This window comes from Ochotona curzoniae, unplaced genomic scaffold (genome assembly GCF_017591425.1).
Source record: "Ochotona curzoniae isolate NIBS_2020 unplaced genomic scaffold, NIBS_Ocur_1.0 contig_3520, whole genome shotgun sequence".
NCBI lineage: Eukaryota > Metazoa > Chordata > Mammalia > Lagomorpha > Ochotonidae > Ochotona > Ochotona curzoniae.
In genome coordinates this window covers 6,631,484-6,699,644 of record NW_024465894.1, presented here as the reverse complement: position 1 = coordinate 6,699,644, position 68,161 = coordinate 6,631,484, and the positions used below count along the sequence as shown (strand labels likewise).

Here is a 68,161-nt window from a genome sequence, read left to right as displayed (position 1 = left end):
CCGGGATGTCCCACCAGGAGACAGACATGCCATTTCAATGGGTACGTGCTGGCCATGGAAGGGCACCTGTGGTGCCTCTTTTGGCTAAGGGAGAGGCCAGGTGTGTCCCATTTTAAAGGGCAGTTTTCTGACGCTGGGAGCCAGGGCAGGCCTGGGATGCTGGGATGCTGGGGACAAGGAGGACATGTACCTGCCCTGGATGCGTCAAGAGGTTCTGCCCAGCTGATTTGGGCCAGCTGAAAAAGAAGGAGAAACCTACTGGCCTTTGTGGAAGACAAAAGGAGCCCCCTGAGATGGAATAGAACGAATGCAGAGAGCTCATGAATGGGGACCTTCCGATCCCACCAAAGCCCCTCCCTCACGCCCTCCTCGCTGAGCATCATCAAGTGTCCCAGCACAGGGCGGCCATTCTTGGAGGAACAGAACAGAGAAACAGGGGCCCTGCCCTGAGGGCGGCAGCTGCAAGGCTTCCAGGAAGAGTGTGCCCTGGCCAGGAGCCTTCAGCTGTCCCCACCTGGGCAAGCCCTTCACCTCGGACCAGAGATCAGGGAGCTGGTGGCACGTGTGGATTGCTCAGCAGCCTACTGTGTCATCCATTGGAGGTCGGCTCCCTATTCAGTCAGAAATGTCCCAAAAGGGCCACCAAAAACGTCCTGGGAACAGACAGGCTGAGGCTGGTGTGGGGGCAGCAGCAAGAATTCGCCAAAATGGATCCGGTGTGGAAGACTAAAGTCCTCACCTGGCACGCTTAGGATCCCATATGGGCGCAGTCCATGTCCCAGCTGTTCCACTTCCCATCCAGCTCCCTGCTTGCGGCCTGAGAAAGCACTAGAGGACGGCCCAAAGCCTTGGGAGACCCGGAAGAAGCTCTGGGCTCCTGGCTTCGGATCAGCTCTGCTCCAGCCGTTGCAGCCACCTGGGGAGTGAATCAGCAGATGGAAGATCTTTCTGTCTCTCCTTCACTCTGTAAATCTGACTTTCCAATGAAGATAAACACTTTTTTTAATTTGCCAGAGAGCTGAGTGAGCAGAAGTGGATTAACTGAGTGAGCAGTCAGGTAGGGGCTGACAACCGGAATGGCTTGGCATGTAACAAGGGAGATGCCTGTCCTCCACCGGTGGTGCCAGCATCCCCTTTGGGTCCCAGCTGCTCCACTTCAATCCATCTCCCTGCTGATGGCCTGGGAAAACAGTGGCAGATGGCCCAAGAACTTGAGGCTCCCGGCTCCTGGCTTCAGATCTACTCAGCTCTGGCCATTGTGACCATGTGGGGAGTGAACTAGCAGACAGAAGCTCTTTCTCTCTGATCTCCTTCTTTCTCTGTAAAAATCTGCCTTTCAAAGAAAAATATTCTTCAAAAATCTGTCTATAGATAATTATCTTATTTAAAGATGTATTTATTTTATTCATATTATTTTATTTATTCACATTTACTTAAATTCAAGATTTATTCATATTATTTAATTTACTTGAAATTCAGAGTTACAGAAAGAGAAGGAGAAACAGAGAGATCTTCCATCTATTGAGTCACTCCCCAGATGGCTGTAATGGCTGGAGCTGAGCTGATCCAAAGCCAGGAGCCAGAAGTTTCCTCCCAGTGTCCTACACGGTTGCAGGGGCCCAGGGACATCCTAGCATACACAGTGTTTTGGATCAAGACTAAGGTCCTTGCCTGGAAATGAAGGTAGATGATGGCCTTGGAGTCCATGAGGATGACGTCGGGCTGGGCAGAGAGAACCCAGGACATCTTAACAGCTAACCGTCGCTCAAGGATGGAGTGTTGTCTTGATTACTGGACAAAAATATTCTCTCCATCTCTACTGGTTTCCAAGGCTACAGGTGTTATTTTCAGGATATATATATATATATATATATATATATATAGAAAGTTAAACAACTTGCCTCAGGGCCAGAGACAGGAAGTGGCAGAGCTGAGACTCAAACAGATCTTTTTGCTGCCAAAACGCAGGTCATTAACTTGTAGGGTGGGGGGGTGGGGGACAGGCAAATGATTAAACTGTTAGTTGAGTGGTATTTTTTCACTTCTGTTGCAGAATCATTTCAATAATTTACAGACACCCGAATGTACTTTTCCTTACCCCACCCAGCTCTAATAGGATTATAAAAAGCCTTCTGCACACTTTCCACCTGCTCCCGTTATTGATTGCTGCAGAGCAAACCATCCTGGAACTGTGTAACGTAAAGACACTTTCCTTATGCTCATGGACTCACCTGGGCCAGAAGACTCCTGGGCCTAGTGCCTCAGACCTCAGCTTAGAAGACTCGGTCAGCTAGCAGTGACTCAAAGTGGGGGGACTGGGATTCCCCCTGAGCTGGGATGGCTGAAAGACAGCCCAGCTAACCCTTGGGTTTCCTTACAACATGGCGGCCCCAGGCCAGTAAGCCTTCCTGCATGGCAGCTTTGCTCCATTCCAGAGAGAAGGGCAGAAACTGCCTGGCCTGATGCGACCCACCTGTGGGAGTCCCGTGGTGTCACTTGAAACAGTCTGTTGATGTCCACAATCAAAGTCTGTCCAGAGTCAAGGAAGACGACAAACCTTGCCTTTTAGTAGGAGGAGCATCAGACAATTGGCGGGCGTGTTTGAAACTTGTCCTGTCACTCCCGACCACATATCCCCTTGAGATTGGTTCTCTGGGTACTTATGTGTGTCCCTTTCTAGGAAGTGTCCAGAAGCTCAGAGTTGGCAGTCTGCTAAGAGTTGAATCATTAAGCACACGGCCCCTCCCCATAACTTGATCTTCACCTGGCATGTCTAATAATTCAGATCTGACCAGTACCTAGTGATTCATGATTCTTTGCCTGATAAAAGAAATCGTTGACATCAATTCTTTGCTAAGACAACTGCAAAAATACCTTCACTGCCATTCCAGCTTCCGCAGCCCACGCCTGCCCTCCTATCACCCACTCTGCGGGGCAGTCAGAGTAGGATTCAGAAGTATGAATCAGATGCCTTTGTGCCCAGCCTCGCAGTTGAAACCAGCTTGTAACTTCCCATTTCTCTTGGAAGACAGCCCAGGTTGATTGTCACGGCCGTCGGAGCCCTCCATCATCTTGCCCCTGCCTGGCTCGCTGATTTAATCTCCTTACTCCACTCTAGCTATGCTGGTTTTTCTCTCTGTACTGGGAATTCTTGAGGCAGGTGCCTGCCTTAGTGCTGTGTTTGCTTTGACCTTTTCTGCAACACTCAGTTCCCGTAGGACCGTGCGAATAGACGCTAGGTGTCCACTCAAATGCCATTTATTCAGGGAGTTCTCTTGATCCTTCCAGCCCCAACTTAAATGGCATGGCCTCCCTTTATTTCCTTTACAGCTTTTATGTGTATGTGCAATGAGTCTTATCACTTACTCAGTTGTTTGCTTACTTTCTTTGCTCGGGTGTATGACTTGTGGCAGCAGATGTCTTAATCATCGGATTTATCATTGTTTGGGTTCCCTATGGCTGTGTAATGAACCACCCCGAACCACAGACATGCAGAGCAGTAACTTAATCGGATGTCTAGTTCAGGTTTTGGCTTCTCTGCGCTTCTGAGCGAGCTTCTGCTAATGTTTCGAGAAGCAGTAGATGATGCTGTGACGACCTGGCTGGAGGTCCTGGCCCCAGGCCTTGGCTTGCCCTATACCAGGCCGCTCAGGGAATTTGGGGATGAACTAGATGAAACAATATCTCTTAGTCTTTCCAACTCTGTCATTTTGACTTTCAAATAAGTAAATCAATGTTTAAAAACAAAACAGATCTGGCCCGGTGTGATAGCCTAGCAGCTCAAGTCCTTGCCTTGCATGCACCGGGATCCCATCTGGGTACTGGTTCTAATCTCGGCAGCCTTGCTTCTCATCCAGCTCTCTGCTTGTGGCCAGGGAGGGCAGTCAAGGATGGCCCAAAGCACCCACGTAGGAGACTCGGAAGAGGCTCTAGGCTCCTGGCTTCGGATCAGCTCAGCTTTGGTCATTGCAGCTGCTTGGGGAGTGAATCAATGGACAGATCTTCCTCTCTGTCTCTACTCCTTTCTGTATATCTGACTTTGCAATAAAAAAATGAATCTTAAAAAACCAAATCACAATAAATCATTTTTTTCCCAAGAGAATAAATCTCTTTTTACTCTTGTAATAATCTCTTCTAGAGTTAATTGCTTTTGTTGTGGGTACCGGGACATTGATGGATGCTGGCACAGCTATGAACATGGTCTTTCCCTTCGATGCAACTCGGAAGTAGAAGTTTGGATTCTCGTTCTTGTCATCCAATCTTGGAACTGTGGAAGCCACCTGTAGTCACTCCTACACTTTTTTTCTAAATAATTTTCATTATTTTTTAAAAAACTTATTTTTATTGAAAAGGCAGATTTACAGAGAGAAGGAGAGACAGGAAGATCTTTTGTCTGCTGGTTCACTCCCTAAGTGGCCACAATGGTCAGAGCTAAGCCGATCTGAAGCCAGAAGCCCGAAACTTCTTCCAGGTCTCCCACGTGGGTGCAGGGTCCCAAGGCTTTGGGCCATCTTCTACTACTTTCCCAGGCCACAAGCAGGGAGCTGGATGGGAAGTGGAACAGCTGGGACACGAACTGGTGCCCACATAGGATCCCATTGTGTAAAAGGCAAGGATTTTAACTACTTAGCCATCATGCTGGGCCCATAATTTTCTTTTTAAGAAAGATTTCATTTTCATTTTATTGATTTGAAAGGCAGAGTGACAGAGGAGAGAGAGATAATTTATCTTTCAAGCACTGGTTCACTGCCCAACTGGCCACCATGGTCAGCGTGAGGGTGAAGGCCAAAGCCAAGTGCTTCGTCTGGGTTTCCCTAGTGGGTGATAGGAGTGAAAGGCCTCGGACCATCTTCCGCTGCTTTCCCAGGTGTGTCAGCAGGGAGCTGGATCAGAGGCGGTGTAGCTGGGACTTGAAAAAAGATCTATTTATTTTGGGCCCAGCATGATGGCCTAGTGGCTAAATCCTTGCTTTACATCACGAGGATTCCATATGGGCATCGGTTCGTGTCCTGGCTGCTCCATTTCCCTTCCTGTTCCCTGAGAAAGCAGTAGAGGATGGCCCAGAGCCTTGGGATCTTGCACCCTCGTGGGAGACCCAGAAGAAGCTCCAGGCTCCTGGGTTTGGATTGGCTCAGCTCCGGCTGTTGTAGTCACTTGGGGAGTGAACCAATGGATGGAAGATCTTTCTCTCTGTCTCTCTGCAAACCTGCCTTTCCACCCTGTCACTTGCAAGTCAGGCAAACTGGACAACGGACGCCAGGGCTCTGAGGCAGGCTTCCTCACGGCCACAAGCTGATCAGAGCAACACCTGAAAAGGTTGGCCTGGGGATTATGAGAGCTAATCTGTCTAAGGTGTTGAATCAGAGGAGGAAATTGGTAAAATGGGAACTATTATTAGACCGGCCAGTCCATTCATTCAGTCAGTCTGTAAATATTTATTGAGTGCTCACTACCAGGATGCGTCCGGCCCAAGGTGGGTCCTAAGGACGCAGTGGGAAACTGGACATTCTTCCCAACACAGAGCTCAGAAGGCAGAGGGGTCAACTCATCAGTAAACACACTAATCATGTGGCAGCTGCGAGCAGGTGCCTTGGAGGGAGGTTGAGTGTGGTGATGGGAGCAGGTGCTCCTGTGGTCAGCAACGGCTCACTCACAAAGGGATATTTCGGCAATGGCCTGAAGGAAGTGAGGAAAGAAGCAGGCAGGAGCCAAGGAAGAAAGCAGTGAGGGGATCATTGCTGTGGTTTTCTTGGGAGAGTATTTGTTTATTCATCCTGTGCAGTGACTACGAGCTGCCTCCGGCTCTCCTCAAGGGCCTGGGATACAGCCAGGAGCGAAACCAAACAGGATCACACCCCTGCCCTGCAGCGGAACTCGGCCAAATAAAGACCGGCTAGCAGTGGATGGTAGTAGGTGCCATGGGGAGAACTGGGGCATGGGCAGCAGACAGAGTATGGGGTGCAGGGAGTCCAGAAGGCTGTGCTACACAAGGCTGTGCGGGTGTGAGTCAGGGCAGCTTTGGGTGAAGGTGCAGGATGCCGAGTGAAGGGCAGCAGCCAGCATGGAAATGTCGTGACATGTACGTGCTCAGGCAATTCCAGACAGAGCAAGGTGGCCGGGAGAGCCGGAACTATACTGCAAGGAGAAATGGCAAGAGCTAAGGGAGGTCAGGGATGGGCACAGGTCAGCTGGAGAGGCCTTGGCAGGCCGCTGACTGGCCCTGGTTCTTCCTGTGAATGGCCCGGGAGTCACTGCAGGGTGTGAATGAAGGAGTGGCCCTGCTTACCCGTATGGTATCACTAAGCTGAAGCTAGGATCCAGGAGCTTCTCCCAGGTCTCCCTTGTGCATAGCTGGCTTTCAAGCACTTGGTCCATCCTCTACTGCTTTCCTAGGTGCAATATCAAGGAGGTGGATGGAAATGGAACAGCTGAGCCATGATCTGGTGCCCAGATGGAATACAGGTCTTGTAGGTAGTGGCTTAACTCGTTACATCAGAGTTCTGGACCCTTTCTGGGTTTTTCATTACTCATTGCTCAAGATTAAAATTCTAGGGCTGGAAGCAGGCATTTGGTGTACAGTGAGTGCCAGCATCCCATGTTGAAATACCTGGTTTGAGATCCGATCTTCCTGCTAATGCAGACCCTGGGGGCAGCGGGTCATGGCGCAGTAGTTGGGTCCCTGCTGTGGACATTTGGGGAGTAAATTGTCTCTCTCTCTGCTTCTTAAATAAATAGATTTTTTTTAAATTAAAAAACCTTCAAGAACAGCATCTAATTGCCCCCTTTCTGTCTGTTGGGAGGGTGGGGCGAGGAGGAAAAGCATTTTGATTGGCAACGCCAGAAAGCAAGAGACTGAAGTGAAAAGAAGTTTAGCTGGGTCTAGGAGTCCAGGAGGACAAGGCCTCATTGTGCGCTGCAGGACACTCTGCTTGTCCCTAACCGCTCGGCTCATCACTATGAACATGTTTACGGTCACCTTACAATGGATATGTCTGCAGCTGACGCCCCTCCCAGTACAAACCCTCTCTTCTGTCCTTCCCAGCTCCTTGCTTCCTTGACAAACTTGCTTTTACACTCACGAAACCATGTCCAAATGTTTGGACACATCGTCTATGTTGGCCTTGGATGTGTGTGTGTGTGTGTGTGTGTGTGTGTAATATTGAAACAACAGGGACCATGTGAGTGAAAGGTTTTGCCAAGTGTCTTCCTTGACTTATTGTTTCCGCCAGCAAGTCACCTGGCCTGGCTGAATTTCAGCGTCTTCGCCTGTGAAACTGCAGTCATAATATGTAGCCCAGAGGAGTATAAGCATGAATAAGCACAAATGGACTTTCATTGAGCACTTCCTATGGGTCGAACCCTAGGTACACAGTCTCATGCCCAGTGCAATGGCTAAATTGTCTAATCCTCCCTCAAGCACAGGAAGATCTTCCTCTCTGTCTCTCCTCTCTGTAAATCTGCCTTTCCAATGCAAATAAACCTTTTTTTTTTTTTTTAATGTGCTATGTGGGCCTGGGGTTCTAGCTAGATCTGCAACTTCTGGCGGTACCTCTCCCCTTACTCCTTATAAGAATTCTTCAAAAGAGTCATGATGATGGACAAGATGCAGGTGCACACGTGGCGCGCTGCTGGAAGTCACAAGCCAGCAAGTGGCTGACCTTTGACTCAGACCTGGATGCATTCATTTTTGAGACCTCTGTCCTTTTTAGCTATGCTGAAAACAAATGGCCACACCTAACACAAAGGCTGGACCTATAAAAGCTAAGCCTACTGTACCATGGATCCAGGAAGCTGTCTCCTCCATCCTCTGCTCTACCCCACCCCTCCACACTCCCCCAGCCTCACCTGGAGCCACATGCCAGTGGGAAGTAGCCAATCAGCAGGGGAGCCCGCAGGTGCCTGGGAGGGGCCACATTCTGACTGACAGGCAGCTGCTTAGTTCTGCAAGAAGGCAGTGGGGGCAGAACCCAAGGCCAGAGGGTCCAGGATCCTGCTGGGTGCACAGGCTCAAGCCGCTGGCTCCTCTAAGGGCCCCTGGGGAGGAGGGAAGGAGAAAGTGGAGAGGGGACTAGCCTGGATTGCAGGAGCCTGCGCAGAGCTGTGCCCTACCTGGCCGTCACTGCTGTTGACCATTCTTTGAGCTCAGAGTAAACAGGCCTGGGCCCTTCCCAGCAACGGCATGTCTCCAGTCCCCAGTCCCGGGAAGCTGGGAGGTGGGGCAGACATACCCAGCTTCCTTCTACCAGCATGTGTCAGGAGGGATAGCGGCTGAAGGATCTCCCAGCAGCAATGTCTCCTCACTTCTCATGCCCAGACCTCTGCTAGGCTCCACCAGCCAAGGCTTCCGGGGGCTGCCAGGACCCCAGGCCACTGGGACGGGAAGCGAGTCTGCAGGCACTTGTGGTTTCTCTCTGCATGAGTCACCCCGGATTCTATAAATCTTTGCTACGCACTGCTTCCTCGGGCATTGCGGGGCTTGGCCCCAGACCCTGTGCAGATAACAAAAATCTGTGACTGCTCAGTTCCTGATTACCACACGTAATGAAAACAGTTGCAAAAATTGTAATGCTTAGGGGAGATGACAAGGAAAAGAAACATCTGTACACATTCGCTAAGGTGATCCCTCCCCTCTCCCCACCCCCAGTGCTTTCCACTTTGGCTTGATTGAATCCCTGTCCGTGGAGCTCACAGGGATGACGGGATAACTGTGTTCAGCTCCAGCAGACAGCTGCCATTTTTAGAGTAGAGCCCAGCCATCTGTGTAGGACCTACCAGATACTAGAGGGCCTGGCTTGAGCTTTCCACATTATTCAGCGTGAACCTGCTCACTGTGAACGTGTGACCTTCACATTGGAGTCTTTTATAGGAGTCACTTTTGCAGATGTCAAACAGCAGTTCCGACCAGAGTCGGAACAAAGTCCCTCAGTGGGAAGTGATGCAGGGATTAGACCCAGACCCTGGCACCCAGGCCTGCGTTTATCCTTGATGGCCCCTCTGTACCCATGTCCATCCTTGGGGTACCTCATCTGGGGCAGGAGGACTCAGCGACTGTGTGCATGAAGTGGAAGTAAGGCAGCAGCTGGAGGCGAAGAGGCCCGGGGTTCAAAGCCCTCTCTATACCATCTTGTGTGAGCCCTAGGGGTGGAGATCCTAACCCTTTAAACCTCCGATGAGTTTGACATTATAACTGACAGTTCTGGTCATGGGAACCTGCTCATTGTTCATGGACTAGCTGGGGAGATTCCACCAGATGGGGGAAGGGACACAGGACCTGGCACCTGCCAGCTTGGATGAAAAAGAGGCAGGGACACTCACCTGCAGGATCTGTTCTTGAACAGCTCTGTTGCATCTGCAGGCCTTCTGGCTGATCTCCACCTGCTAATCCCAACTGCTACTTATGCAGTCCCTGCTGTGTGCTCCACCGCTAAGACCACAGGTCATGCCTGGCCCCAACCACCCAGTGACCTCAAATCCAACCCCAGGCAACTGCTACGTACTGGCAAACTCTTCCCATGGGGTTATTCTAGGAAGGACCCCCGAGTTTGTTTAGGAAGCCAGCCGGGAGCTCTGGCCCTGGTCCCCCGGCCCCAGATGGGAGGGAAGAAAAAGGGAAGGAGGAGTGGACAAGGGTCCGGCTGCAGCTGGTGGAACTGCTGGCGGCCAGGAGTCCTTTAGGTTCCTGGTTCCTGCCGGGGCCAAGAATGACACCTGATCCCTGGAGATTGTGAAATGCCCTGAAGTGGCAGCCCGCCCGCGGTGCCCGCTGGGCTCGGCACAGCACCCCCACACACGCTCCCCCCACCCCGCCCCGGCCCCGCCCTTGTCCCCCGCCCCCCTCCCGTCGCGCGCACCAGGTTATATCCCCCCCGACCGGCCGCGACCCACACCTGCGCCCTGGCCCGGCTTAGCACCATGCCTGCCCTTCGCCTCGGCCGGCTCCTGCTCTCCGTCGCCCTCCTTGGGCTGCTGCTGCTGCTGGTCGACCTCCCTCGGGTCTCAGGTGAGTGGGGCGGGGAGAGGCCGGGTGCCCGGAGGGGCTGAGCCAGGCGCGCCGGGACCGAGCCAGGCGGAGGCGTAGCCGCCCGCCGGGGCTGGGCAGGCAGGGATTCCTGGGGTGGAAGAGGGAAGAGCCGGTGAAGACTGCAAGGTGGGCGCCCGGGAGACCTAACGGCGGGGACCCTGGAGCCAGAAGAGATGGGGGAGATCGATCACTGTAGGTTAAAATTGATGTCGCGGTGGGGTTCTCGGGGTCGAAGGCGGAGTCTGGCTGCAGATGCGAGGGAGAGCAATGCGTACTACTTTACACCTAGTGCCTAGACGGACAGGTGAGCCGGCCCCCGAAGGCCTGAGTTTTCAGGGCTCTGATCCAAGAATTGGGAAGCCCCTGTGTTCGCGGGTTTTGTTTTGTTTTGTTATTTCCTTTGAAGGGGATGGCCTGGAGGTGGGGCCCTCTGGGGAGTTCCGAGAGTGAAATTGCCTTGGAGGAGGAGAGATTTGGGGCGCTCCGAGCGCGAGGGTGGTGTCCTCCAGCCGCGGGCTCTGATGGCTCCCACCCCCGCCAGGCACAGGAACCGACAAGCCCGGAGTGTGCCCCCGGCTGCCGCCTGACCTGAACTGCACGCAGGAGTGCTTGGCTGACCAAGACTGTCCCGAAAATCTCAAGTGTTGCTGGGCGAGCAAATGCGCCTCCGCCTGTTCCATACCCAATGGTAAGGCCCGGAGGTCCCGCGCGTGGTCAGCTGTTAGGGGGCCCAGGGGACGGGAGCGCCTGCACCATTCCGAGGGAAACAAAGGCGGCGCAGAAGCGCAGTCCTTGGTGGAGGGAGGCCCTCAGCCCCTGCATGAGCAGGACGAGCTTCCGGGTGCAGGCAACCTGGGGACCCGGGACTGCTGCTTCTTCCCACGGCCCCGCTGGAGCCTGCGGGGGAGGGGGGGAATCCGCTGGAGCCTACGTGGGTGGTGATGGGGGAAGCCAAGCTGGGTCAAGAGGCCTGGGGCACTCATCCCTGGGAGCCTACCCCTCTGGGGTGTAGGGGTGGAGTAGGGGTAGAACTGGCCTGTGGCCTGGAAAAGGACCTCCTGGACCTGCCAAGATTATCTGAAAGATGTGGAAGGGGCGGCAGCCAGAGCAATGCCCTTGCCCACGTGATTCTCATAATAACTTTAAAAGAAGGGGAAGGGCAGGGAAACTAAGGCACCCCACACTGGGTCATCAATGTGGCTAAGGCCGCCGGGGGGCTGAGGCAAGGGCTGAAGCCCAGGGACTCTGTGCTCAGCCGCTGTGCAGTCTGCCACACATCACTTGTGAAGCGCAAGCCGGAGGTACTGCACACTCAAGCTCCCCTGCACTCATGAGGGCATGTTCGTCCAGGGCTCAGACTCCTGCCTGCCATGTCCCTCCTGACGATCGAGCGACCAGGCTCTTTCTGGGAGAAATAGTGTGTCTTGTAGGAGCTTCGTGATGCTGTGTGATCCATCCCTCAGGAGTTGGGTGGAGGGAAGTGGTCAGAGAGGAGAGGGTTCTGGGAGACTTCTGCCTCAGGCCTCAAACTTAGACAATGGCAGAGCTGTGACTCAGCGGTGGTGGTGGGGGGTTTCTGAATTACAAAGCCTCCTGGGAGATGAAGGAGGGGCCTTGGAGGCAGTCTTCATGCCCCCTCACCTCCCACCCAGATCAGATCGGCACCCTTTTCCCCACCCACATGGTGTTGCTGTTCACAGGGCCTGGGCCACTTTCACTTTTCTACAGCCCCCTGCTTATCCCTCTTTGTCCTTTTGCTGTGCAGAGAAGAAGGGCTCTTGTCCTAAGTTGGACTTCCTCCAGCTTGGCATCTGTCATGACACGTGTGCGGAGGATAGCCAGTGTCCAGGCCAGATGAAATGCTGCCTCAATGGCTGCGGGAAGGTGTCCTGTGTCACACCCACCTTCTAAGGTAGGTGCGGGGTGGGGGGTGGGCCACGGTGAGGCATCGACACCCGGACCCGGGATCACTGTGTGACCGACCCCTCCTCCCGCCCCCCGCAGTGCATTGCAGTTGTCTGCTTCTCTGCATTCCCAAATGTTCACTGAGCATCTAGTACTGCTCTGGGTGCCCGAGAAGCTCTGCAGATGAAAGAATCAGATGTGGATACCTCTGGGGGCCATAAACTGAACCCAGCAGCTGGCTGCAGGGCTAAAGGGAGAGAGACCACGGCAGGAGGCAGGAGAGTTGACCTCCAGCTTCACCCGGAGAACTGGGCTGTGCAGGATGGGTTTGGTGCAGTCCAGCTGGTTGAAGTGAGTGCCCGAAGGGTGTGGGGCCCTCGCTGTGTGATGGGACAGGGCTAGGTGTTTGCTATTTCCGGAAGGTGCTGGCACTCAGAGCAAAAGATGGCAGAGCCTCGCAGGCTTCCCATATACATGTAAAGAAAAAGCACGATGAAGCCATACAGTCCAGATGAGGAAATAAAGGAAAAAACAAGGGGAGTAAGTGCTGTGTCAATCCACTGGGTGACCTGGCACCGAGCTGCTGGTCTGTGCCAGGCGCTGGGACACATGGGTGGCCACCAGCCCTGCCCTGGGCTTGTGGTGTGGTGGCCGAGGAGTATGTGTGGACAATAGTCAGCCGCCAGGGCTGCGGGGAGCAGGAGGGAGTGGGGAGAGGGTACTGCTGAAGGAGACATCCGGGAAGGCTTCCTAGGAGGGCAGCCTTGAGCAAGTCCTGAATGACAGGTGACAAGCAGGCAGTCTGGTGAAGTGCAATGGACCAGTTGCTTCAGGCAGAGGGGACAGAATGGGCAAGAGTATAGAAGTATCCCTTGGTTGGGGTCAGTGTCAAGTGCTGCCTTCAACACTGCAAACGAGCTTACAGCTCGCTACAGTGGGTGAGAAAACTGTTGAGCAGGAGAGGTGTGTGTGTAAGGTCCCATGCTTGCGATGCAAGGTGCTCCAGGGGCCGTAGAGGGAACCGTGGGCTCCCTAGGGCCCAGAGCCCATGATGCCGCATGTCTACCTCCCAGAGTGTCCCGTTACAGGAACGGGCAGGTCAGGCAGGAAAGCTAAGCTCCGAGGTGTACCCAGCCTTTTCACAGCATCAGTGACTTTGTGTGTGGAATGGGGCCAGATAAGATCTGTTCAGCCAGCCGAGCTCACCTCGCCTGAGGCCTGAGGATGGGATAGAACCTAAGGATGGGTGACTCACTGGAGCTTTGCAGGAAGCTCATGCCAGCCGGTTGGACCCAGGATATTCCCAAGCGTGTCCTGGGATGGTCTGCAGTGGAAGAGATGAGTCTTGAAGCTGCAGAGTAATGCATGCAGAGCCGCCCCAAGGCAAGGCTTGGGGTGGGTGGGGTGGGGTGTTGTGTTGGTCCAGCCCACAGCTACTGATTACCATTTCCTTGCTCCAGTTCCAGCCAGCAGCAGCAGCCTGAGAAATGGCGAGGAGAAAGGTATCTGCATGGCTCTGGCTCCGGCCCAGCTGCCCTCCCCTCTTGCCGGCCTCTACCTTCCCTCCAAGGCGGACCACAGCTTCTCCCCCTTTCCCATGAATAAAGCGACTGCTTTCAGCACTGCTGTGACGTCAGCACGTGTTCTTTTCCTTCTACCCCCATCTCCCCTGGGTTGGGTTGAGGTGGGCGGAGGGTGGGAGCAAGCAAGTGCTCCAGACTCCAAGTCCTGAGAGGCGTAAGTTCTGAAACAGTGGATGTCCTGCATGACCAGTCCCCACACCAGCCATGACTGCCACCCCAGGCTCCTCCTTCCCCAAAGCCCTTGCCCTGCTGTGTCCCCGGAACTCACAGTTGGGTTCTTCCCTGTACCTACACGCCCCCAGCTGATGTGTTTGGTGTCCATCTGCAGCCCAAAGGGTGGTGTCTGGCAACACCCATTGGGAACCAGGCATCTGCTCGGTGGGGCAGGTACAGCTTTGGGTTGGAGTGAGAGTAAGGAGGGATGTGAGTGAGCTGGAACTGAGAGCACAGACTGATACAGATGGCCCAGGCTGAGCACAGACTGATACAGATGGCTTCTCAGGGGCTAGTGTCACCAAGGGAGCAGCAGCAAGGCCACAGGAAGGAGCTGGTGTGTGCACATGTACGTGTGCATGTTTACGTATAAGTGTGCAAGAGTGTATGTTCATATCTCAACTGATCCACTTCCCATCCAGCTCCCTGCTTATGACCTGGGAAAGCAGCAGAGAATCTTGCAAGCCCTTGGGCTCCTGAGACCAAGGAGGAGCTCCTGGCTCTGGGTCAGGTCTGCTTTGGCCATTTGGGGAGTGAAACAGCAGATGGAAAATCTTTATCTCTTCACTCTGCATATCTACCTTACAAACAAAATAAATACAGCTTAAACACACACACATACACAACCATAGCCCAGGAGGTAACATTGTGGTGCAGTAAGTTTAGTTGTGTCCTGGGATGCCAGCTTTCCAAGTGGGTGCTGGGTCAAGTCCTGGCTGTTCCGATTCCTATACAGCTGCCTGCTGATGCCCTGGAAAAGCAACAGAAGATAGCCCAAGTGTTTGGGTCGCTACCACCCACATGGAAAAGCCAGATGGAGTTCTGGGCTCCTGGCTTTAGCCATTTGGGGAGTATACCAGTGGATGAAAGATATCTTTCTATTTCTGTAACTCCTTCAAGTAAATGAATAACTTTTTTCTTAAAGCCCCACAGTACAATGATTGATCCAATGCTATTATCGAATCTACAGATAAGATCAGCTACATAGTTTGTGAGATGTAGCACAAAATGGAAATGTGAAGCCCCTTGATCAACCAGCAGGAAAAAAATATATCATGACAAGTGCTCCAATGCAGTGCTGTGTGCCCTTTCCGGCTCTCTCTCTAGACCTGCTCTGGTGCTTCTGATTGGTTATTTAACACCTTCTTCCCTCAGACATGGGCGGACTTACGAAGCAGTACAGGGCCATGGCAGTGCCCAAGGCCCCTGTCTGCTGCTTGGTAGTATGTCCTGCTCTTGGGTTCCTCCTCTCATCCAGCAGCTTCCAGAATGTAAGTTTGCTGCTGCAGGTGAGTGAGGAAGTCAATCTCCCCTGTCACAGGCCCATCCCAGCAACCCACGTCCCAGCATAGGACAGGGACATGGCCATGGACTTCAATGAAATGTTACAAGTTGTCCATGTCCAGCTCACACCCTTCCTGCCCATCAGGTGTGGCTGGCAGGAACCTTCCCTTACCACTGCAACTTGATTGCCACCTGATTGGCAGCCATCAGGGGTTAAAGGTGGGAAGGGGCAGGCTGGGTAGAGAGAGCCAGGGTGCCAGGTGGGGGAAAGTGGGCGGTGGAGAACCCATCCTGGAGAGGCAGCAAGGGTTGGCATTGATCTTGAGCTAAGGTCCCTGGACTGTAGAGTGTTCCAATGTCCCATTGATCTTCATATACAAAACACAATTTTCAAACAAAGCACTCTTCCCATTATGTTCTTCATAGAGAAAGAGAGAAAAAACATTCTCTGATCCTGCATTGCCTTCAACTGTCGTAACTCTACTCTTTCATTTGGAACAGCCTGCTTGGTCTTTAACAACATGGACATTTTGGAGGATTATAGGCCACTAATTTTATAGACTGTCCCTCAATTACACTTATCTGATATTTCCTTGCAGTTAAATTCATATGTATTTTTGGCAGGAATGCTAACAGGAAGACATACGTTCCTTTGGGGCTGGGTCACACTGAGAGGCCCGTGACATTGATTTATTTTGTTTCTGGTGATGCCACCTATGATTACTTGAATACTTGAATGCTGGTGTCCGTTAGCATTTCCCATTCTAGAGTTCTCTTTTTCCCCTTCATAGTTGTTAGTGGGAAGACCACACAAAAACCATCAAGATTTTACTTTCTAGTTTTAGAAATTACCCATGATTTTTTGTCCAGATCAGTGGTGTATCTAAGTTTTCTTTTTAAAGATTTTATTTATTTTTATTGGAAAGGCAGATCTTTAAAGAGAAGGAGAGACAGAGAAAGATCTTCCATCCACTGGCTCACTCCCCAAATTGCTGTGATGGCCAGAGCTAAGCTGAACTGAAGCCAGGAACCTCTTGCTGGTCTCCCACCTGGTGCAAGGCTGGCTGTCTGACTGCTTTCCCAGGCCACAGGCAGGGAGCTGGCTGGGAAGTGGAGCTGCTGGGATATGAACCAGACTTCGACCACTCTCTTGACTGGCTAGCTTTAGCTCAGTGTGAGTTGTGGGAGGGAGGCAGGGAGGCGGGTTATCAGGAACAGGGCTGGTCCTTGAGGAGCTGAACTAACTTTTTTTTTTTTAAAGATTTATTTATTTTTTATTGGAAAGGCAGATATACAGAGAGGAGGAGAGACAGAGAGGAAGATCTTCTGTCCGATGATTCACTCCTCCAGTGGCTGCAATGGCTGGTGCTGTGCCTATCCAAAGTCAGGAGCCAGGAGCTCTTCCAGGTCTCCCACGCGGGTGCAGGGTCCCAAGGCTTTGGGCCGTCCTCGACTGCTTTCCCAGGCCACAAGTAGGGAGCTGGATGGGAAGTGGAGCCACTGGGATTAGAACCGGTGCCCATATGGACTCCCGGCGCATTCAAGGTGAGGGCTTTAGCCACTAGGCCATCTCACTGGAGCCCAGTTATTGAGGTTTTAAAGGAGAGCATTTACTATCAAAAGCTTTTAAATGTACATCCACTCTACCCAGAAATTCCACTTCCTAATATGAGTGAAGAACCAGTAATACTCATGGCAACTTACTATCTTCACAATCTTATTAATTAAATTGAGAAAATGTAAGCAACGTTACAATGTAGCCATGAAAATTTGTTTAAATGATGCCCTCGTCCATATAAGGAAAACTCTAGAATGTTCAATGACACAAGAAAAATCTTCACTTAAGGTTGTTAACCAGTAAAAGCAGGGAACACAGCTGCATGACTGTTGAGTTCTCCAAGTATCCCATGGCTCCAAGTCTCTGGTTTCATTCTTCCAAGGAATGAAACCTACTCTTGGGGGAAGCTGATCCTCCTGTGGCAAGGTTGAGATGTTTCGTGACTCCCTGGTGCTTTGTCAGGATTGTTCTTTCCAGGGTACCCCAGCTGGCTCCATGGCCCCTGGTACAGGGTCTTGGGCTTTAATTTGTCTTTCTACCCAAACAGCTTTCCAGTGCAGCAACTCTCAGACTCCAGGTTTGCTGTCGTGAAGACACGTGGGTACTTGTCCTTGGAGGGACCAGACACTGTGAGCCTTGAGTTGTCACCTGAGAAACCAATTGGAAAAGAGGAGATTCAAGAATTGACACTTCTATTTTGCAACATGGCCTTTTTATTGGTTCAAAAAAGGAGGTCTGAAACTCCCGAAACTTGGATAAAAGCCAAACAGCTTTTTTTCTTTCCTTACCACCATGATTATCCTAGTTCAGTCTGTCACATCCGAGTGATGTAACAACCTTCACACTCTATCTTTACGTAATTGTCACATTTGCTTCAATCCATTTAAGAAGATAGACTTCAAGCTCTCACTTCAGCCTTGTGTGACTGTAGCAAGTTCCTCTTGGTGCTAATTCAACTTCTAAGACTGCCCTATCCTCCCCTCCTGATGTTCCGACCCTTAGTCATCTCCTCCTTGAGTGGAGATGGCCCAGGGATCTAATGAGAAATGGTGTGCAGAAAAAGGGTGAGAAGTCTCTCCTTGATGAGGTTGCAAAGCTGTGATTTCCCTTTTCTGCTTATGCCTTCTGGGTTTTCCAGTGTGCTTGTGTTCTCTGACCAAGCAGATGGCCGTGCTGGGAGCTGCCATCTAGAGATATTTGCTTGTCATGGACCTGGGGACAGCTCTCTGGCCAACAGCCCCTGAGGAACTGAATCCTTCCACTGGCCATGAGAGTGGACCAGACATGGATCTACCTCCTGTTGAGCCGTCAGATGAGATTGCAGCCCTAGCCAGTCATCGTTTTCCTGCTTCCTTCTAAGAGACCCCAAAGGCAGAGACCTACTTAAGTCTTGCCCAGACTCATGGTTCATGAGAACTGGGTGATAGTAAGTCTAGATTTTTAAAGATTGATTTATTTTTATTTGAGAAGCAGATTTACACACAGAGAAGGAGAGACAGACAGACAGATAGAGATCTTCCATCTGCTGACTCACTCCCCAAACGATCCCAACAGCTGGAGCTGGGCCAATCTGAAGCATCCCATCTTACAGTGTCATGTGGGGTGCTGGCTTCTCTGCCTTTCACACAACTTCCTGAAAATGCAACCAGGAGACAGTGGAGGACAGTTAAATCTCCTGCCATCCATGTAGGAGACCATGATGGAGTTCCTGGCTCCTGGTTTGGGCCTCATCCAGCTTTGTTTGTTGTAACCTTTAGGGAAGTAAACCAGTTGATGCAAGATGTCCTCCTTTTTCTATTGTTCCACCTTTTAAATAAATAAATAAATTGACTCTTTTTTTTTTTTTTTAAAGAAAAGTTTGAGTAGTTTGTGAGAACCTCTGTGAGAACAACTGATTCTGATCTCCTTGCCTAGAATAGGTGAGCAGATATTATCAACCACAGGGCTATTTTCAGGCTATTTTCAAGAGCCTGTTTGTCCCTCGGTCCCTAGCACAGAATGATTCTGTCCCAGTCATTCAAGTATGTCAAGCCCAATCAAGAACCGAGACGTACCAAGGAAATCAACCAGCACTCTGTGCTTATCAGATTGTACAGTGTTCCCAGGGCAGCTGAGATGCTTAAAGATGCACCCTTCCATCCCACCCTACCCCAACCAGGGCATGCCTCCAACAGGTTAAAATGGAGCATCAGATTTTATTTTATTTTATTATGCCTAGTTGTGTATCTTCCTACAGGATGAGACCATCGATTTTTCTCGGCAACTGGTCTGGTTCTTTAGGAGGCAAAGGACTTGAGGGAGGCCTCATGACTACGGTCCAGCTCTCACACAGTGTGGGGGCCAGAGCAGATGTGGTCAAAACCACACACCAAGACAGCAGTGGCCCTTCCCTGATCCTTTCAGTGATGGAACATTTTTTTCCTTAAAGTCCTGTATTTATTTTTATTGGAAAGGAAGATTTTGTATAGAGGAGAGACAGAGAGAAAGATATTCCATCTACTGGTTCCCTCCTCAAATGGCTGCAAGACTGAAGCTGAGCTGATCCAAAGCCAGGAGCAAGAGCCTCTTCCATATCTCCCATGCGGGTGCAGGGTCCCAAGGTAGGCAGACAGGTGGAACTCCATCTGCCGTTTCACTCCCGAAATACCTAGCTAGGGCATTAAGTCAGGATAGTCTGCTGTGGGATGCAAGCGCCCCAACTGACATCTCTTTTAAAAAAAAAAAGATTTATTTTATTATTTTTATTAGAAAGGTGGATATACAGAGAGGAGAGACAGAGAGAAAGATCTTCCATCCAATGGTTCACTCCCCAGGCAGCCGCAACAGCTGGAGCTGAGCCGATCCGAAGCCAGGAGCCTCTTCTGGGTCTCCCACACGGGTGCAGGGTCCCAAAGTTTTGGGCCGTCCTCGACTGCTTTCTCAGGCCACAGGCAGGGAGCTGGAAAGGAAGCGGGGCTGCCGGGATTAGAAACCGGCGCCCATATGGGATCCTGGGCGTGCAAGGCGAGGACCTTAACCATTGCGCCGGGCCCCCCAACTGACAACTTAATTACTGGATCAGATGCTCATCCTTTGATTACTTTAGATTCCATATAAGCAAAATCCCGAAGTGTTTGTCCTTCCATGGCCACCTTGTCTGACTCAGTATAATGTCCTTTGGGTTCATCTGTGTTGTATGTAGCAAGCTAGATATTTCTATTGATCCATTGATGGACATTTAGATTATTTCCATATCTTGCCTTGTGAGAACAGTGCCGCAATGAACTTGAGGCTATACTAGAAATTTTGTAGTGTAGGTCTTACATTTTAGGTGCCAACCATTCTGAGTTGTTTTTTGTACCTGGTGTGAGGTGGGAATCTAATTGCACTGTTTTTATGGGTGGGTAAACATTTTTCAGCACATTGCCATTTTCTCTCTCCGTTGAAAAAAGTGCTTTCCCCAAGTGATGAGTTTACACAACACTTCTGTAGAGAGAGGAGCCGAGGGATGGTAACAGCAACTCGAGCCCGATCTCTTCGGAGCCTTGAACTCAAGTCACGCAACGCAGCGAACTGACTTAAGAAGCCGTGTCAACTGTGGCTGTGCTGCCCTGACAAGCCCCTGGGGCAGGGTTCTCCTCCTAATCCTGGCCCCCTTTGACTTCCCCCCATCCTTCGGACCTGCTTTCCATGTTCCCCAAGCTTGCTCCTTCGCCTCCTGCCACCCCTGCTTCCCTCACCCCTTCCTTCCTCTCAACTGCCAATTAGTTTGATTTGATAAATATATGCTATATATAAGTGTTGAAATAGCACAGTCTAGATTCCTATTAACATGTAATAATTGTGAACATTTACTAGGTAGAGTATGCTATTTCAATGTTCATATGTAGCATATACTTACCAACTCAAGGTAATTAACAGTTGTATTTCCTTAGTGTTTATATTTGGAACCTTCGAGTTTATGTTTTTTTGTTTTTTTGTTTTTTAAGATTTACTTAACTCTTATTTGAATGGCAGGTTTTACAGAAAGAAGGAGTGACAGAGAGAAGATCTCCCATCTGTTGGTTCACTCCCTAATTGACTGCAATGGCCAGAGCTAAGCTGATCCATAGCTGGGAGCCAGAAGCATCTTCCAAGTCTCTCATGTGGGTGCAGGGTTCCAAGGCTTTGGGCCGTCCTCTAATGCTTTCTCAGAGCACAAGCAGAGAGACAGATTCAAAGCAGAACAGCCGGGACACAAACAGGTGCCCCTATGGGATGCTGATGCCACAGGGCAGGGGATTAGCCTCCTTGCCCCAGTGCCAGCCCCTCAAGCTCCTTTCTTCAGCAAAGATTTGGCGTGTGCTGGGGAACCCTAGTCACTCCACCATGCCGTGGAACACTGGTGCAATCTGTGTTATTTGTTAACTCTCTAAAATTTGCAATTGATATAATTGAAGTCAGATGCTGCTGTGTGTGTGTGTGTGTGTGTGTGTGCGTGCACAAGTGTGTTTATACTTGTTCTTAAGGGAGCCCCTGAATTCTCAGCTCCTGATGGACTGCATTACATGAAACCTGTGTCTGCTCTGGTTTCCTACTTGGGCCCTGGTGCTTCTTCTCTACCCTGACATGTTCTCTGAAAATTGCAGACAGGAAGACAGCACCCGTGGCTTCCTGCCGTCACAGACGTGAATTGTTCAGACGTCACGCAGAGCACTTTATTACAGAGAGCTGGTGTTATCATAGGAATCAACCTGAGTCCCCAAAGCTGAGAGATAGGGTCTGACACCAGCAAGGGCTCAAGGAAAGAAGGGTGTTGTGTTTGAAGGGAAGTTTGAGCTGGCTGCAGGGGTTGGTGGGGAGAGGGAGCAGCAGGCCCTGGAGTTCAGTTTTGGAGCAGCCAGGGTCTTGGTAGCTGAAATTTGGCCAACAGAAGCCTGCATAGAGTATCTGTCCGGCAGAATTGTGTGTCAAATCCTGGAGGTTGTTCCAGCTGCTCCTTAAAAGAGCCAGCGATATGAGTCTACAAGACAGCAGAGCAAAGCATCAGTCTCAGATCCTGGTCGCCTTAGGACCCCAACCTTACAGCTGACCGGGGAAAGGTGGGGCGGGGGCTGTCATTAAATCTTCTTAAAGGAAGAGAAGATGGAGGTGAGATGACATGGAGGCTTCTCAAGTACTCACACATTCTGCTCTAACCAGCAGAGTGCAGTTCACGTTGCAGAACAACAATTAACGGCACCCACCCCCCTCATTCTCACAATGTCTTGATTTGGACCACAAAGTATCGTGGTTACCCTGGCTGCAAGTCACTTTAAAGGCAAAGAGGATTGGGGACCAGGCTTGGTGAAGAGATTCCGTAATGAATTTCTAGTGGATGGTGCCTAGCACGGGGCTGTCTCCTTCTGACTGTATCTGGAACACTCCATGGCTTCATTGCCAGTTCTCATTTGCTGATTTCCCTTTGCCATCCATCCCATCCCCTTCTTCCCCTAAACACCCTTCAAGTTGCATTCTCACCTCCTCCCCAGAGTTGGTTTTGTCAAGTCCCGGTCCCACCCACAAGTGGTACATCTAAGCCAACACTGAGGTGTCGCAGGGTGCTCCTTGTGGGTGTGGGCTGCTGGGACCCCTGGAACTTACTACTCTCCTGACAGATGACCAGGCAGATAGCTTCCGTCTGGAAGTTGTTATTGTTCCCTTGGCAACCTCCGTAGATAAATTTGGTGCAGATATCTTTTTCTTTATCGTACCACCAGCGTGGAATGAAGGCCATGCAGGGGCCGGTTTCCTTTGGCATGCTGCACACATCTGCAGGGCGATCAGAGGATGGGAGCCGCTGTTGGGGTGCCCGTCTCCCTACCCCCTCCTCCCCTTTCTCAAACTACTGCTCTTCTTCTCTAGCGTTCTGCTCCCAATTCAACATGGACTTTGGCCATTGACTCCATAGTCCTGGACATCCTCATCTATTAACGTAAGAATATAAAATTCCACCTGCTGACCCCACAGGGCTGCTGCAAGGAACAGATGAACGGACCTTTCATACAGCCTCCTTTCTCTCCTTTCTGCCCATCGCTTCATTCCACCAGAACCCAAAAAGTTCTATCTCCTTCTCCCAGTCTCCAGCTTTATCTCTCTGGCCATCCCTAAAACTGTGTTTATTCCGTGTCTCATATCCTTCCCTTGCTAGGCAGGTGCACACACGCCTACTCATTCTGCAGAAGCCTTCCCAAACTTCAGGTCTTTTGTGATGTCTTTCCCATCTACTCTTTACCCGTTGAGTTTTGTGAATTGCTTCCTTATCTTGCACACACATTGCTCTTCCCTGTATAGTGATTTGTTCATGTTTTCGACCTCTCCACAAGACACATGAGGCTTTCATGGTGGAGGTAGTGTCTTAGGTCGCCTTGCCACAAGCAGTCCCTGGCAGGTAATTTGGCACAGAGCGTCTGCTTCAGGTTGTTCACAGTGTTAAAGAAAAGCCCAATGTATCTTGCAATCAAAGCTGCACCTGCTCAGCAAACGTGTCCTACGAGGGACAAACGCAGTGCCTTAGAACCTCAGCATCTGTGGCCCAACAAACAATAGTTACCAAAATGCCCGACGCTGTTCTTGGCACCTGACATATGTTAACACACCATCATATATAATAGGTCCCCTTACTGTTATCACGATTTAGATGAAAGAACTGAGGCTTGGGGAGGCATAGCCACTTTCTCGAGGTCACAAAGTTGTTGGAGACCGGAATGCAGATTGTCCACTGCTCTTATGATTAAGACCAGCCCTTCCCCTCGCTCTCCTCCAGCCCCCTGTTCCACAGGACCTGTCCACATACGGTTAACTTCTGCCTGGAAGATAGTCCCCTGCCATTGTGGTCTCAGTCCTCACTATATTTCCTGGTCTGGGTCAAACATTCCTTTTCCTGTAAAACTTTTCCTGAATACAGTAAGTGACACCTGCCGGGCATGTCAGAGGAACCAATGAATATTTGCCCTATGAGTAATCCTGGGTGGTTTTATTTAGAGGCCAATGACATGGGAAGGAGAAAGATGAGTGTGCTAGGTTTAAGGTGATTGGGGAAAGGATCCTGGGTTTACATAGAGCCCTAGAGAAGAAAGGTAGGAAACACAGCAGGTCCTGTGCCTGTCTCTGATAGCTATCCTGGAATCAGACAGGATGTTGACATTTGCTGGAACTTCAGTGGTTTCTTGGCATCACAGAGGACCATTGAGGACTAGCCACGAGACTCTGGGGGGATCACATTTATGTCACAGAGGAGGAGGTGATGGCACAGAAAGGGGAAAAGCCACTCCAAACATAACACATAAGGACACAAGACGAAGAGGCCAAGAAAACCAATTTCTCCAAATCTAGCCTGGGGCGAGTTTGTGTCAAGCAGAAGATTCAGGGAAATGCAACGTCAGAGACCAAGGGGAGGGGACTGTTGCAGGTGGGGGCAGAAGGTGGGGGACCTGGGGGTACCTTTTCGGAGGTCTAGACATTTCTTCCCACAGTTGAACAGGCAGCATTTCATTTTGTCCGGGCAGTGTCTGTGCCTCGTGCACTCACTCCTCTCCTGGACTTCGCATTTCACTCTGATGTTGGGACATGTCTCTAAGGAAGGGGAGACACACTCCCTTGAGGCCTTGAGAGGGGCCACACCCTCCCTTCCCACACCAGGGCACCACCAGAGTTAGAGCGGCTTGCTTTCAAATCTCGCCTGTCCCTGGAAGATGGTGGCCTACAGGCGCTCAACATTGTTATAGCATTGCCCACATCTGCAACCCTATTAACAGGCCATCAATTGATTCCTACCTTCCAACCCCCGACACCTCCCCCTATGGGAGAAGATTCCAGGGTAACATAGCCTTGGGGGGCACTGTAGCTCTCTGTGTTTAAGTTCTTCACATAGCCAGGTTTTTAAATCCTGTACAATCTTTTATACAGCAGCTACCCTATCTGAACATTGGTTTCCTAATTTTCCCAAAGGACTGTTTTGAACTCTGATGCAGCCAAGTTTTCAAAGGCATTTTCAAGTTGTTGGGGGCACAATAACGATGACTAGCCTGGATACAGAACTTGCAATGCACTTCATTGATCCATACTCACCAGTGAAACTGTATGCATAAATCATATTGCTATGCACAGTCTGTAAACAGAGGAATCAGAATCGGAATGGAGGGAGGTTGGGTGAGCTTGCCCAGAGCTACATCATTGCTGAGGAACGGAGCCAGGGCTGGAGGTGGAGTGCGTGTATCCTGAGCAGCAACTTCCAACATCGATTTCAAAGTGCTCAGTCAGCTCGAGTGCCTCTTTGTGTCTCAACATCCCAGAGGTTTTTGGAGACAGTTCTCTACCACAGACAGTGGCCCTCTGCGGGTCTGAGTGCAGGTGTGTGTCACAGGGAACAGCTTGGGAGCTCTTCAACAGGAAGAGTTGGAGCTGAATGAGAGTGGTGCTGGGCAGTGGAAGCTGTCCTGTTCAAGGCAGAGTCCCTTAGCTTTCACAGTTTCCACACAGTCCATTTCACAAGCTCCAGGTTTAGGCACCTCCAGGAAGAGCTCCTTGGGATCACGGCAGCTCAGACTAAGGGTACTATGTCTGCCAAGGGCATCTTACAGGAGGAAACAGGCTGAAAGTATCACTCTTAACATTTCCCCTCTCTCCTGGCCAGCACCCAAGGCTGAACTGGGGAATGCACTCTGTCTGCCCCTGAGAAACTGTTCTTTGTGTCCCCAATTCCCAAACCCCATCAAGCCCCTTTTCTCCATTGCAAGGGCTAAGTCCCCATTACTTACTGATAAAGAACCCTGCCACCAGCCCAGATTCCTGGATCCCTCCCAGGAGGATGAATGGTACAAGGATCGGCAGAAGTCCCAATAGTTCCATTTTAGGAGGTACCAGCCTTGCAGATGGCACCTAAGTTATCACTCAGCAGTTCCTGTCTTTCAGCTTTGGATGCCCTGGGGCCACCCAGAACTCTAGGTCCTATCCTGGAGACCGGCCAGCTACAATCGTTCACTGGGGAACACCAAGTCCCTGAGGCCCTTCAGTGGGCATGTGTGGCACCTGCAAAACCAACCCTGGGGGAGGGGCACTGGATAGGCAGCTCCTAACGCCTGTAGTTGAGGCTCTCTGGTCTATCAGGGTAAGCAGTGTGCCTCAGCTGAGGCTTTTCAGACTTTCTTAGCAGAACGGGGTGAGCAAGGCCAGAGTCTTCCTTTCCCTGGGGAAGAGGGGGGTTTGGATGGCAAGAGACCCTCAATTCTCTCTCTCCCTAAATGGATTATTTATTTTACTTGAAAGTCAGAGTGAAACCGAGTGTGTGTGAGAGAGAGCTCTTCCATCTGCTGGTTTGGTCCCCAAACAGCCACAATGGCCATAGCTGAGCTTATCTGGAGCCAGGAACTTCCTTCTGGATCTCCCACATGGGGACAGGGTCCCAAGGATTTAACCTGTCCTCTGCTGCCTTTCCAGGCCGTTAGGAGGGAAGTGACTTGGAAATGGAGCAGCTGGAACATGAACCAGTGCTCAGGTGGGAGGCAGGTGCTACAGGCAGAGCGTTAGCTTGCTACGCCTCTACATGGGTGCCACTCTTCTCGTTGGACTGTTCTCCTGACATGCCTACATTTTTGTTTCATTTCTCTCCTTTTCATGCTTCTCTGTGATTTTCACTCTGTGTTCTTCCCAGTGAGTCTCGTCTGGGCTTCTTTCTACTTGCCCACTCTTTCTCTTCTGTAGTTCTCCCTCTCCTTGACTTTAGGCACTGCCAAAGAATGAAGATACTTCCATGAGTTGTATGCAGGGGAGCTCATAATTGACTCCTCTCTGGGCTGAATCTCCTCCGCTCTCCTTACGTCAATTCCAGTTGGCAGGGGGAGGAGGGGCTGGCACAGAACTAGGCTAATCCTCTGCCTTGCAGTGCCAGCATTCCATATGAATACCAGTTTGTGTCCCGGTTGCTCCATTTCCTATCCAGCTCCCTGTCTATGGTCTGGAAAAGTAGAGGAGGATGGGACTCTTCCTGTGTGTAGGAGACCAGGGCAAAACTCTTGGCTTCTGGCTTTGGACAGGCCAAGCCTTGGCCACTACGTTCATTTGGGAATGAACCAGTGGATGGAAAATCTTTCTATCTCTTCTCTCTGTCATACTGTCTTTCAAATAAAATAGATCAATCTTTTTTTAAAAAGTACATAAACAAGCGAAAATTCCTTTATTGATTTCTTTACTGCCTTCCCAACTGACATAAACAAGTCTTTAGAAAATAAGTAACTTGGGGGCCTGGCATTGAGAGAGGAGTTAGAGTGGGTAGTAGGCAGTTAGGGTATTCTGGGTCCCTGAGTAAAAGAGAATTTCCCCACCATGTCTTGAATTCACCAGAGCACGTCTCTTCCAAGGGACAGGGGTGCTATTAGCATATCAATTCCCCACCAGAAGTATCGGCCATTACCTCCGGCCACTGTGGGAAGGCCTCAGGCCGATCTCTTTATCATTGAAAGGAGAACAGGAAGAGGTAATACACATCTGCCTAAGGCCTGGAATGTCCCATGTCTGGCACCTCTCTGGTCTTTTGCCCCAAAACCAGATACCTGGGGACCAGGAAATTCCTTTGTCCTTGGAAAACCCCCCTTCCGAAATAAAGCCTTAAAAGATCCCAACACTTCCCCTGCACGGGTCCTTTCTATCTCAAAACCCCCTCCCGTCGCTAGGACGGGAGTCTTCTCTTCTCAGCCTTTCTAATAAATCTTGCTTTAAAACTAAACTGTGTCCGCATGAAAATTCTTCTTTCCTGCAAGACAAGAATTTGAGGTTGCTGCCATACTCGGAGTCAAAAATCCTGCAACAGCATGATGGCTCAATTCTCCCCTTGCAAACACTGGGACTCCATGTGGGTGCCAGTTCATGTCCTGGGTGCACTTCCCATCCAGCTCCTTGCTTATGGCCTAGGAAAGCAGCAGAGGATGGCCTAAAGCCTTGGGACCCTGCAACCATAGAGGAGACCCCGAGGAGGCTCCTGGCTTCTAATCAGCTCAACAATAGCAGCCATTGTAGACATTTGAGGGAGTGAACCAGTGGCTGGAAGATCTTCTTTCTCTCTTCTCTGTAAATATGCCTTCCCAATAAGAAAAAAATAAATATTTTAAAAAAGATAAACGAAACAAACAATTTTTGAAACAGAAATTCCAGATTGAACTGAATTTTCCAAACTGACCAAGTCACACGGCTTGGAAAGCAGGGACAAAGATTCAAGCTCACAGAAATCCTTCTCCAACCGACTCCTAATCTTGAGAGTTGCAAGCCGTATTCTCGCCTGCAGGTGGGATCATACAGCATGTGACTGCGTGTGTGGCTTCTCTCTCTCTCTCGGCGTTTTTGAGTCTCGTCCTTGTGTAGCAGGTGGTAAAACTGCATGGTTCCTTTGCATGGCTGAGTAGCACCCAGTGATGGCCAGACTCCCACCACAAGAGGTTGGGTCCTGACCTCCCTCAGGATCTTCTTGGGCTCTCTATCAGCCAGAGTGAGGCACCCAGTGGGGCACAGGCCTCAGTAGGTACACAGGCAACACTGGAGACTAAGGAAGACAATTAGAGCTGTGTTTTATCCGTTCCTTAGAGGGTCCCCGGTGGGACTGAGCCATGGTCTCTCTCAGAGGTAAGCAGTTTGTGGTGGATTTCCCTTTTTCCTAGCTCATCTGCTTCTTCCCCATTTTGGGCTTCCTGGATGATCTCACAGGCACCCATACCCTTGTCCCAGGGTCATTCAAACCGAGATGATCTTCCTGCCTTAAAAGGGTCATGCAGGGTTTATTTTTCAGAAACAAAGGGGTATGTCTCCACCCCTGGATCACTCAACTCCTGAGGTTCTGCTGGTATTGCCCCCTTGAATGATGTCCCTAAAGGCCTCAAAGATAGCTTTACACACCACAAAGTGCAATTCACACCAAACAGATGTAGATTTAATCAGCCTCAGGGTCATAGAGCTAAGCCAAGAACTTTATTTGGGGGAGGGAGGGGATTGGGATATGCACAGGGACGATGAGCTGGCTCAGAAAGTTGGAGACAAAGGGGCGAGGCACAGAGCGAGAATCCGAGAATCCGAGTGGCAGGTGTTGTGCATGGAAAGAGGCGGAGATGGAAAAAAGGCGGGGGGCGGGCAGTGCCTGGAGTTTGGTTTGGGGAAGAGCGAAGGTCTTGGGCACAGAGCGTGGAACAGCTGACATCAACCTATTGCATCCATCAGTGTTCCGGACAGAGCCTGCTGCGTGAGTCACATCCCGGTGGCTGCTCCAGCAAGTCTCCATGCAGGAGCTATGCACCTGCGGAGAAGGCCATTGTTAGATGTGACTGAGCATCATATCAGCTTCTATTAAGAGTTTGAAGCTATGTTGGTGCGTTTGGTGGGGCAAGATCACAAGTGGGCTTGCTTTGGGCGAGCTTTTGACTTCCTTTAAAGACAAATGAATGGGAGCGGATCTTAGGCCAAGAACAACAGTGTGGACACAGACGGCCCGGGAAAACTGGTTGCTCAGTGTCCAGTATTCAGCTGGATAGCCGGTGCCCTTTCTGTTACGGTCCTCTGAGATCCCACCACCTCTGCACCTCCCTCCACGGCTCCTCGCCAGCCCTGAGCTACTCCATCTTCATCCTCGAGTTCCCAGAAAAGCACCCGGTCTACTCCTGGGAAAGATGTATCTTACACCCCCACTTCCATCCCAGCTGGGGAGCTGGATCAGCAGCACCAGGTTTGCCAAGTGCACAGCAGGTGAGCCAATGCCCTCCCCCCCCCCCCAACTCACCTGTTTTCTGGCAGGCATTCTGACAGATGGCTTGGGTCTGGAAGTTGTTGTTGTTTCCCAGGCAGCCACCGTAGATGAAGTTGTAGCAAGTGTTGTTTTCCTGACTGTACCACCAACGGGGAAAGTAAGCCATGCAGGGGCCCGAGTCCTTTGGTAACTGACATACATCTGCAGAAAGACCCCAGAGTTGAGACCTCAGCGTGCCCACCACAGCAGCCAGTAGCTGCCACCACTTCCCCTGGTGACCACCACTGACGAAGCAGAGTTCTGTTCCCGTATTATGGCATGCCAAAGTGCATATCTCTATCACTGAAGAGGGGGCCGTGGTAGGTAGAATTAGTGAAGATGACATCCAAGCAGAGGAGAGTGAACCCCAACCCAGGATGTCCTGATATTAAAAAGGGTTGAGTTTGGACAGAGACACATGCATAAGAAACACACTGCATGAACACACAGGTAGAGCTCAGGGCGATGAGTCCACAAGCCAAAGCTAGCCAACAACCCACAAAGAGCCAACAGGGAGAGAGAACAGGTTTCCCATCACACCTGGGAAGGAACCAACCCACGACACCTTGCTCCAGGCCTCATGATTGGCAGTGCTGTGAGAGGATGCACTCCTGTCATTTAAACCTCCAGCCTGTGCTGAGCAGTTTCTTTCATCGTCCTATTTCATGATCTGTAGGCATAACTTAACCTGATGAAGACCCTGCCCCATCTCAGTGGATTTCTATAAGTCAAGGTGAGAGTCTTCCATCTGCCAACCCAGGCTGGCTTGTTGGCTGCTCACCACCTCCTTAGAGTCTTCTCCCTTCATGTTGGGTGCATATTCCTGGTCTGCTTTCCAATCTCTGTGACCCTGTTATCTCTCCTTTCTGTGCCAGCCCCTATGCCTGCAAACATCCACCCACTTTTTACCTGAGACATGACCCATCATTCTGCACTAAACTCCAGGCTTGTGTTCTCAGAGAAGCTTTTTCTAACCTCTTCTGGCTACAGTGAACAGGTCCAGTCCTACTCCGGGTCTCACAGGCAATCAGTAAGTGTGACAAATGAATGAACACAGAATCCCGGATGGGTTTTGGAGGCCCAAAGATGTGAGGATAGATTGAAGAATGTAGCAGAAAAGGAAAAATCCACTAGTTGATACCGACCAAGCAAGGCTTGCCGGTGCAAGGTTGGCTCTTCCCAGCCACAAAGACAGCCAGTCTGGAACAAAAAACTAACAAACCAAAAGAAACATAAATCATGTAATTGATCACTTGTAGCAGCAACATTGGATAGGATCAGGCAGCTGGCACTCAGGAACTCTAAGAGTGGAAAGTAGCCAAGCAACCAAGCAGCAATAGGATCCAACCCCAACTCTTGTGGCCACCAGGGATTTGGGGGATTAAGATGCCCAGGCAGGCCTGGTGGGTACAGGCCACATTACGGTTAGTAATGAAAAGTGAGTTCCAGGTCTCCCAAGTGCAGCCATCTGGCCCAGAGCCCAGCGACCTGGAGGGCCGTACTCGCCCAGGCTACAGCGGGTGAGACTTTGGCCATTACCTTGTTGGAGGTCCAAGCATTTCTTCCCACAACTGAACATACAGCACTTCTTGTTGCGCTCGCATGGCTTGGTCTTGGTGCACAGGTCCCTTTCTTTGAATTCACATTTCTCTCTGACCCTGGGACATTTACCTAAGGAAGGAGAAGTCTTCCAACCACGGATCTTGCAGGGTACAATGCCCACCCTTCTCCAGCCCCAAGACAAGTTTGCCCTCACTCCTTCCCAGGGTGCCTTTCCTTCAGAGTGCTTCTTCAGGTATCTCCCAGCACTCCCTCTGGACCAACTCCCCTTGCTACCTTCCTGTCTCGGTCTTTCCTCCCACCCCAGTTCCAGCCCCCTTTGGCAGCTTTCTCAACCACTTGTGATTCCTTTTTGGGAGTGAATGCTGCCCTAAGCAGCATAGGACCCGTAGCAGTGTGCTTGGCTGTCATCGTTACATCCCAACAAGCACCCTACAGCTGTAACAAGCAAAAAGGACTTCAGCCATCGCCCTGTGGGCTGCAGGGAAGCGGCCCGAATGAGAGCCCTGGGTTTAAGCTGATCTGTTCACTCAGCTTTGCTGAGGAGTCCGTGCTGGAGACTTCCTCTAGGGGGCGATGTTCGTAACTCCTGACCTGCCATTTCTCTTCTCAACCCTCGTTGCCGTCACTTGTTCTTAAAGCTTCTATCTGTGCCCATCCCTCTCCTCTTCCTCTTTTCCTATCTTTCCCTCCCTTTATTTTCCCCCATATTATTAAAAATACATATTCATATGCTTCAAAGTAACAGGCATAACACTCCAATATATGAAGATATCACAACAGAGCAGCAGAAGAAAAAGAAAAATATGAATCTTCTATGATTCACAAGTATTGACACAGGCCGGGAGCTGCAGTTACCTCCCGGTATGCTTGTCTCACTTAGAGATCATTTCTTTGTGTCTTCTGTGTGTTAACTGCCACAGATCCAAGAGAATGCGTGATATTTGCCCGTTTGGCACTGTCTCATTTTACCAGTGGTTTTCAGGTGGATCCTTTTTGTTGCAAAAGGCTTCATACTCTCTGTGGCTGAATAGTGGTCCATACTGTACATGTACCACATTTTCTTTACCTGCTGATCAGTTGATGGGCACCTGAGTTGGTTCCTTATCTTAGTTATCGTGAGTTAGGCCGCTATACAGGGGGTACAGATAACTCTCTTACACGCAGATTTCATTTTGTTTGACTGTTTTCCCAGGAGTGAGATGACTGGGTCGTATGATAGATCTGTTTCCAGATTTCTGAGAAATGCCCGTACTGCCTTCCACAGTGGCTGCACCCGTGATGTGTCCATGTAGAAACCTGGCTTGTTCCAAGTTGTGAGGAAGCAGCAAGACAGAGCATGGAAAGCTACAGCTGTGGGAACGGATGCACTACGGATAAAGTAATACTAACATTTGTTACAGATAAAGTAATACTAATAAGCCACACACTCTACTTAGCATTTAAATGCGTTATTTAATTCCTGCAACAATCCGGTAAGGCAAATTTTATTAATAGTCCCATTTTACAGATAAGGAAACAAGCATGTGAGATTTAAATATCTTGCCTGAGCTTACATAGCTGCCAGGATTTGGATTCACTAAAATTTTTTTAATCCATTCTCAGAAATTTCTATTTTGAATCGATCATTGTCATTATTGCCACTACGTAGTCATGAAGCACTAGTGTCTTAGCATTAAAGATACTTCTAGAAACTGTCCTTTTTTCCAAAGTCAAGGGACACTTTGGAAGAACCCGAGAAGTTAGAGATGATAATCTAAGAAACAAATCTGCTTTTCTTGTGGGACAGAAGTTCTCTTAGATTTCCCACTTCCATAACCCTTGCATCTTAGAGCCTGCCTTGCCGCCACCCACTTCAATGGGGGAATGAAATCAGAGAATCCCCAGATCTGGCTTCCTGCACCCACAGAAGGGATCAGCCAGGGAGGAATCCTCCAGACATCTCCCTCTTCTCCCATCCTAGGGCTGGGGCTCATGCAGCGGAACACAGCCTCAGGTCTAAGGAATTATGTCCTGTTCCGTCCTCCCAGCCGCTTCCCTCTCTCTAGGATAAGGGTGGAGCCGTTGTACTTACTGGGAAAGAACCAGTCGTTCAGCCGTAGCCCCTGGGCGTTCACCAAGAGGATGGACAGCAGCAGGATGCTCAGAAGTCCCATGAACTTCATTCTGAAGAAGGGTTGTCTAGTCTGGTGTTTCCAGAACATGGAAGCTTCTGGCTACCTGGATCCTGCTTACTTCTTCACTGGCCAATTCTTTTGGATATGTGAACTGGAGGCGAGCCAGCCACCCCCTTTCTTGCTGGGAACGCCAAGTTCTCGAGGTCAAAGATGGAATGAATGGACATTCATAGCCCACAGCTCCAGGGGAAGCCCCCGCTATTGGCTGGTTCCTCAGTTTTAATCCTGTGGGGGCTGCACAGGGCTAGGCCTTCTGGTCAACCACGGGGCGAGAACGAGGCTTGTCTTACACTTGGCAGGCTGCTTTAGAAGGTGATACCACCGTTGCATTGTTGACAACTTAGAAAGTCATCAGACTCTCCGTCCATTTCGCAGTTCCCATGCACCCGGACATACTCCTTGTTTTTCTCTTACACTGTGATTCTATTTATCTCTCCATATCTCTTTGGATGTTTTGTGTCTGATTTTTCCCCCTTCTTTCTGCGGGACTCCCATGTGCTCTGCGGTGCTCTCCCACAGTTTCCTCCTGTCTTATTTCTTCCTTTTTATCTTCTCTTGGGTTCAGCACAGATCTTTCAACAAAGACTCCAAAGTCAAGATGTTCCCAGAGAGTAATGTGGAGGAAGCATCAAGCTGATAACACACAGGCGTTGTCAAAGCCACAGTGACTTAGAGAGTGGGAGAGAAGTCACAGCTTGCTGAGAGCATCTACCGTCCAATGCTAACCCCTCGCCCTCTTAGAAACGATGAAACGAGGAGACTCACCCGAGACACTTCCACTGAATTAAAATCAACAACACAGTAGCGTCACTGCATAACCAGCTAGGAGGGAGGACCAGTAGAGAAGTTACTGGAAGGAGGGCCTCAGAAAACGTGGGTAGCTTCGTCACAGTCAAGGGAACCACAGCCACTCAGTCAGTGCTGGTAGAGAGATGCTGTTCAGAGAGCAATTGTTAATGCAAGGAGAGGTGAGTGGGGACTGGGGTCCTGGGTGAACGGTGAGCGGACAGACGCACGAATGTACAGACCGAATGGTTGGTGAATAGAAAGGCAGCTAAATATGATTGTGCAAATGAAAATGTTCACCAAAGTTAAAGGCACTAAAATTACATAAAGTACCATATAATCAAAATAGAGAAAACACATCATTTTCATAAAAATGGGAAAATTCACACAAGAGGAGGTAACAGACTGTGAGATGAAGTACTGTTAAGGCATTGACTACACCACCGCACACACGCCTGGTCGAGATGCTTTTGAAGTCGAGTTTTGCATAGCCTTTCAAGCACAGATTAGATACAGCATGAAAAATAGTTCGGTTCAGAGAAGAGGTAGGTAAGCTTCCTGTGTTAGTTTTTTTTTTTTTTTAAAAAAAGTAAGTGCTATGACCCACATAGCAAAAACGAATAGAAACATACCCCATGTGACCAAAATTATTCCAAGGCAAGATGGTTCACCATGTGACAGTTTAATAATATGTTTATGTTAAGTTGTTGTGTCAAAAAGAAGGAAGAGAGAAATCGATGACTAGACGCTTCAGTGGTGTCTGACAAAATTCAGCACTCATTTTCAGGAACCGCTATAAATGGATGACCAGATAGCCCGAGTGCAATGCAAGGCATTTTTCCACAATTCAATAACAAACATGTTTTTATGCAGCAGTCACCTTTAACTATAAATATGGAACCCTAGAGGTGGGTCTTTGCTGAGCAGTTAAACCGCCACACGGGACACCGGGGTTCCTTTGTCAAGAGTGCCTGGGTTGAAGTTCGGACTCGCATCTCCATCCCAGCCACCTGCCAATGCACACCTAGGGATGCAGCAGGTGGTGGGGTGAGTACCTGAGTTCCTGTGCCACAGGAACAGACCCAGACCAAGTCCTTGAGTGTTCTGGGAATTTGGGAGAATAAATCATTTGCTAGGAGATTCTCTTTCTCTCTTTCAAATAAATAGATGGATATTTTAAAGATACAATAAAATAGTTTTGAATTCGTTTATTTAGTACTCAAATCAAATTTCCTATGTAAATATTATATACGTGTGCTTTTACAAGCTATTTTTCTTGAAAGCAGATATTAATATCACATGAGGATCATGACTGGGATTATAGCATAAAGAAAGAAGGGCATATTATTATGTAAAAGGCACAGTTCATGACGACGTAAAGGCACGCCAATACCTATATACCGAATCACGTGACATCCACACGATGTTTCGTTGTCTGGATGTTAACTTCCACACACGAGAGATGCAGAATTTGTCCTTTGGGGGAGGTCTGAATTATCTTAGCATGATGATCTCCCATTCCATCATTCTTGTTGCAAATGCCATTTCACTCTTTTTTCATGGCTGAGTAATAGTCCATCATATATATAAATCACATTCTCTTTTCCATTCCTCAGTTAAAGGACATTCAGGTTGATTGAATATCTTTGCTACTGTGAAAAATAAAATAAAATAAGGAGCTATGCAGTAATAGATCCCACTACCTTTATTTTCAAAGTTATTTCATAATCCTATATAACATAAGAAGATAAGAAAACCAAGTCAGAAAGTTCAAAAAAGAAAAGCCAAATACACCATCACATTAAGATAATATGATTATATCTAAAACCACAATACTCCAGTAGTAATACTGTTATACCTAAAGAGCTAATTTGGGGGACCACCATAGCGTAACAGGCTAAGCTTGTAGTTGTAGTGTCCGCATCCCATATGGGGTACTGGTTCGAGTCCCAGCTGCCTCACTTCTCCCCTGCAGCCGTGTGGGAGACGCTAGAGAAGCTACTGGCTCCTGGCTATATATCAACCCAGCTCTGGCTGTAGCAGCTTCGGGGAGTAAACCAGCAGATGGAAAATGTCTGGTTCTCCTTCAAATCTGCTTTTCAAATAAAAAGATTTTCTTTTTCAAAAAAGCTAATTTGGCAAAGTATATACAAAACAAGGAAGAATGCGAGACTCTCATTAGACTACTCACAGCGAACTGTGGCGATGGGGACATTTCCCACTTACCGCTTGGATTTTGGGTTCCAGACACCGCAGCCCGCAGTACAAGCAGCACTTCTGATGCAGCGGGCAGTCGTCGTCTTGCAGGCACATGGGCTCACTGATCTGGCCACATTCTTTGGGCCTCTGAGGGCAGAAACCCAGTTTACCTTGAGGAGGTAAAATACCATACAATCTTCATCACTTGAGACAAACTTGGGGTACCCCAAATGGTTCTGTTCTGATTAACCCTCTTTCCTCTCCTCCTATGGCAACAGTGGAGTGGGGGAGGCTGAATATCAACTCTCTGGAGTTGACAATTTGAAGAGCATCCAAAAAGTGCTATCGTCTCAGACTTTTCCAATCTGTTAGGATCCCTGTTGGCCCCAACAGAGCTCACGGATCTCAATTCTTTAACCCACTGAGTGCCCAGAACTTCCTCCTCCCTTAATTAGAGTTGAGGATCACGTAAGGGGAAATGAGCCATCTTAGGCCAGCAGAAACACTGAAGTTGAAAAAGGCTACCATACTCCTAGCACTCTCACACTTCAAACACCAGCAGTTCCCGGAGCCATGTTGGGGGATGTGTCCTTTCAGCCTTAGACGTGTGAAAGTCAGTGTCTACCACAAAAGCACACGGCACGTCGGTCTGTCTTGTAGGATGTGGTTGTGAAGCGCCAGCTCTGGAGTTCTGTGCAGACACGCGGGCTTACTAGGAAAACGTCAAGTGCTTATGATGCGTGTGTGCTAGTGTGTGTATGCGAGGGATGCCACCTTGCAGTTCCCTAAAGAATGAGACTCAGAACAAATATGCTCTATTGAGGAAGAATTGAGGGTTGAGGGCCCAGTGCGGTAGTCTAGCGGCTGGGGTCCTTGCCTTACAGGCGCTGGGATCCTGGGTCTAGTTCCAGTGGCCCTGCTCCCCATTCAGCTCCCTGCCTGTGGCCTGGGAGGGCAGTGGAGGATGGCCCAAAGCCTTTGGGATCCTGCACCCATATGGGAGACCCAGAAGAGGCTCCTGGCTTCGGATTGGCTCAGCTCCGGCCATGGCGACCACTTGGGAAGTAAATCAGTGGCTGGAGGATCTTCCTCTCTATCTCTCCTCCTCTCTGTATATCTGACTTTGCAATAAAAATAAAACGAATCTTTTAAAAAAAAATGGAGGGTGGAATCACACGTGGTTGGCTTGGGGGAACAGCCCACTAGCATCAGGTCAGTGTGGGGGCACAGATCGGATGTTGAAAGGGGACATGTTTCCTATAGATCTCAACAATCAGTCAATCCAAGGGCCACATGAGGATCAAGGGTCTCCCACTCCCATTCAGTAGGAAAGACAGTATCCTTGGAATATGCCCTGCAGGATTTGGGAGGTGTATCCCCAGTTCTCACCTGACCATGCCTTGGCACAAATAGGACCACAAGTGGTTTCACAGCATTTTTCTCTGTCGGAGCAATCAACGTCATTCATACACAATGGTGGACACTCCATGCGGGAACCAGAAGGGAAGAAAGGGCACTGTCCAATCTTGACTAACACAAAAGCAGACATGAGCTCTGGCCGACACCATCCCACGTGCCACCCTTCCAATGGCTGTGGCTGTTTCTGAAACTCGGTTCACCATTTCCTGAGCAGACCCCAGCATTGCTCAGGGCTTATCCCCATCCCTTCAGGGCTTATAGCAGAAAGAACACTTGGCTTGGAGTCTGAAGTCCCAGCTGGGGCCCCAGAGTAGCACATTAAGCTGCAGAAGCTGCCAACATTCCATATGCCATTCCCTGGTTCGCATCCCTGCTGCCCTACTTCCCATCTAGCTCCTTACTTATGGCCTGGGAAAGCAACAGAGGATGGCTCAGGTCCCTGGGCCCCTACACCAACATGGGAGACCCCGACGAAGCTCCAGGCTCCTAGCTTTGGATCAGTTCAGCTCTGGTCCTTGAGGCTATTTGGGGAGTAAATCATCGGATGGAAGATCTTCCTGTCTCTCCTCTCTGTATATCTACCACAAGATCACCTTGATCTGTCAGAGACGTTGAGTCCATGAAGTTAAAACTCCAGTTGTACCCCTTGGGCAGCTAACTGTCCCTCTCTAACTCCGTGTCCTCATCTGTCAGGTAGTGCTCATGGCACATTTCCCAGCCTGCCCCATGGAACCTGAGGTCAAAATTCCAGCGCTGACTTAGCAAGCACACAGTGCTGCACTGCAAGGATCAGAGGTCCTAGTCTCATTCATAGCCATGGGGACCAGCAAAATGTGGCAAGTCTTTATCTTTGAGCCCCTATAATCCTACCAACAACACAATGAGGTATCTGCCATTATTTCAGTATTACAGAGGAGGGAAGCGAGGACTTTAATTCAGTGCACTTGCCTCCTAAGCTTTTTAAGACTGTCCTCTTACATTACTGATGATGGTCATGGTGCTAAATAATTCAGCTCCGGCCTTCACCATCACCCCACCCATGCTCTTCTCCATGTGGAGTGTCCTGGCCTGCCTGCGCTGGGGGATGCGCAGTGGGTGGATGTGATAAGGAAATGCCTTCCTCCAAGCAGGTCGACCTTGACTTTCCCACTGGCCAACATTTGCTTTACAGGAACTGTCTCATTTTTGCTGAAAAACCTCCATCAGAAAAATGCCATTATTCTCCCCCATTTAGTACATAAGCAAACTGAAACTCATTACTGGGGCAACTGGGCCGGACCTCCCATCCGGTGCCTAACGGAGCTCTGGCTTGAGCCAAGGAAGTTTTACCCCAAACCCTGAGTGTCTGACTCTACCCACACACTATTTCTAGTACAACCTGGACCTCAGGCTGCCAAGGCCATGGTCCTCACCAGTATTCTTGCAGGCTTTCTGGCAGTCGGCATTGGTGGGGAAGTTGTTGGCGTTCCCAAGGCAGCCTCCGTATAAAAAGAGTTTGCACTCTTGATGTTCATAGTCAAAATACCAGTGCCACCTCTTGTTGTGACAGGGTCCTGGCTCAGGGGCCAGTGTGCAGGGTTCTGAAAGCAAGAAGCAAATAAAAGGGACAGATGAAAGGAAGACATGTCAGGCTCCCAGTCCAGATCCGGTGTTTCACCCAAGTTATAGACGACGCCACAGGGGCTGGCGCGTAGTGACCAAAATGCTGCTTGGGATGCCTGCCTCCCACGCTGCAGTGCCTGGGTTGGCGCTGTGCCTTTGTGTTTGATTCCAGCTTCCTGTTAGGGTGCAGAAGGGATGGCGCAAGCAACCAGGCTCTCTGCCATCCCCGTGGGGTATCTGGATTGAGTGCCAGGCTTTAGGTGTCAGCCTATCCCAGCCTCAGTTTTTGTGGGCACTTGGGGGAGGCAATCCATGGATGGAAGACCTCTCTGTGTCACCCTTGTTCTCTTTCTGCTATTCAAATAAATAAAATAGCGCTTTTTCAATAACACTCTTCAGCCAGGAAAAAGGCATAGGTTCTGTTCCTAGCCCTGCTGCTAATACTCTGTGTTTTAGGTCATCTCTGAAAGCCGGGTTCTGCCTTGAAAAGGAAACCAAGAAGAGCATATGAAAACACTCAGGGCTGATCTGTCTTCTCTGACATTCACAGCTGAGCTACTTTGATGCCACTGGACGTAAAATATTTCACAGAGCTGGTGTTGTGGCACAGAAAGTTAAGCTTCAGCTTGCAGTACCGGCATCCCACACGGGACCCAGTTCATATCCCAGCTACTCCACTTCTGATTCAGCTCCCTGTTTATGACCTGGGGAAGCAGTGGGGGAAGGCTTAAGTCATTTGGCTCCTACATGCATGTGAGAGACCCGGAAGAAGGTCCAGGCTTCCAGCTTTGAATCAGTCCAGCTCTGGCTATTGCAGTCATTTGAGGAGTGAGCCAGTTAATGGAAGATGTCTCTCTCTCTCTCAGATCTTTCTCTCTGATTGCTCCTCTCTCTCTAATTGTGCCTTGCAAATAAAAATAAACATTAAAAAAGCGTACATAGGACTTCCACAGGAAGTGAAGAAAATTCAGCTCACTGGGAAACGCAGCAGATACAACACACTTCTCTTTCCTGGTTAACAGAAGTGGCTTATACCTTACCTATTAATGACAGCTTTTTAAATTTAATTGGAAAGTAAGATATACAGAGCGGAGGAGAGAGAGAGAGAGGAAGATCTTCCATTCACTTATTCACCGCCCAAGCAGCCACAATGGCCAGAGCAGAGCCAATCCAAAGCCAGGAGCCAGGAGCCTAGAGCCTCTTCCAGATCTCTCACGAAGGTGCAGGGTCCCAAGGCTTTGGGCCATCCTCGACTGCTTTCCCAGGCCACAAGCAGGGAGTTGGATGGAAAGCGGTATCTCCAGGATTAGAACTGGCGCCCATATGGGATCCTGGTGCATGCAAGGTGAGGACTTTAGCCATTAGGCTACTGCACCAGGCCCACTAATCACAGCTTTAAGCTCACTTTACAGTGCCCTTGCCATGGAGAAGATTCACAGAGATGCCCAGCCACAGGGTTACACTTACACTATGAGGGCTCCTAATCTTTGGAATCCCTTCACTTGTTTTAAAATGTTCATTTGTTTGAAAGGCATAGAAATAGACAGAGGGGAAATGGAGAGAGAGATCTCCCATTCATTGGCTTGTCCCTCCAAGTGGCCAGTGTAGTCAGGCCAAGGTCTGGAGCACAGAACTCAACCAAGGCACCTTACATGGGCAGCAAAGACCCAACCTGCTGTCTTGGAGTGCACAATGGCACAAAGTTGGACTGTGGAGCAGAACTGGCATCCCAGCTTAGACACTCCGATACAGGATGTGACCACCACAGAGCTCAGCCCCCTCAGGTTCTTCCTCCAAATTTACACGAGTTTCTGTAGAGTCATATCCTCCGTGGTTCTCTAAGGTGACTACTCTCACTGCAACGAGCAATAAATTCAATTTTTTCAACTGCAGGTATGGTCTAAGTGGGCTTTGTCGACAAGGTATTGACAGTTGGTATCAGTTGACTGAATGAGCAAATTTTTGTAGAATTCAGTTCTCCAACAGTTTCAGTCCACCACCCCCCCCCCAAAAAAACCCTCCTTGAAGACCAAAAAGTTCAAAACCAACCCCAGTACTTAAACTGATTGAGGTCGGCTGCCTTGCCAACCACAGTCTCTCTCACACAGTAGGCATGTCAACAGTCAGCCATTAGTGAATGATTGAACAGTGGGCTAAAGAAGACTGGCATCAATTCATCCAGTTATGGGCACCATGCCTGGACTCATGGTTTATACTTGAGAATCGAGGAAGAAAGGGATTAAGGATGGAAAAGGTATGAACGCAGGCCTCTTGGTCTGCCGTGCAGAGCACTCGCTCAGCCGGTGCTGGCCAGGGCGAGAAGTGGGAAACTTCACAGGGCACAATGCCCCTACCTTGGAATGGATCCAGACACTTCTTCTTACAGGCGAAGTAGCAGCACTTCAGGTATTCCTTGCAGTGGAAATCCGTTTTGCATGAGCCCAGAACTTTAGTTTTACAAGTGAGTCTGTCCTTGGGGCATAATCCTGGCTTACCTGCAAAAAAAAAAAAGTCCAAGTGGACATTGGTTGAAAGTTTTAGCTCTTCTCCTCCCGGGCCAGAGGCAGGGAGTGGGGTTCTCCCAACATCGACTTCTACCTGTCCTGCTGATTTTAGAGATCAGACGGGCGTCTTACAAGTCTTCACTAACTCAAACGAACCTGAATCAGAAATGCACAGGCAGACAGAAGGAGAACATCTTTGGAGGATTTCCCTCTCTGTTCTGGAAGCCTAAGATTCTGTCGCTTAACTCCTCTGCCTCTCGCATCTTAGTTAGAAGGAAAAATCAGCGTGGAGTAGTGGCGCTATTGTGGATATAGGAATTGGGAAATCTGACTTTAGCACCTGACAGCCGGTAAACTCAGGGAGGACCAATCTAAATTCAGTTGTGCGACTTGTAAATTACCTCTAACTCCAGGTGATCATTTGGGGGGGGGGGCGGGCGTGCAGGGAAGACAGGTGAGAGAAGACTGGAGGGCCCAGGGTGGCAAGCAGGGGAGCTTTGTATTTCTGAATCCACAGTAATGGTGTCCTTCTTCAACACCAGTCCTTGCCGCACGTCCAGCCCCCGGTTCCCAAGGCTATTGCCTAAGGAAGAATGGCCACAGCTCCTTAGAACCCACTTGTCATTCTCCTAGGTGGTGATGCGGAAGTCTGCTCTAGAGGCAGGAAGAGAAGCAGCAGGAGGGCCACGTTCTTGCAGGAGAGGGGCGTGCCGTCCAGAGGAGAGTACCTGTGAAGGGGGATAGGGGCAAAGTGAGGCAGACTCCTGAGAGAGACCCAATACAGGGTGGGAGGAGCCCAAGCAATGATGTGCCAGATGGTCTAAGTTCACGGAGGAGACCACCAAGATCCTGAGTGGGAAGAGGGTTTGTCTGAGGTCAGGTGGGTGAGTTAGGGCAAGCCTGAGGCAGGCAGGTGCCTCCCCGTGCTGCACTTTGTCCTTGGCAGACACCTGCCCACTGTACTGCTCCCAGATCCACGCCTGACTGATCACAGGAACCTCTTGGGAACAGCTGCATAATTGCAGAGTTGATTGGCTCACGGTCACCTGGAAGGCAACCCCAGACCCAGGCAAGAGCCTTTTACTCCTCCCTACAGACCCAGGTGGCTGGAATCTGTCAGACTCTCCTGGGTCTGGTGTTCCAGGAGCAAAAATGATCCCCGATGACCACGGGTTAACAAAGAGATTCCTCATCCAAGCCAGGGATCTTCTGATAGCGTCGGACAACCGGATAGACACAACACACAGGAGAGAGAGGCAGAGAGAGAGATTAAAGAGGGAAAGAGAACTGTATGACAGGTGTGCATCTGTATTGGTGAAACTTGCTCAAGCTTAAAGCCATACAAATACATGGGAATAGCATTTCCAGAGCTCCTGAAGTCATAGTATGTGTCTAATTAAAGATTTATGGCAATTTATTCTCCAATTCGCCAATCCATCCCCCTTTTTCTTTTTTCCCCTAGAAATTTATTCCTGTGTTCTCCCAAATTTTTACCACAGACTCTGGAATTTTCCATAATAATAATAATTACGACCTCAAACCAGTAACCTTGACTTTGATCCTGGCTTGGTCATGTATAATTGCAGCCTATCTTGGATCTCAGTTTCCTCATCTGGAAAATGGGAACAACGCAGCCCACTGGGCAGTGTCCCAGTGATTGCGAAGATTAAAACGAGTCCTTACTTTATCTTTGCTCCATCTCAGACCTAGTGAAGTTTAACCCAAACACTAAGTTTTCCACCATCCCACACATTGCATTAAATCTTCACCATCCCCGCTGAATCCTACAGCTCTGAGTTCCAAACAAAGGAAGGATTCCTGAATTAGCATTCAGAAAGGCAATGGTTTCCACAGGGATGTATGTCACATTTGTTTGAATTGAAAAATGAAGTCAGTTTTCTAGTGGAAGGAGGAGAATCTGCTTTGGGTGACTAAAGTATTGGATTTGCCAATTTATCAGGTAAGATATCGATATTAAATATGTATCCACTTAAACCATGAAATGAAAGTATTTTATCAAACATTTATCAAGGGACTATCAAAAGTAATAATACCCATAATACAGAAAAAATAAAATTATGTGAGCTGCTTACAATAATTAAAGGTGTAGTTAACAACCTCATTAATCACTTGATGAATTCTAATAAACATTACTTCCAAACTTTCTAGAAATTAAAGGAATCACTTGTATTTGTGGTTGATATCCTAGCTACTAGGAAACAAGTTCTTTTGTAAGTATTGGTTTCCAATTTGATACCTTCAAGAAAATGGAAGACAAGGTTAACCAAGCTTTTAATACCTAAATAATATCTTTAAAATAATTTTAATGAGAGTATTGTATGAGTTTGGGCAATTTACTAGAAGTTCACAGAACCAAATTATGTGCTAAAACAAAGCTTGATATTTTCCCATGTATTTACGTATCAGTTACTGATATATTACCAGAACAGTCTTATCAAGAGAATGTTGTTGGCACATTGTTAGTTTATTTCATTGCATGATGATTGTCTAATTGTTTCAATAATTTACAGATTAAGAAGCCACCCCACAAAATAAAAAACTATTCCTGGATAATTATGGTCATAGTAAATGGAAAAATTAAATTTTAGCTTATGTACATATTTTACTCATAGCTAAATGATAATGGCCTAAATAAAAGACTTTGGGGCATAGGACTGTATTTCACCAGATTTGAAATATCTATGGTATAGATGGTTTGGAGCTATGATTGAAGGAAAGAAAAACTTCTAAATTCTCTAGAATTTTTTTTCAGATATTTTCAGATGCATATTATTGTTATCAAATTATTATGGCATTTTGATTTCATAAATTCAGCCAAAAGAGCCAAATGACAGTTTTTAAAAGTAATATTGACAATATTATTTCTGATATATGGATATTCAGTAGGTTGTTAATCCACTCACTAGTTAATTGGCATTTGGGCTGCTTCCAGATTTTTGTAATTATGAATAAATCTTTCACAAACATTTATACACAGACTTTGATGAAATAAATTTAAGAAGACATGAAACAATGAAAAGATATCCCATGTTCATGGATTATATTATTAAAATATATTGTTCAAATGTATATACTACACAGAACCTACCTTTTTGCCATGCTTTCCCAAGATGCTGGACTCGCCCCCTGCTGTAAACTAAGGCGCATTTTGGGATCAGAAGATCCACAGATGGCCAGCAGCAGGAGGAACAGTGCAATTCCCGGACTCTAACCCAGCTGCAGGCAAGTCATCACATCCCATCCCAGCCCTCCCCTTTGTCCCTCCCTGGTGCACACTCAGCCCCAGGTCCTGTTCTCATAGCTGAGAGCTCCTTCCCCATGTCCCTTCCCACCCTAACCAGTGTGACTGCTCAACCAGCAAAGTACCTGTAGCCTGGCCAGGAGAGCTTGAGTACAGCCAGATACACGGGCCCAAGACAGTCACCCCCTGCTAGTGCAGGTAACACCGAGGACTTGTGCTCTTTCTGCACAGGGCGGGCTCTGCCCTCTTGCTCTTCCTCAGCAGACTTGCTCTGCACCCCTAAAATGGACACGTTGCAGGAGCCCCAAGTCTGGAGGGGCTTAGAGGAGTTGTACCTAACACTCACCGCCAACTGGTCACCAGGCTCTTGGCGGTTTGGGCTGATTTTTGCACAGCAGGACACAGAGCGGCCAGCAAGGAGATGCTGGCAAACCAGAACATGTCAAGGTCACAGAGCCTCATGGCAGAGGTCAAGGCACAGCCTGTCTGCGGTTTATTGGTTTTTGTTGAGTGGAGGGAATGGCTGTTTGTTTCTCCCGCCTGTTCTGTATTTAACCGTGGCTGGAAGGGAAAAGGCAGTTTCTACTCTGAGGTAGAGATTGGTCCCCATTCCTCACAACCAAACTAAACCACATACGCTTCCAGAGAGCATGGCCCACAGCAGCTCCCGTCACCACAGTGCAGGGCATTGACCATATGTCCAGCGAGTCTCTGCTTGCTCTGCCCCTCCCTGGTGTCTGCTAGGTTCAGTCTGAAGCGGTCACCACCCTTCCTTGGCCTAAGCAGGTGCACACAGTGACACCCCCTCACCTGCGGGACGGTCCTTACCACTGTCCAGATACCTGGTGCGCACCCTAGAATCTCCTGGAAATTGTTTCTTCTTTCAGAGCAGTATTTTTTAAAAAGAGATTTATTTATTTTTATTGGAAAGGCAGCTATACAGCAGAGAGATGGAGATACAGAGAGGAAGATCTTCTATCCGATGATTCACTCTCCAAACAGCTGCCAACGATCAGAGCTGAGTCAATCCGAAGCCAGGAGCCAGGAGCCTCTTCCAGATCTCCCACACGGGTGCAGGGTCCTAAAGTTTTGGGCTGTCCTTGACTTTTTTCCCAGGCCACAAGCAGGGAGCTGGATGGGAAGTGGAGCAGCCAGGATATGAACTGGTGCCCCTATGGGATCCCAACACGTGCAAGATGAGGACTTTAGCCACTAGGCTACTGTGCTGGGCCCTTCAGAGCAGTGTTTACTTTTGAATACTTCCCACACCTGTTTATCTAAACATTAGATAAATGAAGGTAGCAGTCTGGAAAGCGAGCTTGGATGAAAAGGCCAATAGCATCTCCTTTCAGTGAGACCATTGATGCCTGTTAGGTAAGATTGTGTCTCTGTGGATTAGCCTGTGGAGACCCACCAGAGCCATAGCCCCAAAGCAATGGGAAGAAGGTTTCGTCCATGTATGGCGAACCCAGGGGGCAGTGTTTACTGTAGCCATGCAAACATCCCCCCCTCCCCCTGCACACATGGTCCCTCAGGATGTTCAGCCAGCAGCAGAAATGAGTCGGGTCCAGGAGTCCTGGCTCAGGGGACCAGGCCTCTAAAGGATAAGCAATCAGGAACACAAAAATTAGGGCTCAGGGCCTGGGAGCTTGGGCAAAAGATAGGCAAAGATTCAGGACAGTAAATTATTTCTGGAACTACAGAAGAAGCAGAGGTCTTGGGACATCATGAAAGTTTATTTGGCAAGGACTCCAGGCTGGGTTGCTCCTAGAATGGCTCGGGGAGGAGGGTGGGCAGGTCACAGAGACCTTACCCCCAGGGAGCACGTCCTCCCTCCCAAGCCGGTGGTCCTCATGGCGCCCTCGTGGTGCTCTCCGAGCACCTGCCAGGCAGGAGTCTCCATCTCTCGCCTGGGTGCCAAAAGGCTCAGTCTTCGACAATAGGCTGTTCATTTCCTAGTCCAGCTTGTTGCTCACTGGAAGCGGGAAAGGACAGCAGTTCGGCAGCCACACCATCTGGAGAAACAGGTTTCTGTGAGCTCAGGAGTCCTTCCAAACCCTGGGAGTAGAGGCTCTTCTGTGCTTTGGAGACCACCCCATCAGCCGTCTCCCAGAACGTTTGGAATCCAATCCTCCTAGGGCTCTGAGACTTGGGGAAAGCTTGGGTGCCCAGAAGGGATCGGAGCGCACAGCTGGGGAGGCACAGACAGCTCCTTGTCCCCCCACAGTCTGGAGAGCACGACCTCCGAGAGCGACCCAAGAGGGAAAGAGCTCCTACCGGCTTACTGGGGAAGCATCTGTTCCCGCAGAGGGCGCTGCAGCAGTGCCGGCCTCGCGCACCTTGCCGAGGCTTGGTGGGGAGGCTCAGCTTGGGAGACTTAGAGCAAGTGAGCAGTGACCCCCACGAGAAGAGGATCCCTCACCCACGATCCTCAGGTCGCAGACCCTCAGGTCCCAGGACTCAACTCCAGCCCTCCCTTCCTCTCTCCTGGCCCTGCCACTCCAGCCATGCCCTCAATGAGTTGGGATTCACAAATCCTGTTTCAAATTCTCAGAATAAAGAGTGGGAAATTTTTCTAGATTCCTGTCTTTCTTGACAAGGTAGGAAAAGAGAAATAAAATACTCTCCCCCCCCAAAAAAAACAGCCTTCTGCCCTTCTCATTGGGCTGACTCCACCCTCAAAAACTCAGCCCTTCCTGGAAACCTCTGGCTGGCTATGTGCCCACACCTGCCCTTCAATTCCTCCGCCGATTTCGCCCATTTTACCCCCTTGTTCCAAACGTCTCCCCTTCAAGCAGGCACCTTTCCCTCGTCTTCCCATGCCCAATGTTCTGCAACATTCAATTCCCTTGATTAAAAAAAAAAAAAAAAAGGCAGGGGAGGGACACATGTTTCAAGAAATAGTTAGTGCCCCTTTCCCAATTTTGTATTCAAGTTCCTCACTGTTAATTATGCGGCTGAGCAAAATCCCATACGGCCATCCCAACCCCCACCCCAACTGTGCAGTGTCTCGCGTGCCTCTGGGAGACCCTCAAGTCGGAAAACTAAGCATTCCCTGGCTTAAAAAAAAAAAAAAGAAAGGAAAGGAAAGGAAAGGAAAGAAAAGAAAGAAAAGAAAAGGAAAGAAAAGAAAAGGAAAGAAAAGAAAGAAAAGAAAAGGAAAGGAAAGAAAAGAAAAGAAAAGAAAAGAAAAGAAAAGAAAAGAAAAGAAAAGAAAAGAAAAGAAAAGAAAAGAAAAGAAAAGAAAAGAAAAGGCAGTGTTATCGATGTGTCTGGTCCTTGCAGGCGGGCCAGGGAAAGTTCTGCGGCTTCCTCCCCACGACTCAAATCAGATCCCAGCCAAGACACTTACTGTAATCAGGAAGTTCAATTTCTGGATGAACTCTCTCTTTCCATGTCCCGGACACTGGCAGGACAAGCAGGCAGAGGAGTGTCAGGAACTGGAGAATCAACCACTTCATAGCAGGGTACCAGGGCAGTGGAATGAGGCTGGCAGGAGCCCCAGCAATGGGTCAGGCCCAGCTGGGGGTAGAAGAGGCTGCAGGCGGGGTTGGGAGAGCACCTGACTGGCCTCTCACTGCCCTAGCTCCTTCTGCCTCCTCCTTTCACCGCTCCCTGGCTGACCATTGGTTTTTCATGAAGCATTTTATGTCGCTCATGTCTCCTAAGGATTTCTCTCTACAGAAATTAGTTTCTAACAACTATTTATATATATTTAATTTCTGCTGTTTGAACAAGAGATGAGTATCTGTTACGCATTATCTGCAGAGAGCACCTGTGGATAATTTAGTATACATTCTTCCAGCCCTTGTACATTAGCTGTGTCATATGGTACTATTTTCTTTAAGAACGTTCTTGATTTTCTTTTTCGTTTCTTCAGAGACACATTAGTAATTCAGTAGCGTGTTATTTATTTTCATGGAGTTGTGAATTTCTATTTTTCTTCCCACTGCTGATTTTCACTAAGGGGATATATAGTAACTGTGTAATGGAGGCTATCATATCCAGATGTGAGGATACAATGCAGTATGCATCTCTACTTCCAGATCACAGATGGACTCCCAATGACACTGTGAAATACATCTTGACAATAAGATGCTGGACTCTGCCATCGTCCACGCCTGCAGGACACACTTAAACGAATGAGTGTTTATGAAGAACTATAGTATTGTAACAATATAGGGGATATAAGTGTGTGTGTGAGGGGAGGTTTTGGAGAGGGGTGAGGGAAATCCCAGAGCCTATGGAACTGTATCATAAAATAATAATAAAATGAAAAACATACCTCTTCAAAACTTTATTTTCCCTTTTTCTATTCTTTTATGATTTACTTGCTAAGTATTCTTTACATACACTTGAGTCTTCTGAGAAGTGCATGCACTGCAAATATGTTCTCCCTAGAAAGTTTCTCAGTTCTGTCAAGGCACATATTATTCAACCTAGCAGTTTTGCCTTTGAAAAAATATATTTTCTAATTCTTTATTGAAATGATCAATTTGTGTTCCTGGAGACTTTATATTCATGTCAGTGCATCTGAATGAAAGCAACCACCTCTCCTGGTCATTTCTTCCTGACTTCTTTTTTTTTCCCTCCAACCTTGGTGTTAACAGTGAGAAGGAAAGACAGAGAGGATGTTCCACCCCACGGTTCTCCCCTGCAAAGGCTGCAATGGCCAGAGCTGAGCTAATCCAAGGCCAGGAGCTGGGAGCGTCTTCTGGGCCTCCCACAGTGGGTTTCCAAGACCTTGAAGGCTGTTCTCAGCTCTCCCAGCCATCAGCAGGGCGCTGGATGGGACGCGTCAAGAAGTTGTGTGCACTGCTGGTGCCGTAAGAAGCTTAGTCCACTGTGCCCGGGCACGGGCCCCCTTCTTGATGTTTTACAAAACAAGTCCTTCTCCATTTGGTCCATAGTGAGAAATTCTGAGAGCCTCTGCAACCTTTACCAAGGCTGTATCTTTCCTGTAAATACCTAGAGAGATCTGCTGTTCTTTTTTCAAGTGTTCGTAATCTCTTGCTCCCTCTGGTGTCTGTCTGATGTACCACAGAGTTTTCAAAAACCACCTATCTCTCCTTTTTTTTACCCCTCAGCTTTCCCCCCAGAATCTAGGGATGTGGGGTACCTCAGAACACGTGTCTGTCTCTCAGGCAGTCCCCCAGAGAAATGCGGTTTGGAGCTTTTCCAGTTGTGCTGCACTGAGCCATGGAAAGGGTTATGGGTGAGACAAAGCCCCAAGCTTCCTCCGAGCTCCTGGGGAGCTGGCGTCGCACTGGCCCTGAATGATCGACCCTGCACTTCTCACCCATGCAACAATTCCACATCCTGTTGTTAACCCGACCCACTTCATCCTGAGGATGCTCTGCTTGATTGACAGTTTTAATCCATTTCTATTTAAAGGTTCTTTGCTGTTTCCTGATGTCTTCTACCTACCTTGCTCTTGAGTTCCTCCATTGTCATTCTTGCTGTGTTTCTTTTTTCCCCCCACTATACCACCTTGATTCCCCTTCAGTCTACTTTTTTTTTTTATCTTTGAGAGTTTTCTTCTTAGGGAGGGCCACTCTGAGCCAGTGATTCTGCTTAGGCATTTCAGTTTGGAGTGGGGACGGCTCATGTAGAGAGGAGCCAATTCTGTCAAGAAATGGAATAGCTAAGAAAGTCTGGAGTAGTTCAGACAGACTTTGGGGTGGTGAGGGTCTGCTTGATTTACACGTGCACACACAATAAAGATGTTTAACAAAAGGATGCTTTGGCTGCTTATTCAATAGGATCTCCACACCACCTCTCACCTGTCTACCCATGCCCCTCCCCCAGAGGCACTGGCTAGCCAGTGGCTGAGCCCTGCATGGAGTTGGTTGGCTCCCATCAGCTCCTATAGCAGTCTCCATCCTTCCCCCACCAAACCCACACACAAGTACAGCCATAACCCCTGGGCAGTGTGGCTTCATGTTTTCCATTCTAACGTGGTTCTTACTGATGACCCATTGCTTTCCAGCTTCTGTTTCTACGAAATTGTTGATTTGCTGCGCCCTCTTCTGTTATGTTGATCTTGTAAATGTTCTTTTGAAAAACATCATTTTCGGGAGGTTTTCAGTATAAGTAGAGATAAGAGTTGCACATCATAGGAGTTGCCCTCTTTGGAGGTGTCCATGCTCTGACCCCCGAATCAAGTACTGCCCAGAAAGGGCATCCTGCGGTATAGATAAGAGTCAGAATTGCAGTCACAAGGAACTGGACTCTACCGACAACCTGAATGGGAGGAGATGCTTACAGGAACCTAGTCCTGCTGACCACTGGATTCTCCTTGGAGGCGACACACACCAGGCTTCCGACCCATGCAAGTATAAGATCATAATTTTTGCTGTATGAGCTACTGAGCTGCAGGGACTTGTTACAGCAGCAACAGAAAACAACTGTGTCTCCTGAGAACTTGTAACAGTTTTCAAACCCACCATTGACCTTCAAACCTGCAAACATGAATTACCCATTTATGCCAGAATATTGGCCAAATAATGTCTTCCTCCTGTGGCCTGGCAATTGATAGTAGCAAGAGGATTTGACATCAAAGCCAGATACTCCCAGCCTTGCTTTCCCTAGTTCTTCTTTCGGATATCTGTATCCCCTTGTTCTTCTCTATTTTTGGCAAGAAAAAAAATCATCTTCATTCTAGGGAGCTGCAATTCCTCTCTCTCTAACTCCATTCTATCCAAGTCCCTGAGACTCTGAACCATCGTCCTCTTTTTTGACTGGCCTCCTCTTGGGCTGTCATCCCTTGGCTAGCCTTGACCCATGCTGTACTGTATCACATACCCAAATAACATTCTCACGCCTCCAAGCGAGGATATCTGGTCCTCTGACCTGGGGGAAGGCACAAGCCTGGATACAGAGTGGGCACTCTATGAATCTCCTCATTCAGGAAAAGTTAGACTTGAAACACAATCTTCAATGACAAACGGTGGGAATTTAGGCATAATTCTTAGGAAAACCTGGACAGGACAGCCGGTCTTGCACTGGCTGATATCTCAGAATATGAGCAACGTTAACTCAGATAAAATTCCCAGGCAGCTGGGTGGACAGGAACAGGAGGAGTCAAAGGATAGCAGGAAGAACCCATTCTGGAAGCTTGTGGTACCCACCAGGAGGATAGAAACACTTTCTGTAATAACAGGCTGCACCTGTTTCTTGCCAGGCATGTTGCAGTAGGGGGCAGAGTGGGGAATATGTGTGCAGGATGCCTATTCCATTGAACAGAGTGATATGGAAGGCAGGGTCTTGGATCTCTGTTGAGAAGCCTGGCTTTGCTTGGGTAGATCCCATTTTCTGTGCTAGAGAATACAGCCAGACTATGTTTTTTATTTTCATTTACAAAATGATGAGACCCTAGACAACATGATGATCAATGAAGAACAGATAAAAATGATAAACTCTATTCCTTGGCTTAGGCATTAAAAACCTTCTGTATAAGTATCCATAGCATTTTGTCTCCCATCTTTTGGCTAAATGTAAGGAACTAACAGAAGAGGCTCTGGGCGATGACAGAACTACAGATGGAAAGAACTAGGGACCTTGAACGATGGCAAAGGAGACTGGTTACTGACCAACCCTGGAGAAGTGTATTGTGAATGAAAATAAGTTCTTACTATGTTAATGCAATGACATCCTTATAGATCTTTATAATTTTGCTATCACAATGAATCAGTTTAGCAATTACATAGATGTAGCTAGAAGCGTAATTGGATCCCTGGGCCCCCCCCCCAAGGGTATAGGGAAAACAGCTGTAGTAGTTGGGCATTGCAGTGAGAGCAATTAAGTCACAGGGAAATAGCCCAATAAATGCAAAACTCTCAGGTTGATACACCAATTTATTTAGCTAAAAATGTGAGCCTTTCCCAGGGTGGCAAGGCAAGGGAGAGAGCAGAGGGGTCCTAGGAGAGTGAGTGCTGCAGCAGAAAACCAGGCGATGCTCTCCTTGGACCAAGCCATTGTCCTCCTCCAGCCCACAACAGTGGTGGGCCAAGCAGAGGCTAGGGTCTTAAGGGCTTTAACATTGTTTTAAAAGGCTCGCTGAAAAAAAGAACAGGCAGATAGTTATAAGTCAGGAGACATGTTGGAGACATCTATTTCCAAACTTAACAGCACACAAGGCTCCAGAGACAGAGCACAGAAATTATTTGTTCAATCAGGAGTTCTCGCCTTTGAAGCAATTTCTTCAAACGACGTTTGCTTCTTGAACATACAGGTGGAGACCTTGTTGGGCCTAAGAGAATGAGGCCAGTGGAGAGGCCCAGCTATCAGGACCAATCACTAGGACCTCAGAACTAGGAGAGCCATCTGGACTGACAGGCGATGCTCTAAGGAAAGTCAAGGGAACAGGATCACGGGAAGGCAGAAGGCACCATGTCGGTGGCTCTGTCTGTTACCGAGTGGGAGCCCAGGTTTAGAGCAAGGACACTGTTGCCCTCTGCTGCCTGTCTCTTTAATCAGCCCCCCAGGGGACTGCAGGCTTTTTCTGTTCCCATGTGAACAATGGGAGGGGAGTATGACAAGGCCTGCTCAGGCCCCAGTCCTCCCACCTCGGCGGACTCACTTGTTGTTCAAGCAGATGTTCCCACAGTAGGTCCAGCAACAGGTGTGATTGTCACGCAGGCAGGAGTTTCCCCTCGTGCACCGTTTCCTGCAGTGCTGCTCCGGAGGCTGTACCCAACACTGGTTGATCTCCAACTCCACTGGAATTGACATGACAGAGTTGCCAGGATCCACTCACATGCAACCTGGGAAAGAAACCCTTCTCTTGGCCCAATAACTTTTCCGAAACTTGAGCTCTAGACCACAAGTTTCTCTGCCTTCCAATGAAATCCCTTCTTCAAATTCTGACCGGTGTCTCTTCAGCGAGACTACCGTCCTTTGAGGGCATGTGTTCCACTCTGTAGGATTCTGGGTGCCAAAGACATATTCTCCTACAATTTAGCTGTCAAGGCTGTAATGTCCTGCAGCTCCAACCTCTACATCCAGTTTGCAGGAGAACTGAGCAAAGGGAGAATGGGAACCTACGTTTGTCCCTATCTGTTTCCTCCCTGCTTGAGACCGCCCAGGCACTCAGCCTCTTTCTGAATTTCATGTCTTTTCCTAGCCCACAACCCTCCTGCTAAGTTTTCATGTCCCCAGACTTTGATTTACTGAGAACTTACGGTCATTTCCAGCTATTTACAGTCTAAAAAGTGCTTTTCTTCAAACTAAATGGATATGTTCGACATGCCCCTTCTGCTCTATCTCAATGGCTCACCCAGCTGATACCCAGATACCTGCCAGCTCAAAGGGAAGTTCTGTGTTGATGTTTCCGCTCCCCAAGCTGGTCTGATAGCCTACAAAATGTAGACAAAGCTACTTTCTCTCTGCATATGCTCAGTATTGCTTCCAAGGCTGGGAGAAGGAGTTTGAAGACACAGCAAATTGGGAATATCCAACCTAATCTTGCTTGCTGGACTCTAACACCCTAAAAGTTATCCTGGCAATTTGGGCTCTGCATCAGCTGCACCGAACAGCCCAGGGCTGGGAGAACTCCCTCCTCCCCTGCCACACCACCTACTGTGATGTTTGTACTTGTGGCCCCCAAGCACAGGCAGAAGCACTATAAACTCATGAATAAGCACGATGAATGGGAGAATCCAGGGCTTCATGACAGGTCTCTGAGTGTCTGGCTTAAATTCTAGCAGAAGATAGGTCTCTCCCAGTGCTGCTGGAGGGGGAGAAAAGGGGGGGGGCGGGGGTGGAAGAGAATAGGTTTGGAAAGAGAGGGGAAGTTCTGATGAGCACAGTGCTGCTCTTTCTTCTAATTTTCCTGTTTAGTCTCTGGTCCCCAACAACATGTCAAACCCCAGCTAGCCACTGACTTCCCCAGGCTACATCTTGCTTCATATTACAGACACCTTCCTTTGCAATATTATTTATTTTTGACAAAAACATTGCTTTTTAAATCGGACAGCAACAAAAATAATAAATCTTTCGATTATACAGTTTGTGAACAACACAACACGGTCATGGATGAGCCTTGGTTGTTCTACCACGTGGGGTGTGTAGGTGTGTATGCTATAGAGATTAGTTTTAGCAAACTGGACACATTCTGTGTCCTGAAATTTTATTTTTAACCGGATAACCTGATGGAAACTTCTGTAAAACCCCAAAGTTTCAAGAGTGGTTGCAGAGCGAGTTGTGGATATGTTGCTCAGTGGGACTTGAGAAAAGATGCAGGATAAAGCACATAGGTGGCTGGTCACAGTTGAAGAGATTGGAAAGAGGTTTGAAGGATGGTTTGTTGGTTAAAAACAAACAGCTTTGCTCGGGTACCCAGGATGTTGCCTTCTAACTCCCAGTTGAGAGAAACGATTTTATAAGCGTCAATCTCAGAGCTTCCTTGCGTGTCCCCAGAAGTGTGTGGCGACTTCTGTTTGAATCATGACTGAAGACTCTAAGAGGCAAGGACCTGGGGAAAGTGTGCTAAAATATAGAGAAGGGAACTGCAAAAAAATATATATATATAGGGGGAAATGACACAAACTGTAAACAGACTGATGGCATTTCATGTCTCCAGTGAACCCTTGAAATCTCCCCACAGAGTTAGGATTTGAAGCATAAGGCAGTTCAGGGTAGCACCCATGGGTTCCTCCTGCCTCTGTTTCCTGGGAGATAGAAACTTGCTTTGCACAGGTGGAGGTGTTCTGTAACCAGAGCTTTTGGGTGAGGAGACACTCTACAGTTTTAAGCAGGTGCCCCAACGTGGCTACCTGCATGGACCTGCACATTCAATGACTAAGCCAAGAAGATGCTTCATGGTTCAAAAGTCATATCAAACTTGCAGGGAACAATCTAAGCTTTCCCAAAGTTAGGCAAGAAGATAGCAAATCATTCTGGCGCGGTGGCTCAATGGCTAAATTGTCACCTTGCATGCACCAGGACCCCATATGGGTGCTGGTTCAGGTCCTGGCTGTTCTGCTTCCCATCTACTCCCTGCTTGCAGCCTGAGAAATCAGTTGAGGACAGCCCAAAGCCTTGGGATTCTGGGCACCCAGAAGAAGCTCCTGGCTTCTTATCATCTCAGTTCTGGCTATGACAACCACTTGGAGAGTGAACCAACGGATGGAAGATCTTTCTGTCTCTTTTTTTCTCTGTAAATCTGACTTTTCAATAAAAATAAGTTTCTTTTTTTAAAAAAAAGCTTCAGAATAAACAGTACCCTGACTGAAAGAGGCCTGCAAGGAATTTATTAAAGAGGGGATTTTGTCTAGAAAACTTTTGCAAAGGAGAAAGGTTTTGCTTAGCTTTGCCATCCTCCCTGAATGGCACCTTTTTTCCCAATACCTCCTCTCTACTCCATGCCAGCCTAGTACTTTGTCCCTCCTCCCCCCCCTTAGATCTATTCTCCTCTATAGTAAGCTCAGAACATTCAGAAAGTGAATAAATGTCATTCATTGATGAAGCAACAAGAAAGGAGAAAAATGAAGAGCTCTAGAGTACATTTTAGCTTAGTGTAAAGATAACAAAATGGGAGGCCATTACGAACAGCTCCAGAGGCCTGCTTCCCCACATAGGCAAGCCCCGTTCAGCATAAGCACTTACAGTCTAGGAAAACAAAACTTCAACCATTCAGAAGTCACCAACTAACCTCCAACCAGGAATTTCCAACTGGAATGGTCCAAATGAGGCCACTGTGCATGCGTTCCGCTCTAGCTAATTAAGTGTTTTCTTTGCCTTGCTTCTGCGTTCTCCTTCTCAAAGCCTTCCCCTCACACTCCTTCAGCAGAGATCTGAACTGCTTGTGCTTTGGCACTGCTAGAACCATGAATCACTATTAGCTCAAATAAACCCTTCAATATGTTAATGTGTCTCAGTTAATATTAGCAACCTTTCTGGCAGCAAACAGCAAGTAGTAAAGTCTTGGTACCAGCTGAAGTTGTATCTTGGGTTTGACATCTGAGAAGTCCTGAGCCTACTTCCCCCAACTTCATATCCCCAAAGGCCAGAGATGGATTGTTGGTGATGGTCAGTGTGTGCTTGGGTGCCCAGCCATGAAACCAAATGTCCCAGATTAATTAGACCCCTGATAGAGAGTCCCGAGGTCATCTAGAAACCGTGGAAACATAAGGGTCAGAGCAACTATAGATCTTGCCCTTTTCTACCCCAGAGGACAGCAACATCAAAGAAAAGGACGGCTGAAACATGGTTTCCTTTTTCATCTCCAACATTTTATATGGAAGAGAATAACCCTAGCACATCCAAAAGAATGTAATAGACACGCTAGCATTAGTAATGATCATAGCCAAACTCCACAGGACTTCCTTCACGCCAGGTACGACTTTAAACACTTCACATATATCACTACATTATCACACATCTACCTCATGATGTATAGTTATTGACTTTATCACACCAATAAGAAAGCTGATGCAGAAAATCTATATATAATGATCACTCACAAAGACTTGAGTTCACTGGGTCAGCAGTGATCCAAATGGATTAAGCCACCACTTGTGAGGCCGGCGTTCCATGTCAGAAAGCCAGTTTGGGTCCTTGCTGTTCCACTTCCCAGTTTCCTGAAGATGCACTTGGGGAGATGTTCCAAGCGCTTGGGCCCCTGACACTACTATGGGAGACCAGCATGGGCTTCCTGGCTCCTGGTTTTGTCCTGAGACAGCTCTTTCCATCTCTCTGACACTCTGCCTTTCAAATAAGGGACTATTTTAAAAGAAACAAGCAAATAAAGAAGATTTGCATCTCCCACACTATATCATTCCCTAGGAACATGGGAGCACATTGGTTCTGTTTTCTTGTAAACTTTGACCTTTACACTAATACACTTACACATTTGGAGGTGATTCTTTGAGGGGTATAAGCTGAAGGTCTGCTACAGTTTGGATTTCCTTGGAGTATGCTGCCCAAAGGTTAACTTGGGGAGAAATTTGTCCCCCACGTGTCAGTGAGAGGTGATACAACCACTTGGAGAAGTGCAAGGTAATTAGACCAGTAGGGTACCGCCTTCAGAAAAGCAGTACCTCCCAGTGCTTTCAGAAGAACCTCAGTAGTTCTTGAGGTTGGTTCCCGCAAGAGGAGCTTGTTTTGAGCAGAGTAAGTCTGGTCCCCGACTCTCTCACATTTGCTGACATGATGCCACCTGCCCAGAGGCCTTCTCCAGAGCTGCACCTGGCCTTGGACTTCGGTCTATGAGCTCCATAACCCTCTGTACTTCATACCTGTAAAGTATTCAGCACAGTTTATACTGACGGAAGTGGACTAACGCACAGTTTAATTTCTTGTTTTGCTTATGTATAACCCAGTTACTGATGAGTTTCTCTTTACCCAATCACCTAAGAAATTTTCTTACGTGTGTGAGGTTATTCTTCAGTTCTTCAGCTTACTCCAGTGAGGAATCCTATTACCATTATATTAAAAACATTCTCCCTCTCTAGAACACTCAGTCAAAGCTTGCTATCTGGTAAGACCTGCTTTATACTTAATTCTTTTTCAGAAGTATCTTTCTGAAGATTTTTATTTATTATTTAAAGGCAGATTTACAGAGAGAAGGAGAGGCCTAGAGAAAGGTCTTCCATCCACTGGTTCACTCCCCAAATGGCTACAACAGCTGGAGCTGAGACATTTCAAAGCCAGGAAACAGAAACTTCTTTCAGGTCTCCTGTGTGGGTGCAGGGGCCTAAGGACTTAGCATCCTCTGTTGCTTTCCTAGGTCACAAGCAAGGAGCTGGTTCAGAAGTGGAGGAACTGGGACTAGAACTGGCTCTCAGGTAGGATGCTGGTGCTGGCCCCAGAAGTATCTTGGTACTTTGTATTTCCATAAAAACTTTCGGATCTGCAGAGGATGTTCTTGAATTTTCATTTGAGTGACATTAACCCACAAGGTAATGTGGGGATGACATCCTTACAGCATCATCTTTTCATCCAAGTTTTTAGTTAAGTCTCCATCTATTTTGATCTTCAGAAGTATGGTCTTAAGGAGTATCTCTAAGAAAGATCTATAATACTTACCATGTTTTATCTTGTGCACTTTATTCATGTTTAAAATGTAAATATTATTATGAATGGCATAAGATGTCATTGTTTTGATGTCAAAGATTTCCTGAAATTTGGGGGCTGGTGCTGTGGCTCAGCAAGGTAATCCTCTGCCTGGCAGTGCCAGCAGCCCATATGAGCACTGGTTCATGTCCCAGCTCCTCCACTTCTGATCCATCTCCTTGCTTATGGCCTGGAAAAGGTATGGAGGATGTCTCGAGTCCTTAGGCCCCTGCAGCCACGTGGAAGACCTGGAAGAAGTTCCTGGCTTCTGGCTTCAGATCGGCTCAGCTCCAGTCATTGCATATAAAAATACTCATTCAAGTTGAGCATTCCTAATCACTAAGTCTGAAATCTCCAATAAGTGCATACATGTACTTATCTACTTGTAGGAAATACTGACTTCCACTCAGAAATTCTCCCTCTCCTATTTTACAGTTAAAAATCAAGGACCTATATATAAAAATGTTCTATATATGACATTACATAGAATACCAGTAAACAAATACTTGACAATAGATCCTTATGCTAAAGACTATGAAGTTACGGAACCCTGTTTGTGGGATGTTTATAACTAAGTAAGGGTGGCAAGAGACTAGTAATAAAAGATGTGAGACTCAAAAATGTGAGAGAATAAAAAAATGTTTATAGTATCTTCACAGAGATGAAAGGCAATACAGGTGAACGCATCCTAAGCAGTGAGGTCACTGTTATTTTTAATTCCATTTCTCTTTCCTACTGTAAAAAAAAAAAAATTGCAACTAGAAAATGTATGTAAATTGTATATTCAAAAAAAGAAAGATTCTATTAGCCAAAAGAGAGGGTTGGCTGTATGAAAGTAGGCGGCATCCTGCGGAAGCCCAATCCCATAGCTTAGCACAAGGAAAAAGCCACAAAAAGGGGAGGCTACAGGGGCTCGCTTTCACTGTTCTGGCTTGGCCAGCAGAGGCATCAAGGACCTGGGGCAGAGTTCTTCTTGTCTTCCCTCTCCACCTCCAGTACTGCAAGGAAGTCGGTGGTCTCTTGGCCAGACTGGAGTTCATGGCGCTGGTCAAAGTGATGCTGCCTCGGGCTGTGCTGCTCTGTGTCCTGCTGCTGCAGGCCCAGGGAGGGCCCCGTGAGCGGGTGACAGAGATTGAGGGTAGGTGATGAACGGGCAGGGGGATGGGCAAAGGAGTAAGGAGAGGTGCTTGCCCAGATGCTGGGTAGATTTGAGGCCATCCCCAAACCCTGGCCCTACAGCTAAGAAGAGTTACAAGGTTGGGACAGGGGACTTCCATCTGGGTTTTTTACTCGATTCCAAAACCCAGAGACAATGGTACATAGTATGATGAAAAGTGCACAGGGCTGAGGATTAGCATTTGACATGTACTCATGTGTGTGGGGGGAATATCTGGAGGTCTTCAAAAGTATAGTGGCAGGCCTAGATGAGGATAAATACAGAGAGGGACAGCATGGGGTGGACCAAATATGCCGCACACAGAACCAACGTGAAGCTGACATCATAGGAAACAGGTGGCAAGAGCTAAAAAGAAGAGGGGATACTGGAGACAGTGCTACTGAGGAAAGACGGCAGGTAGCAGGCAACTTCCTCTTCATCTGAATCTTGCAGATTCTGAATGGTGGGTGAAGGTATGGAAAGCACTTCGGGTGTAGCTGAGCAAATCTCAGAGTAGAACCCAGAGCAGTGACTCCCCCAAAGCCACGGTCAAGAGAGGAGACCGGGTCCTGGATGCTGAAGAGTAGAGACAGCTGGAGAACCTGGTGACTGGGTCCTGCACAGGGTCTAGGGAAGGGAGAGAGGGGAGACATACAAGCTAAGACCCTACCAATCACCAGGACATTTTTGTGTCTTTCCAGAAGAAGACGACCACCAAAATATCAAACATTGTTCGAAGCAGCCTGCAATGTATCTATGTAAACGCCCCTGTGAGTCTCACGTAGAATGTAGAGGAAATGAAAAATGCTGTTTGAGCTACTGTGGTATGATTTGCCAGAGCTTTGGTCTGTAGCAGAGTGGGCTGTGTAGCTTGCAACCCCAACCTTCTCTGCACACTGGGCTCACTTCTGATGAACAAGGACCTCCAATCACAACCACAACAGCATGAGCCCAAATGCTACCCTCTATACTGTCTGAACTCCTTGTCCCTGTTCAATAAAGCAGAACGAATGCTGGGCAACCCAGCCTCCTTGACTCCCACTGCTTGCGATCGTTAAGAACCACCGCAGCTCCCACACATGTCCTGCCCTGCTCCGGTCAGATCTGCAACCTGGTCTTGATTCTCTATCCCCCACGCTTTGGCCCAGGCACCCCTGCCAATTCCCAGGAGGCCCACCTCAACTCCAACCCTGCCTCCACAGTTTGCCCTGCTCAATGAACCAGAACTATCAAGTGCACCTGCTTCCAGAGCTTACCAGAATATTCCTAACCCCAATGTCAGAAAGACTTCATTAAGTGTGAGGTGAGTGCAAGTTAGAACCTGAGCATGGAGTGGAAAACCCCTAGGAATGGCTGGTTCAAGCCCCAGCAGCTCTTCTTCTGATCTAGCTCCCTGTTAAAGCACCTGGGAAAGCAGCAGAAGATGGCCCAAGTGCTGGGGTCCCTGCCACCCACATGGAAGACCTGGGTGGAGTTCTTGGCTCTTGACTTCAGCCTGACCCAATCCTGACTCTTGTTGACATTTGGGAAGTAAACCAGAGCACAGAGGATCTCTCTCTTTCTCCCTAACTCTGCCTTTTAAATAAATATAATGATTCTTTTTAAAATAGCCACAAAGTGGCTCACGCTTTTGGGCCACCTATGCCTCAATATGAAACAAATTCACCAGAGCCCTGCTCTGCACGATGGAATAGAAGGACTGCTGGCCAAGCATTGATTTGAAAACGGCACATGAGGCCCAGCATAACAGCTCAGTGACTAAGTCCTTACCTCACATGCACCAGGATTCCCTATGGGCACCAGTGTGTCCCAGCTGCTTCGCTTCCCGTCCAGCTCCCTGCTTGTTTTGTGGGAGGGCAGTGGAGGGTAGCCTTGGGACCCTGCACTAGCATAGGAGTCCTGGAAGAAGCTCCTGGCTCCTGGCTTCAGATCAACTCAGCTCTGGCCAATGCAGCCACTTGAGAAATGAACCAGCAGATGGAGGATCTTTCTGTCTTTCCTTATCTCTGTAAGATCTGCCTGCCTAATAAAAATAAAGAAATCTTTAAAAAAAAAAAGAGAGAGAAAGAAGGGAGGAAAGAGAAAAAAAGAAGGAAAGGAAGGAAGGAAAGAAAGAAGAAAGGAAGGAAGGAAGAAGGAAGGAAGGAAGGAAGGAAGGAAGGAAGGAAGGAAGAAAGAAAGAAAGAAAGAAAGAAAGAAAGAAAGAAAGAAAGAAAGAAAGAAAGAAAGAAAGAAAGAAAGAAAGAAAGAAAGAAAGAAAGAAAGAAAGAAAGAAAACCTAAGAATTTTCTGTGAAGCCCAGGAGCTTACCCACTCAGGGGTTTATGGTTACCAAATGGGGCAGGACAAAGCTGGGAGCTTGCGTGCACTGTGAGAGGGGAGCTACCTTGGAGCGAGCAGTTTGGGTGTCCAAGGATAGTGAAGTGGAAAGAAACACGCCAAGCTCCACCCTGTTGGTAAATGCATTTATTGATCCTAGAGCTGACCCTCTCCAGCCTTTGGTAAGACGAGCCTGGGGTTCCCAAGAGTGGGCACACAGCACTGGCCCGAAGCGTCTGAGCCTTCCCAGCCCACACAGGTGAAGTTGGGGGTTTTAGCCTTCAAGGAACTTCGTCCTGAAAAGAGATAAAAGATACTCAAGAAGAGGTCTGGGAACCCTGAGAGACAAGCCTTCATCTCCAAACTGACCAGTCCCCGGATATTCCCCAGCTCCAGGGACAGGAATATTTTCAGTGTAACAGCAGAAAGTGTCCACTTCCGAGTAGGTGCAGTGATGGTTCACTGAACAGAGCCGGGTGGAGCCACCAGGACTGGCTGTGTGACGAGGGACTGAGAGTGGAGACTGTGGTTAGACATCCGGACAGAAAGTTAGGACAGCAACAAACTGCTGAGAAACGAGCGGACCCCAGCACAGCCGCTGGCCTCCCTGATGCTGTCTCGGTCTGCTGGTTTGTGAAGTGCTTTCCGGGTAGGGAGGGCTGGGGACAGTCCCTTCTGCTATTTTCTGTGCCTGGGCTTGGAGGAATCGCAGCCTCCCTGGTGCTCCTCCCCAACCGTGCTCACCAGGGTTCTCCAACAAATGTCCCCACAGTAGGACCAGCAGCAGGTGAACTCCGCATGAAAGCATTTATAATTCCGTGTACATTTCCGCAGACAGTCACGAATCGTCGGCTCTCCCCAGCATTCCTGAATCAACCATTTTCTCGCTAGGATGGGACACAAGATGCTCAGGGCCTGACAGAGAAGGGCCCTGTAGAGAAGCTTCTGGACCGACCCTCATCTCCAGCACAGCCCGCCTGCTCTGCGCTCACACATCTTACCATCATCGGACACCTCTGGGGACTCCAGACAAGGATTTGATGTATCCCCTAGAATTGCCAGACCCTCCTCCAAGATCTCCATTTATGTAGAAGACAGCCTCTAGCCTCTAGCCTGCATACAACATGTCTTTCATCATTCAAGGAGAGGCAGAACGATGCCCCTCTCCTTCCTCTTCCCCACACCCCTCCCTCTGATAATAGCTCAGCCTCTCTCCAAACTCTTCTCTCTCTCACCCAGTTATCTCTGCAGCCCCACTAATGCCATTTCCTTCAGACGACCCCACCCACCCTTGCTCCCAGCTCTATCTTACGGCTTGTTTATGTAGAGTTCTAAAAGATCCTGTCACTACGGTTGACACCCAGGTTGAGTGTCAGGGATTTTTATTTTTCAGGTTTGGGAACTTTTTCAAATATTGGGGAAACAGGACACAAATCTAAACACAAATTTTGTGCCTCCATACCTTATATACATAGACTGAAGGAAATTTGAGATGATAATTCTAATATCACCTCTATTTTGGTCTACCCATCACAGTAGATCAGGTGTGAAATTTTCTACCCACAATGTCAGGTCGATACTCAGAAAGCTGTTAGCTTTTGGAGCATTTCGGATTTCCAATTTCTGGATCAGGGATGCTCAACCTATATTAACAACTTCCATTTGGCACGCAGCTAGGACATAAACCTTTCAGAAGTAGGGGAGAGGAGAAACTTCACAGTGGTGTTCCACCCTCTTTTTGGCTGATGGAAACTGTATAAAGCATAACGGCTACTCATGGCCAGGTTCAAGGTCGAACAGGAAGCAGTCAAGGATCTCCTGTTGGGAATTTGGCTCTCCCAGGGAGAGAGCACAGCCCCTCCTCCCTTGCTCCCCAGCCCAGCCCCATCACCTACTGGAAGGTGTGTTCCCCTGTAAGTTTCCCAGCACAGACAGTAGCAGCAGGCAGAAGAACGTCAGGAAGAGTGGCGTCCGGAGCTGCATGACGCTGGTGAGGCGCTGCTTCTGCACTCCCCAGGGAATGACTTTGTCCTTCCCAGTTGCTGCTAGCAGTTCTAGAGACACAAACAGGGAGGAGACATGAGAAGCAAGATGAAGTACTTGCGAGAATTCTCTCTCTCATTTTTTAAAAGAAATATTTATTTATTTATTTATTGGCAAGTCAGATTTACAGATTGAAGGAGAGACAGAGAGATCTTCCATCTACTGGTTCATTCCCCAAGTAGCCAGAGCTGAGCTGATCCAAAGCCAGGAGTTTCTTCTGGGTCTCCCACACAGATGCAGGGCCCCCAAGGCTTTGGGCCATCCTCTACTGCTTTCCCAGGCCACAAGTAGGAAGCTGGAAGGGAAGTAGAGCAGTGAGGCTATGAACTGGCGATCATATGGGATCTCAGGCATGCAAGGAAAAGACTTTAGCCACTAGGCTTCTGCGCCAGGCCCGAGAACTCTTCATCTTCATTCTTCTTCTTACCCCTCCTGTGCCTCTCCCTGCCCAACAACACCACGTGCTTTGCTCATGTCACATTTTCTATATTGACAGACATGTAGGTTGGTTCTACACCGTGGCTACAGCGAGTGGTACTGCCACGGACATAACAGTGTAGCTGTTTCTTCAAGCTTCTGATTACAAGTTCTTCGCATGCATATCAAGATTGGAGTTGCTAGACTGTATATTTAACATTTTCTATGTTTGACATCTTCCAGGAACCTCCTTACTGTCTTCTGAGGCTGCATCAGCTTAAAGGCCGACCACAACGTACGTGAGTTCCCTTCTCTCCACATACTTATCACTACTTTTTCTCTTTTGGCCTTTTGATTATAGCTAGCTTACCTTGGGTGAACCAGTGTCTCATCATAGTGGTTTGAAAAATATTTTCTCTCTTGGGTTGTCATGGTGGCATAGGAAGTTAAACCACTGCCTGTGATGCTGGCATCCCATATTGGAGCACTTGTCCAGATGCTGGCTGCTCTGCTTCCCTTGCAGCCCCCTGCTAATGCACCTGGGGAAGCTGCAGCAGATGCTCCAAGTGCTTGGGCTCTGCCACCCACATGGGACACCCAGATGGAGTCTCTCAGGCTCCTAGCTTCAGCCTGGCCCAGCCCTGGTGGTTGAGGAGTGAAACAGCAGATGGAAAATCTCTTTCAGCCAGTTGCTACTTCTGTCTATGTTATTCTGCTGTTCAGATACATAAAATATTTATATATACATATATATGAAAACCAATTCCTTCCATTTTGTCAGATATGTTGTAATTTTTCTGATTGTTCTTTTGCGGTGCAGAGCTTCTTACGCTGATGCAAGACTGCCTGTTCGTGTTTGATATTTGTGCTTTTTGCCTTCTCCAGGACATTGCCCAGACCAATCTTGGGAAGATTTTTTTCCTAGGCTTTCTTTTAGTAGTTTGAGGACTTCAAGTCACACTTTTCTGTCTTTAATATGTTTTGACTTGCTTTTTGATTCACATGTAAGATGAGGTCCAGTATAATTCTTGTATGTGTGTATATTTAGGTTCCCAGTACCACTTTTTGAAGAGCTTATACTTCCTTCATTCCATTGTGTCTTCTTGGCACCCTGTCAAAGATGAGTCGATGCTACGTCGGAGGAAACGTTGTATGCATTTATGCATCCTGTATTCTGTTCTTTTGGTTGGTCATAGGTCTACTTCCATGCCAGAACCACCTTGGTTTGGTTACTGTAACTTTCTAGCATTCATATATTTTGGATTCACAAATGTAATGCTTCTAGCTTTGATAAAGAAAGTATGATATACAATGGCATATTATTCAGCTATAAAAAGAATGAAATTCTACACTTGTAGAAAAATTGTAGATCCAGAGGATATTATGTGGGGTGAAATACACCAGACATAAGAAGTACCACATATTCTTCCAAGCATGTGGAAGCTAAAATTCTTTAATGACTCAAAAGAGAAAGCATCTACTTGGCTACAAATAGTGTTTTACCAAACTTTGTTTTAAACCCTTGTCAAACAAATTATATACTACAAAGGTCTCAAAGATTTCATGACTGTTTTAAACTTTCATTGCTATTGGGGGGCCGGCCCAGTGGGGGTCACTGGGGGTCTTTCTGACTGGGCTGCAGCTCCCCCTGTGTTACGTGAGGGCAGAGTGTGTGTTGGACAGGGCTGGGTTGCACCACAGCACTGTGCTTTGCTGAGGATGGAAGGCAGAAGATACTGATTAATTCCACCAGTGAAGCTCGACAGAACATTTCCGGGCCAATGGAGACTCTGAGGTGGACTATGACAGCCAATCAACCATGGAATGATTTCCTCATCCTTGGAGCAGCGATAGCAGCACCTCAGATTTATCGAAACCACTTGACCAGAACCCTCAGAAGATGCTCTCCCGCGGGTACCCATTGGGTGGCATCCTCGTCCCCGGGCACTGATGTGGTTGGGAGGCTGGGCGTGGTTGCTCCTCTTATGTCCCCCTCTTCCTCATACACAGGAAGAAGAGAAAATGTGTGAACAGTGGTTCCCCCACTATCCCCTGGTCCTCGACCCTTCCCACCCTGATCAATTACGTAAACATCAAAAATATTATTTTTTTAACAATTTGCTTGCTATTAGTGAAGTTGAATGGTTTACAAAACTTTTCCCCAAGGCTTTCTCTTGAAAGACTATATATTTCACTGTCTGCACATCTGCTTCCAGATTTTTTTTTCCCTCCATTCATATTGCTTTATTCTTCCAGAAAGATACACGTCTTACCTTAACCTTCTGAGGAAGATTCTCTCCCATTTGTCACACCCCAGCAAGGGCTGTTGGTGTAGCCCAGGAGGGACAGCCAGACACACACACTGAAGTCAGAGAGGTTGGAATCCCAGCCCCTAAAACTCAGCTTAACATAACCTGGCAGCATGTGTCACTCCCCAGAGCCCTCGATCCTGGTATTCCAGCAGCAACATTACAAATGCTGAATGGAGGAAGTGCTGGGTGCTGAGTAGATGTGAAGTCAACAGGAACCACGGTCCATGCGCGCTCAGGGCAGCCAGCGGGATTAGCTCTGTGGTGGCTTCTCCCTGTGAACAGTGTGGATGGGCATCTAGCCCTCAGGACACATGCTGTCCCGCCATGGAGGAACAGCGTGGACAGGGAACCAGCCAAGCAAACCAGAACCGGAAGCCTCTGCGGGATGACACTCACAGCCTCAGGACCCTGACCCCCACCTACCTCGGAACATACCTGGACCGAAGTGGCCAAGGATTGTCTCCCTGGTGGCTCTTTGAGCTCTCTTTGGGGGACCGTGGAACCCTGGACAAGCGGCAGGCTGTGGGCAGAACACACTGCAATGACTCAAGTTTTCATCTGTCTGCTGGCTGCGGCAGATCTGTGAGTTTCCTGTCCAATCATGCGTTGAGTCCACACAGAACACTGTCTCTAAATGCCTCCTGTTCGTGCTCACTTCAGCAGCACATATAGCTAATTCTTCTTGTTCCACTTGCTGCAGGCGACAGAGATAAGACAGAACACTGTGGACTTGCAGCAGCTGAGCCTTCCACAGCACACACGTACACTCAGCACACACACGTATGCTCGCAGAGTAGCCTGGGGAGATGACAGAGCTGAAGGAGGTACCCAGTTTCTCTCACACTGTACGACCAGGTCTCTAAAGCCCACCCGTCTGTCTGGCGTGATCGTATCACTAACTTCTAGTGGCCTTTGTGCTAATGAATAACAAGAACTCTTCCAAGAGAGCTTAGGAGAGGTCACATAGGGCATGGGTATAAAACATGGACCTGTGCTTGATCAGACCCTAGCTCTCATAAGAAATGA

General features: G+C 48.4%; 6 protein-coding genes and 2 long non-coding RNA genes across 8 annotated transcripts; 3 read left to right on the top strand and 5 right to left on the bottom strand.

Annotated features, from left to right (window-relative positions):
* The first annotated feature begins 9,904 nt into the window (after positions 1–9,904).
* On the top strand, positions 9,905–13,540 carry WFDC2 (WAP four-disulfide core domain 2). The gene is made up of 4 exons (XM_040981076.1): positions 9,905–10,000; positions 10,563–10,709; positions 11,787–11,933; positions 13,393–13,540. Exons 1-3 carry the CDS (start codon positions 9,913–9,915, stop codon positions 11,930–11,932), a joined length of 381 nt encoding a protein of 126 aa, XP_040837010.1. The 5' UTR covers positions 9,905–9,912; the 3' UTR covers position 11,933; positions 13,393–13,540.
* A 7,982-nt stretch (positions 13,541–21,522) lies between these two features.
* On the bottom strand, positions 21,523–25,435 carry LOC121157199 (WAP four-disulfide core domain protein 6A-like). Its single transcript, XM_040981237.1, has 4 exons — positions 25,321–25,435; positions 24,005–24,136; positions 22,166–22,333; positions 21,523–21,545 (listed from the first exon to the last, which is right to left on the bottom strand). Exons 1-4 carry the CDS (start codon positions 25,409–25,411, stop codon positions 21,523–21,525), a joined length of 414 nt encoding a protein of 137 aa, XP_040837171.1. The 5' UTR covers positions 25,412–25,435.
* Positions 25,436–28,502: 3,067 nt separating this feature from the next.
* Positions 28,503–33,198, bottom strand: LOC121157078 (eppin-like). The gene is made up of 4 exons (XM_040981075.1): positions 32,959–33,198; positions 30,864–30,995; positions 29,319–29,486; positions 28,503–28,838 (listed from the first exon to the last, which is right to left on the bottom strand). Exons 1-4 carry the CDS (start codon positions 33,086–33,088, stop codon positions 28,831–28,833), a joined length of 438 nt encoding a protein of 145 aa, XP_040837009.1. The 5' UTR covers positions 33,089–33,198; the 3' UTR covers positions 28,503–28,830.
* A 670-nt stretch (positions 33,199–33,868) lies between these two features.
* Positions 33,869–45,295, bottom strand: WFDC8 (WAP four-disulfide core domain 8). The gene is made up of 7 exons (XM_040981236.1): positions 45,180–45,295; positions 42,190–42,299; positions 41,422–41,562; positions 38,878–39,045; positions 37,436–37,576; positions 36,074–36,216; positions 33,869–33,883 (listed from the first exon to the last, which is right to left on the bottom strand). Exons 1-7 carry the CDS (start codon positions 45,293–45,295, stop codon positions 33,869–33,871), a joined length of 834 nt encoding a protein of 277 aa, XP_040837170.1.
* A 1,255-nt stretch (positions 45,296–46,550) lies between these two features.
* Positions 46,551–48,361, bottom strand: LOC121157152. The gene is made up of 2 exons (XR_005883988.1): positions 48,186–48,361; positions 46,551–46,848 (listed from the first exon to the last, which is right to left on the bottom strand). It is a non-coding gene; the product is annotated as an uncharacterized LOC121157152 (long non-coding RNA).
* Positions 48,362–52,851: 4,490 nt separating this feature from the next.
* WFDC9 (WAP four-disulfide core domain 9) lies at positions 52,852–54,504 on the bottom strand. The gene is made up of 3 exons (XM_040981234.1): positions 54,414–54,504; positions 53,415–53,553; positions 52,852–52,891 (listed from the first exon to the last, which is right to left on the bottom strand). Exons 1-3 carry the CDS (start codon positions 54,502–54,504, stop codon positions 52,852–52,854), a joined length of 270 nt encoding a protein of 89 aa, XP_040837168.1.
* Positions 54,505–59,944: 5,440 nt separating this feature from the next.
* On the top strand, positions 59,945–60,897 carry WFDC10A (WAP four-disulfide core domain 10A). The gene is made up of 2 exons (XM_040981233.1): positions 59,945–60,026; positions 60,746–60,897. Exons 1-2 carry the CDS (start codon positions 59,945–59,947, stop codon positions 60,895–60,897), a joined length of 234 nt encoding a protein of 77 aa, XP_040837167.1.
* Positions 60,898–62,494: 1,597 nt separating this feature from the next.
* On the top strand, positions 62,495–63,241 carry LOC121157077. Its single transcript, XR_005883981.1, has 3 exons — positions 62,495–62,656; positions 62,834–62,839; positions 63,111–63,241. It is a non-coding gene; the product is annotated as an uncharacterized LOC121157077 (long non-coding RNA).
* Positions 63,242–68,161: the final 4,920 nt, after the last annotated feature.

Bases quoted from the DNA above. Each gene is read 5' to 3' on its own strand.
- WFDC2 (XM_040981076.1), top strand. From the start codon at position 9,913: ATGCCTGCCCTTCGCCTCGGCCGGCTCCTGCTCTCCGTCGCCCTCCTT. The intron at 10,001-10,562 runs GTGAGTGGGGCG...CACCCCCGCCAG, and splicing joins CGACCTCCCTCGGGTCTCAG to GCACAGGAACCGACAAGCCC. The intron at 10,710-11,786 runs GTAAGGCCCGGA...TTTGCTGTGCAG, and splicing joins CGCCTGTTCCATACCCAATG to AGAAGAAGGGCTCTTGTCCT.
- LOC121157199 (XM_040981237.1), bottom strand. From the start codon at position 25,411: ATGGAACTATTGGGACTTCTGCCGATCCTTGTACCATTCATCCTCCTG. The intron at 24,137-25,320 runs GTAAGTAATGGG...CCCCTTCCTTAG, and splicing joins GGTGGCAGGGTTCTTTATCA to AGACATGTCCCAACATCAGA. The intron at 21,546-22,165 runs GTAAGTTCCAGG...GCTGTCTTGTAG, and splicing joins GGTCATCTGTCAGGAGAGTA to ACTCATATCGCTGGCTCTTT.
- LOC121157078 (XM_040981075.1), bottom strand. From the start codon at position 33,088: ATGTTCTGGAAACACCAGACTAGACAACCCTTCTTCAGAATGAAGTTC. The intron at 30,996-32,958 runs GTAAGTACAACG...CTCCTTCCTTAG, and splicing joins GAACGACTGGTTCTTTCCCA to GTAAATGTCCCAGGGTCAGA. The intron at 29,487-30,863 runs GTAATGGCCAAA...GTCTTTCTGCAG, and splicing joins ATGCTTGGACCTCCAACAAG to ATGTATGTCAGTTACCAAAG.
- WFDC8 (XM_040981236.1), bottom strand. From the start codon at position 45,295: ATGAGGCTCTGTGACCTTGACATGTTCTGGTTTGCCAGCATCTCCTTG. The intron at 41,563-42,189 runs GTGGGTTCTAAG...TTTTTTTTGCAG, and splicing joins ACCACCTAGGAGAATGACAA to GTAAGCCAGGATTATGCCCC. The intron at 39,046-41,421 runs GTAGGGGCATTG...TCTTGCTTTCAG, and splicing joins GTGTCTGGATCCATTCCAAG to AACCCTGCACACTGGCCCCT.
- WFDC9 (XM_040981234.1), bottom strand. From the start codon at position 54,504: ATGAAGCCCTGGATTCTCCCATTCATCGTGCTTATTCATGAGTTTATA. The intron at 53,554-54,413 runs GTAGGTGGTGTG...TGTCAATTCCAG, and splicing joins CCACAAGTACAAACATCACA to TGGAGTTGGAGATCAACCAG. The intron at 52,892-53,414 runs GTGAGTCCGCCG...TCTTTTTTTCAG, and splicing joins AACATCTGCTTGAACAACAA to CGAGCCTTTTAAAACAATGT.
- WFDC10A (XM_040981233.1), top strand. From the start codon at position 59,945: ATGCTGCCTCGGGCTGTGCTGCTCTGTGTCCTGCTGCTGCAGGCCCAG. The intron at 60,027-60,745 runs GTAGGTGATGAA...GTGTCTTTCCAG, and splicing joins GCGGGTGACAGAGATTGAGG to AAGAAGACGACCACCAAAAT.